The 72,089-nt window shown below is 44.1% G+C and overlaps 1 protein-coding gene across 2 annotated transcripts; it reads right to left on the reverse strand.

Moving 5' to 3' along the window:
* Nucleotides 1-2,942: 2,942 nt before the first annotated feature.
* Nucleotides 2,943-48,459, reverse strand: LOC147427320 (AT-rich interactive domain-containing protein 1-like). 2 transcript variants are annotated; one of them, XM_086497285.1, is made up of 2 exons: nt 48,323-48,459; nt 2,943-4,374 (listed from the first exon to the last, which is right to left on the reverse strand). In XM_086497285.1, the coding sequence occupies exon 2, from the start codon at nt 4,295-4,297 to the stop codon at nt 3,179-3,181; it is 1,119 nt and encodes a 372-aa protein (XP_086353411.1). In that variant the 5' UTR covers nt 4,298-4,374; nt 48,323-48,459; the 3' UTR covers nt 2,943-3,178. The 2 variants fall into 2 exon arrangements, with proteins under 2 accessions (XP_086353411.1, XP_086353412.1); XM_086497286.1 differs by lacking the exon at nt 48,323-48,459 and adding an exon at nt 48,107-48,196.
* Between the last annotated feature and the right edge of the window lie 23,630 nt (nt 48,460-72,089).

Consider the following 72,089-nt stretch of genomic DNA (forward strand, 5'->3'; position numbering starts at 1 on the left):
AATCTCCTTTATTCTTTCTAAGCTTAAAAGATACATTATTAGGGAAAGCTCTTTTACGGGCTACTTAACACTTAGCTCTAACTTCTTCTATAAACTTAGAGCGCGTGGAAACCCCATCCCCCTCCTTCAAGCCTGTTGTAACTACATCTCTTACTCGGATCGATGCACCACTACCCTTAAAAAAAAACCCTTCTAAATCCACCACCACCATCCTTTTTATCCTTCACTTGTAACTTTAACCTCTCTAGATCCATCATCAAACCTCTCCAACCTCTTGGCCTCCTCATCAACCTCTCTCATCTATCCAAATCCCTAATATGTTGGCAAAATTTCCCAAATACAGAAAGATTTCTTGATCGCTAATCCCTTACCTCTCCTCGAGTCCCCATCACTTGGAACCATCCACTAACACCCCCACCCCCCCAACACACACAAACACAAACACACCCACCCCCCACCTACTCTTATTTTTTGGTTGGTACCTCCTCTTGATGACAGAGGGTATCTCTTTCCTATTACATCTCTCTTTATTTCCCCTTGATATTGACATCCTTCTACTTGAGTAGTTTCCAATTCCTTTTTCAATACCTAGTCTCTTTCTTCCCTTAAAAACTCTATTTTCTTTGTACGCTCCCTTGGAACTTACATATTTTTCCCTCCTCCTTCCCCTTCCTCCTCCAATTCACTCGCTTCAATCTAAGTTTTTTTTGTCTGCTTTCTATGCAAATAGAGGAAATTGATGCAAGGGGTTTTGGCACATCTTTATCATGTACTCCATAACCCTCTCCATTCCGATAACCTCCGTTGGAAGAGATCCCAACTCAAGAAGTACAAGCATGTGTAGTTTTGAGTGTTAACTTGGAGAAAGTTTGTAAGAAAACGCTTTTGGACATTCTCAAACTCTTTCCAAGTAGACTTTTGAGATGCTCTCGCCCCACACTTCAATTTCATAAAGAAGAATTGATTTCACCATGTGTCAAAAAGGTACTTGTTGAGAATCCAACATTTGACATCCCCCGCATTGCACATGTTCTCAAATGCTTAATACAATCACTTCTCAACTTTCAACCAATGCATAGCACATTCGTGCAACTTATGATTGGTCGAAATCTCAAGGCCAAGGTTCTTCGAACTCTCAATCATTTCCTAGTGTTTTGTTGTTGTATACAATGCATGGCTTCTCCTTGTGGATGGTTTTCACAAACATAACCTTTATTTTGAATTCGGTCACAATTAGCCCACTATGCAACAAAAAGTTCTGAAGGACAACCATAAGCTTTTGTGCATCCTCTAAAGTATGTGTGTTGAAAGCACTACATCCGCATACAACAAAACCATCATTACCGCATTGCAAATAGTAACCTCTCCAATTCCTTCTTGTTGCATAAATGCAAGTACCTTCTATTCCAATTTATGAATGCATAGCCCAAAGAGAGTTGGTGACAATGAACATCCTTACCCCAATAGTGCTTGCAGAAAGTTCTCAAATTTCTATTTCCATGCATAATTGACTTATCACCTTCTCATAGATACAAGAAACTGCAAACATAAGCACTCTTGGTACTTTGAGTTCTTCCTTTCTTCTCCACATTGTTACGTGGAATCATATAAAATGTATTCTTATAGTCCAGAAAACAACAATACAACTACTTACCTTTCAACCGGCTTTCCTCTATGAGAATAAGAAGAGTGACAAGATCATCAATGGTCCTATGACATTAATGGATGCCCAGTTGTCACTTTGTATAGTGACCATTATTTTAGCCTATTCACTCAATTTTATATCCATTAAGCATCCAAACAACTTTGCCATAAGAGACCCAAAAATTATAGTACGATGGTTATTTACAATCTTGGGATCCCCTCATTTATGCAAGGCTTGGTCCAATTAGTGCTCCAATCACAAAGCAAATCATGTTGAAGTGCAACGTTTAACATATCATACATCCAACTATGTGATGCTTCTCCCATCTATTTAATCATCTCCAACCTTGATACCTTAAAGATCTCTTGTTTTGCAAGTGGCCAACTTTTGAAGTTCGCACAGAGGACATACATGGAAAAACCTCAACATTGCATCTTTTCATAATTTGGTTCTCATATATCTACATACAATGCGTGCACACGTTCCTATTTTGTTCCAATCACACACATCCCGTGTGCAAGTCGAAGCAAACAATCCTTGTGAGAGCACAAGGTCACCTAGCCGCACTTCCCTAAGACTCAAGTTATCAAAACTCTCAACTAGCTTGCCCTTCAAGGTTTCTCCAAAATCATCCACATGCGCATGCATTTTCTTGGACTTGAAAAAAAATGCCGATTTAACTTCCCGTCATCTTCTCTTCTTGTGTGTGAGAAAGATTTTGGCTGATACCTTGAGAAAAGTTGTGTTGCTTAAATTCTTGAATTTCTTCATCATTGGAGGAGCTCCTTAAGAGATTTCTTTCTCAATGAAAACACAACCTATATGCCATCATGCCTCAAATCTCCTAGAACAAGAGAAACTCCCAACCATTTCTTCCTCATTCAAGTGTTTCGCTTGCAAGCTTCAACATAGTAATATGAGCAGATTATAGGACTACCTTATTCCCCCTTGTAGTAACTTTTAAGCTAGAAAACCTGGCACTTTTGCTTCAGAATCTTCTTAAATTCATACCTGCTTTCATGGACCACACATTGCACATCATGGACACCCTGAAGTGAAGTTTCCTGATTATGTAAGTGCAAGGTGTTGTGTTTCAAGTACTTTAAGGACATCGCAAAAGCATGCCATGCATACATATATTCTCGATTGCCACACACACACACACACACACACACACACACACACACAGAGGGAGTTTTTAACGTTGTAGGAACAATCCCAAGATTTAGCAGATAGGGCAAGGAAAGAAGAAAAATAGTCCTCTCTCTCTCTCTCTCTCTCTCTCTCTCTCTCTCTCTCTCTCAACTTGTAGGCTGGTTAGAAATAAACTTAGTGTACAAAAGTCTCCCAATGAAAGGATTGTGTGTACTATACATCAGCTTGGAAGATTACCAAAGTAGTGATACACCTGGACGGCATCTCCAAGGACAAACTTTACGCCTAGAACAGTTTGCCCAGGATCCGATTCCAATTCTGTGGCATGTAAGGGGGAACCTCAAGTTGAAGGCACCACGAAGTAGGTCGGCCCATTCCCTATTTCGAGTTCTCACCGACATCAGACCCAAAAAACTCTTCCATCATTCCCTTTGTGGAGATGAGTTCATCTTGTGTGGAACACAGAGGAGAAGCCCAACCTTCTTTGTCACTATGCTCAATAACACAATGAGCTGAATTTCCGTGACTTTTTGTGTCCCATGCAAGTAATTCCCATGCCGCACTTCTATCTTCGACATTGCTTGTACCACAGCAGCCTTCAGAAGAAGTTTCTCTCCCGGCTGATGCTGCGATTTGTTCATGGGTAGAACCAGCAGACTCAACAAATTCTCCTCCTCTAGCTGTTTCCACACCTTGCAAGCACTTGCCCACCAAACTATCTTTCACTGGCCAACTCATTACACCATTCTCTTCCTCATCCTCACTTGCAGCATCCTGTCCTACCTCTTCGTTGGACTCTAGCATACTATCACTGTCTCTTTCATCCCTCTCCAAAACCATCTCATCATCATCACTATCAATGTTGGCTGGGTTGATCCTATTCTGGATAGCCCGTCTCCGCAGTACAAACACATTGAAGTAATAGCTAACAAAGTCGGTCATGCCCTTGGTGGGAAAATGATCAAAAAGATCATGCCAAAAAGACTGAGGATTCCTTCTTACAAGCTCCTGAAAAGCACATTGCTCTTCGTGAGTCCACTTCTCTGCCACAATCTCCCCCATCTCATCAAAGCCCCACATAGAAAATGCCTCACCAAGTTCTGATTTCAAAACCTCCCTTTTCTCCTTGATGTGCAGCCTTACACACTCCAGAGTATCCTGAAATTTACAAGAGCATTCTTGATGTCGGTAATCTGCTCTCAAAGCAGCACCTTCACACGTCAACAATTTTGTTTCTTGCATTGGCCAAACACGTTCACCAAGCCATCTCAGACTATCCAATTCACAGTCAGATCTGCACGTTCTGTTATTGTTTGTCGGGAATCTCTTTGGGATCTCAGCTTGAAATTCCGATCCTAGTGGAACCCTCTTGCGGGGAGTTATTGAGTGCCCTTCACAATCAAAATCCTCCCCAAAACCTGCTGTTGTTACATTGAGAGCATCAACTGTAGCACTGTTTTGGGCCCACTGAAAACACCATAGTGCTTGGGTACCCATTTCACTAGCATTGCTCAGAATTCTTCAGGCAGCACCATTCTCTAAAGAAACGATCAAGACCATATGGTTCTGCTACACTGCAAAAACCAAAACTTCCATATGAGCATTCTGTTTATAAAGGCTAAGTCAATGTCATAAGTTCAACCAACCATTGACAAAAAGCAGAAGCAAAATGCAGCTTAACAACACGAATTTATTGAAGAAGCACTCCAAAGACCTTGACAACAAGGACAACGGGGTCCGCATGCGCACATGTGTGCGTTGTTGATTTCCATGAGGATAAGAGCTCCATCCACAGCTCTCTTGTACTCCCCATACACCACCACCTCCCTTTTGCCCATACCTTGTATCACATTGCACGTCCACAACTACTGATGCTATTGACAAATGTATATGGTTCTCACTGACAAATCTTCTTTGGCCTTCAATGAGACATTCACTCTCTCTCTCTCTTGAATAACAAGTCTTGAGTTCAACTCTCATCGGATAGGTCTTTGAGGTCTCTTGGGATAGTTTCCTATGAAGTGAAAATTCTCTTCTTCTCTTCTTCTTCTCCTATGACGTGAAAATTCTCTTCTCTTCTTCTTCTTCTTCTTCTTCTTCTTCTTCTTCTTCTTCTCTCTCTCTCTCTCTCTCTCTCTCTCTCTCTCTCTCTCTCTCACGCAAAAGGTGGTTTGATAAAGAATGTCAAGATGGTCGAGAGTACTTGATAAAACTTGATGCAATATGAACAAAGACAACTATCAAAGTCATTTGCATACATACAAGGCATTGATTAAAAAGAAGAGAAGATGGGGAGTAAAGCAACAACTTTTTCAAGTCCAAGAAAAGGCACATGCATGTGGAAGATTTTGGAGAAACTGGTAACTTGATGTCACGTGACACATCTATGTGTCCGTGGACAAGCTACAGCATGATCAGGGTTCAGTCAGTCCAGACAAGTCTAGATTAGAAGTTGATCAGGGTTCAGTCAGTCCAGACAAGTCTAGATTAGAAGTGATCTGGCACTTTTGTGAGTCTATTCGTAGACCGTGCATGCCCAGTCACTTAGCATAGTTGCATATCCTCCGGTTGCACACAACATGATCATCAGTATTCCCTTCAGATTCCATCAGGGGAATTTTCCAATGCAATTTAGCCTATTTTCCCTATTTTTGGTATTTTTCACTTATTATTTTTAAGTGACTTCCCAACAAAAGTAGGTAGGGCAATTTTGCTAAGTTAATATATAAGCAAACCCAAGTTAGCACTCAATCGGAGAAGAGGCAACAGGAGCTCTCGCTCAACAGGCACCTTCTCAGCAAGAACCAATCAGAACCCTTGGCGTTTTGGTGTTCCCTCATCGCCCACACCCTCATCAGCCTAGCGTTTTGGTCTTCACCAACATCCTCCCTAGATCTGGCGTTTTCCAGCTTTCCAGACATCGCCAGCCTTCAAGTTTGCCTAGCGTTTTTGGTAATACTACCAGATCAGCTAAGCGTTCCCAATTTCAGCCCATTAGCGTTTTTGGATTTCATCAGCAGTTCTAGATCTGCCAGCATTTTGCTAAAGCTACAATCAGCCATCAACGTTTTTGGTTTTCAGCCATTCCGAAGCAGATGCAGCAGCGTTTTCAGCAGTCTCCACAGTAGCAGATTCAGCCCTAGAAGCATTGCAGAAGACCCCCATTTTCAGCCCTCGAAAACGCAACCAAAACAATCATTTTCAGCCACCGAAACAGTCCCGAATTCAACAGATAGAAGACCTCAAATTTCAGCCCTAAAGTCGTCGTCGTCATCCCCGTCATCATCACCGGCATAGTCCCAAGTTGCATCGGTTTCCATGCATCGGCATTGTACCACTTTGTGCAATCATAAGTAGACCACTCTCGCCGACGAGAGTGGGGCCTTCGGAGGAGGGTTTTACAACGTCTCTGGTGTCGTATCTCTCTTCTCTCTATCTCTCAGTCTCATTCCCTTGAACGCACAATGTCCATTCACTTGGCATGTCGATTCCTAATCGTGTTTTGGAAGAGTGACAAGAATCCCATGAAAGAAGGGCTTGTCCAGTCTCCCCTTGTGTCTCTTTTCACTCATTGAGAGCGGACCGTGCACTTAGCGGCCGGCCAATCGACGTGAGGTGGGAAAAAGCAACTTTGGTGTGAGCGCAAGGCCGCCAAGGGGTGCGCCCGCGGAAAGGAGTAGAACTCGGGTGAAGAGAAGATCCTTCTCAAACATGGTTTGCAAGCGAAAGAAGAACCTCAAGAACTCAAGACCCGCAAGAACCCAAGTTCCTCGTGAACTTAAGAACCCAAGACCACAAGAACCCACAAGAACCCACGACGTCTGAATGGTCATCACTCGAAGCGGAATGGATACTTCGCTTGAAGGTGATGAGCATGAGAGAGGCGAGGAAGAATTTTCCCCACCAGGAGGTTTTTCCGACCCTCCCCCTTCCCCATCTACGTCAAGGATTGCACTAACTCCTACGGAGGCTTTGGAGCAATTGTTTCTGATACAGAAATTAGAACGCGAAGCAAGAAATGTAGCAAGAATGGCAGAAATGAAACGCAGACACGCAGAAGACAAAGCAAAAAGAGAAGCAGAAAGAAAGGCAAGATAAGAACAAAGCGAGCGACGCATGCAAGAGTTCTTGCGACTTTTTTCTCAAGTGCAGGCACCGATGCAAGAGATTCGGGAAAAGGAGACTCTCTCAGTCTCTTCTTCTCCAAAGCATGATACACAGGATTTGCATGATTGTGTGAAGCATGATGATGATTTGATTGACAATCAGTTGCATGATGATTTGAAGGACAATGATAAGCATGATGATTTGGATGACAAAGATAAGCATGATGATTTGAATGATATTGCTAAGCATGATGATTTGGATGACAATGACAAGCATGATGATTTGCATGATCAAGATGTGATTTCTCACAAGCATGATGAGTTGCATGAAGATGATGTGATTGTTCACAAGAAGGATGAGTTAGTGAATGCTTTTTCTAGCGAAGCTAACCTCGTTGTAGATTCGATCAATTACGAAGAACCGATCTTGGCTTTCGAGTCGAGGTCCAAAGAACCCCCACAAGACGATTCGATCATTCAAGAAGAAGCGATCTTGGCTCTCGAGCTTAGGTCCAAGGAACCCTCAAAGAAGTATTATGTGTTCGCATGATTGATACGCCCGCATTGTACGAGTGTTTCATTCGTGATCGTTTCCTGTATTTTAGTCAGCGTCTTTATGTGATCCCTTTTACTAGGCATGACATATTGTACATTGAGCACGTTTCACTCATGAATGAGCACGAATGTATGCGGATTTTTCATGAAAAGCTGAAAAGTATGTATGTAAGGAAGTCACATTCTATGTCTCTTCATTGGCATGACACATTCGTAGCAAGAGCACATGAAAGTATGAACACGAAGCATAGGCATTTCCGTTGTGAATTGCCACAGTTGATTGCTCTAGATTATAAGAGAAAGCTTCGATCTCATTGTTTGTGTGTGTGTGGTGAACGGTTTGGCACTCCATCTATTGGTTCATTTACATTGCATGCAGTCTTTAGAGAAAACAAGATTTTTTCCATTCACTTTACATGGAATAAAATATGTTCATGGTTTTGTGTTGAGAATGGTTTCAAGAATTTTCAACCATGGAGATTCTTGAAGAAGAAAGAAGCAGGACTCTAGACGAAGTTGAAGCATTGAAGATGACTTTGTCGCTTTCGGCGCGGCCCAAAAAAGCAAGCGTTGCAGACCTTTATGAAGTTCAAGTACCGCACGACCCACACATCAGAGTGGACCGGCGAAGAGTCCCTTCCAGGATTCCGAATGCTATTGGCGATCTTCCTCGACGCCATACAGTTCGGTACCAATACCTCACTTTGAAAAGGAGGGGATGTCACGTGACACATCCAGCCCTATCTGTCCGTGGACAAGCTACAGCATAATCAGGGTTCAGTCGGTCCAGTCAAGTCTAGATTAGAAGTGATCTGGCACTTTTGTGAGTCTATTCGTAGACCGTGCATGCCCAGTCACTTAACATAGATGCATATCCTCGGGCTGCACACAGCATGATCATCAGTATTCCCTTCAGAATCCATCAGATTACATCAGGGGAATTTTCCAGTGCATTTAGTCTATTTTCTCTATTTTTTGTATTTTTCACTTATTATTTTTAAGTGACTTCCCAACAAAAGTAGGTAGGGCAATTTTGCTAAGTTAATATATAAGCAAACCCAAGTTAGCACTCAATCGGAGAAGAGGCAACAGGAGCTCTCGCTCAACCGGCACCTTCTCAGCAAGAACCAATCAGAACCCTTGGCGTTTTGGTGTTCCCTCATCGCCCACACCCTCATCAGCCTAGCGTTTTGGTCTTCACCAACATCCTCCCTAGATCTGGCGTTTTCCACCTTTCCAGACATCGCCAGCCTTCAAGTTTGCCTAGCGTTTTTGGTAATACTACCAGATCAGCTAAGCGTTCCCAATTTCAGCCCATTAGCGTTTTTGGATTTCATCAGCAGTTCCAGATCTGCCAGCATTTTGCTAAAGCTACAATCAGCCATCAGCGTTTTTGGTTTTCAGCCATTCCGAAGCAGATGCAGCAGCGTTTTCAGCAGTCTCCACAGTAGCAGATTCAGCCCTAGAAGCATTGCAGAAGACCCCCATTTTCAGCCCTCGAAAACGCAACCAAAACAGTCATTTTCAGCCACCGAAACAGTCCCGAAATTCAGCAGATAGAAGACCTCAAATTTCAGCCCTAAAGTCGTCGTCGTCATCACCGGCATAGTCCCAAGTTGCATCGGTTTCCATGCATCAGCATTGTGTACCACTTTGTGCAATCATAAGTAGACCACTCTCGCCGACGAGAGTGGGGCCTTCGGAGGAGGGTTTTACAACGTCTCTGGTGTCATAACTCTCTTCTCTCTCTATCTCCCACTCTCATTCACTTGAACGCACAGTGTCCATTCACTTTGTTTATGATCATTACACTATTTCATTAAGAACGGAAGGCTCTCCCTTCCATAAGAACTAAAAGGAACCTTGAGCACAGTTCGGAGCACTCATCTTGAGCAAAGCGCAAACAATCATTCCGTTGCACCTAACACTTGAGTCTTGTAGATATGTACACACATTGTAGGCAATTATATAAGCAAGCAAATGCTGAAAAAAATGTCATTTTATGGTTCACTCCCATGTATGCCCTCTTTTTTTACTATTGAGGATGTATGCGATGGGCCTTGAAAACTTAGCCACTCGCAAAGCAGGAGATATTCAAGGTATCAAGCCGGAGATGATCAAATGGACGGGAGATTTTACCCATGTGTAGACGTGTGATATGTTCAGCCTTGCACTTCAACGTGGTATGCCTTATGATTGGAGTACTAATTGGGTTAAGCCATTGCATAAAGGAGGGGATGTAAAGAATGTAAACAACTACCGGACTATAATGATTGGGTCTCTTATGGCAAAGTTGTTTGGGTGCATAATGGAGATGAAATTGAGTGATTGGGCTGAAGAGAATGACAAGCGTGCAAAAGGACAAGCGGGTTTTCGTCGATGCCATAGCACCATTGATCATCTTATCACTCTTCGTGTTCTCATGGAGGAAAGTCGGTTGAGAGAAGCGATTGTATTGTTGTTTTGTGGGCTTTAAGAAAGCCTTTGATATGATTCCACGTAACAATTTGTGGAGAAGGATGGAAGAACTCCAAGTGCCAAGTGAGTTTATGCTTGCGATTTCTCGAATCTATGAGAAGGTGATTTGTCAATTGCGCATGGGAAGAGGAATTTCAGAAATTTTTGTAAGCACTATTGGGGTTAAACAAGGATGTCCGTTGTCACTGGCTCTCTTTGGTCTATGCATCGGTCAATTGGAACAAATGGTACTTGACTTTATGCAAGAAGAAGTGTCACGTGACACATCCAACCCTATGTGTGTGTGTGGACAAGCTACACCATGACCAAGGTTCGTGATCTGGCACTTTTGTGAGTCTGTTCGCAGACCGTGCATGTCTAAACACTTAGATTAGATGCATATCCTCTGGTTGCACACAGCATGATCATCATTATTCCCATCAGAATCTATCAAGGGAATTTTCCAATGCATTAAACCTATTTTCCCTATTTTTGACATTTTTCACTTATTATTTTTAAGTGACTTTTGTTGGAAAGTAGATAGGGCAATTTTACTAAGATAATATATAAGCGAACCAAAGCTAGCACTTTCTAGCAGAAGAGGCAGCAGGAGCACCTTGCTCAACAGGATACTTCTCAGCAAGACCAACCCCGGCGACAACTCTAGCGTTTTCAGCATTGCAGAAGGCCTAGCGTTTTTGCATCAGATCAGCCAGCATTTTTGCACTTGCAGATTCACGGCGACAGTAGACAGCAGATCAGCCCTAGCATTAGGCAGATTTCCACCGCAGAACCCCAAATCAGCCTAGCGTTTTTGGATCAGCCAGAGACCTAGCATTTTTGCAAATCTTCGCGACAAAAGAAGCAGTAGAACCAGCGTTTTCAATTTTCAGTAATCAAACTCCGCAATAGAACCCCCAAACCTCGCATATCTCACTTCCCGCAGCAAATCCTCACCGCACAGTCAAATTCCGAAAGATTTACAGATTCAGCCCGGAAAACGCAGATTTCAGCATCTGCATTTTCAGCGCATCGTCCTCTTATTGTCGCCATCGACATCCTCACCAGAATAGAGTCAGAATTCAGCAGATAAAGATTTGCAGATTTCAGCCATTAGCATTTTCAGATTTCAGCCCGTCTCGTCGTCGACATCGTCGGCAAGTCCAAGCATTGTAGAGATTTGTGCAATCATAAGTAGACCGCTCTCGCCATAGAGAGTGGGGCCTTCGGAGAGGTTTTACAATGTCTCTTGTGCCGTATTCTCTTCTCTCTCTATCTCTCAGTCTCATGCACTTCCACGCACAGTGTCCATTCACTTTGTTTGTGTCCATTGTACTCTCTCACTAAAGGAACGGAAGGCTCTCCCTTCCCTAAGAAAAATGAACCTTGAGCACAGTTCGGAGCCCTCATCTTGAGCAAAGTTCAACATTCATTCCATTGCACCTCACATTGGTATCAGAGCTTTGGTAGTGTTATGTGTCACTCAAAGAAGGAACCAGAAGAACCACAGAAATTTTATTTTTTTTCCTGTTGCAGTTGCACGAAGCCAAGTTCACTTGGGCGTGTCGATTCCTAATCGTGTTTTTAAAGAGTGACAGGAAACCCAAGAAAGAAGGGCTTGTCGAGCCTCCCCTTGTGCTTCTTTTCACTCATTGAGAGCGGACCATGCACTTAGCGGCTGGCCAATCGACGTGCGCCCGCGGAAAAGAGCAGAACTCGGGTGAAGAAAAGATCCTTCTCTAACACAGATTGCAAGCGAAAGAAGAACCTCAACAACCTACAGACCTTCAAGAATCCAGGAACCAAGACCCCCAAGAACCCAAGTTCCTCGTGAACTTAAGAACCCAAGACCACAAGAATCCACAACTCACGACTTCATTGGATGGTTATCACTCGAAGCGGAATGGATACTTCGCTTGGAGGTGATGAGCATGAGAGAGACGAAGAAGAATTTTCCCCACCAGGAGGTTTTTCTGTCACGTGACACATCCAACCCCTTGTGTCCGTGGACAAGCTACAACATGATCAGGGTTCAATTCAGTCAAGTCAGTCTAGAATAGGAAGTGATCTGGCACTTTTGTGAGTCTGTTCGCAGATCGTGCATGTCCAAAATACTTAGTGTAGATGCATATCCTCTGGTTGCACACAGCATGATCATAAGCTCTCCCATCAGAATCCATCAGAATCCTTCAGGGAAATTTTCCAATGCATCGAACCTATTTTCCCTATTTTTGACATTTTTCACTTATTATTTTTAAGTGACTTTCGTTGGAAAGTAGGTAGGGCAATTTTGTTAAGTTTGTATAAATAAAAACCTAGCGCTAGCACTTTTTGGCAAAAGAGGCAGCAGGACCACACGCTCAACAGGCAACTTCTCAGCAGAACCCCCAAGAGGCCTAGCGTTTTTGCTCCACAGCATCAACCTAGCGTTTTGGACCAGATCAGCCAACGTTTTTGGATCTTGCAAAGTCCTTGCGATAGCAAGAAAATCAGCCCTAGTCAGATTTCCACATCAGGACAATTTTCAGCCCCAACTTTTTTTGCATCTGCAAGACAACTTAGTGTTTTTGCAGATCTTTGCAACGGAACCTCGTTAACCATCAGCGTTTTCAGTTTTCAGCAGTAAGTACCCGCAGTAGAGCCCCCGAACCTCGCAGATCTCCCCTTCCCGCAGCAGATCCTCGCCACACGGTCAGATCCAACGAAGTTTGCAGTTTCATCCCGGAAAACGCAGATTCAAGCATCTGCGTTTTCAGCGCGTCGTCGTCATCAACATCGTCACCGATAGAGTCGGAATTCAGCAGATTAAGATTTGCAGATTTCAACCCTTAGCATTTTCAGATTTTAACCCGTCTCGTCATCGTCCTCATTGTCGTCGACATCGTCGGCAAGTCCAAGCATTGTAGAGATTTGTGCAATCATAAGTAGACCGCTCTCGCCATAGAGAGTGGGGCCTTTGGAGGAGGGTTTTACATCGTCTCTGGTGACGTATTCTCTTCTCTCTCTATCTCTCAGTCTCATACACTTGCACGCAAAGTGTCCATTCACTTTGTTTGTGTCCATTGCACTCTCTCACTAAAGGAACAGAAGGCTCTCCCTTCCGTAAGTAAAAGGAACCTTGAGCACAGTTCGGAGCACTCATCTTGAGAAAAGAACAACATTCATTCCACTGCACCTAGCATTGGTATCAAAGCTTTGGCAGTGTTCTGTATCAAGGAAAGAACCACAAGAACCACAGAAATTTTTTTTGCTTGTTGCGGTCGCACGAACCCAAGTTCACTTGGGTGTGTCGATTCCTAATCGTGTTTTGAAGAGTGACAGGAAACCCAAGAGAGAAGGGCTTGTCCAGCCTCCCCTTGTGCCTCTTTTCACTCATTGAGAGCGGACCGTGCACTCAGCGGCCAGCCAATTGCCGTGAGGTGGGAAAAAGCAACCTTGGTGTGAGTGCAAGGCGGCTAAGGGGTGCGCCCGTAGAAAAGAGCAGAACTCGGTGAAGAGAAGATCCTTCAATAACACAGATTGCAAGCAAAAGAAGAACCCCAAGAACCAAGACCCCCAAGAACCCAAGTTCCTCGTGAACTTAAGAACCCAAGACCACAAGAACCCACAAGAACCCACGACTTCAGTAGATGGTCATCACTCGAAGCGGAATGGATACTTCGCTTGGAGGTGATGAGCATGAGAGAGGCAAAGAAGAATTTTCCCTACCAGGAGGTTTTTCTGACCCTCTCCCTTCCCCATCTACGCCAAGGATTGCACGATCTCCTGTGGAGGCTTTTGACAAGAGGATGATGGCCAGGAAGTTAGAAAGCGAAGAAAGAATAGCAGCCATCGACCGCAAATATGAAGACAGAATGACAGTCATAGCGCGTGAGAGCGAGCAAACACGCTTGCAAGCCAAAGCAAGACTAGCAGAATTTGATCGCGAGAACAAAGCAAGAATGCAAGAGATGTTGCGACTTTTTTCTCAAGTGCACGCGCACTTTGCACAAAATCACGAAAAGGAGACTCTCTCAGTCTCTACTTCTCCAAAGCAAGACACACAGGATTTGCATGATGATTTGAATGACAATGATAAGCATGATGATTTGGATGATAATGATGAGCATGATGATTTGCATGACCAAGATATGATTTGCATGAAGATGACGTGATTGTTCACAAGGATGATGAGTTAGTTGATGCTTTTTCTAGCGAAGCTAACCTCGTTGCAGATTCGATCAATCACGAAGGATCGATCTTGGCTCTCGAGCCTAGGTCCAAAGAACCCCTTCAAGAAGAACCGATCCTGGCTCTCGAGCCTCGATCCAGAGAACCCTCACAGGAAGTATTATGTGTTCGCATGATTCATACGCACGCATTGTTCGAGTGTTTCATTCGTGATCGTTTCCTGTATTTTAGTCAACGTCTTTATGTGATCCCTTTTCCTAGGCATGACATATTGTACGTTGAGCACGTTTCACTCATGAATGAGCACGAATGCATGTGGATTGTTCATGAAAAGTTGAAAAGTATGTATGTAAGGAAGTCACATTTCATGTCTCTTCCTTGGCACGACACAGTTGTAGAAAGAGCACATGAAAGTATGAGCACCAAGCATAGGCATTTCCGTTGTGAATTGCCACAATTGATTGCTTTAGATCATAAGAGAAAGATTCGATCTCATTGTTTGCGTGTGTGTGGTGACCAGTTTGGCACTCCGTCTCTTTGTTCATCTACATTGCATGCACAATCTTTGAGGAAGACAAGATTTTTTCCAGCCACTTTACATAGAATAGGTATGTTCATGGTTTTGTGTTGGAAATGGTTTCAGGAATTTTCAGCCATGGAGAGTCTTGAAGAAGAAAGAAGCATAACTCTAGATCAAGTTGAAGCATCGAAGCAGCCTCAGAAGACTTTGTGTCTCTTTCGGCGCGGCCCAAAGAAGCAAACGTTGCAGACCTTTATGAAATTTAAGTACCGCACGACGAACACATCAAAGTGGGCCGGCAAAGAGTCCCTTCCAGGATTCCAGATGCTATTGGCGATCTCCCTCGATGCCATACAGTTCTGTACCAGTACCTCACCTTGAAAAGGAGGGGATGTCACGTGACACATCCAACCCTATGTGTCCGTGGACAAGCTACAGCATGATCAGGGTTCAGTTCAGTCAAGTCAGTCTAGAATAGGAAGTGATCTGACACTTTTGTGTCTGTTCGCAGACCGTGCATGTCCAGACACTTCGTGTAGATGCATATCCTCTGGTTGCACACAACGTGATCATAAGCATTCCCATCAGAATTCTTCAGGGGAATTTTCCAGTGCATTTAACCTATTTTTCCTATTTTTTGACATTTTTCACTTATTAATTTTAAGTGACTTTTGTTGGAAAGTAGGTAGGGCAATTTTGCTAAGTTTGTATAAATAAAAACCTAGTGCTAGCACTTTCTGGCAGAAGAGGCAGAAGAAGCACACGCTCAACAGGCAACTTCTCAGCAGAACTCCCAAGAGGCCTAGCGTTTTTGCTCCACGGCATCAACCTAGCGTTTTGGACCAGATCAGCCAGCGTCTTTGGATCTTGCAGGTTCCTGGCGATAGCAAGAAGCAGATCAGCCCTAGCGTTAGCAAATTTCCACAACACGACAATTTTCAGCCCCAGCGTTTTTGCATCTGCAAGACAACTTAGCGTTTTTGCAGATCTTTGCGACGGAACCTCATTAAGCATCAACATTTTCAGTTTTCAGCAGTAAGTACCCGCAGTAGAACCCCCGAACCTCGCAGATCTCACCTTCCCGCAGCAAATCCTCGCCGCACGGTCAGATCCAGCGAAGTTTGCAATTTCAGCCCGGAAAACGTAGATTTCAACATCTGCATTTTCAACGCGTCGTCATCGCATCGTCGTCATCAACATCGTCACCAACATAGAGTTAGAATTCAACAGATAAAGATTTGCAGATTTCAGCCCGTCTTGTCGTCGTCCTCATCGTCATTGACATCGTCGGCAAGTCCAAGCATTGTAGAGATTTGTGCAATCATAAGTAGACCGCTCTCGCCATAGAGAGTGGGGCCTTCGGAGGAGGGTTTTACTTCGTCTCTGGTGTCGTATTCTCTTCTTTCTCTATCTCTCAGTCTCATACACTTGCACGCACAGTGTCCATTCACTTTGTTTGTGTCCATTGCACTCTCTCACTAAAGAAACGGAAGGCTCTCCCTTCCGTAAGTAAAAGGAACCTTGAGCACAGTTCGGAGCACTCATCTTGAGAAAAGAACAACATTCATTCCGTTGCACCTTACATTTTCTGACCGTCCCTCTTCCCCATCTACGACAAGGATTGCACTAACTCCTATGAAGGAGTTGCCGCAGTTGATTATGGACAAGAAGTTAGAACATGAAGAAAGAAGGGGAGCCATAGATCGTGACTACGAAGAAAGAATGGCGGCCATAGATCGTGAATACAACGCAAGAATAAGAGCCATAGGGCGTGAGCGCGAGCGCGAGAACAAAGAAAGACAAGCAAGATTTGATCGCGAGAACAGAGCAAGAATGCAAGAGATGTTGCGACACTTTTCTTAAGTGCAGGCGCACTTTGCACAGAATCAAGAAAAGAAGACTCCGTCTCTACTTCTCCAAAGCAAGACACACATGATTTGCATGATAATGATAAGCATGAAGAATTGCATGACAATGACAAGCATGATGATTTGCATGATCAAGATGTGATTTCTCACCAGCATGATGATTTGCATGATGATCATGATGTGATTTCTCACGAGCATGATGATTTGCATGAAGATGATGTGATTGTTCACAAGGATGATGTGTTAGTTGATACTTTCTCTAGTGAAGCTAACCTCATTGCAGATTCAATCAATCACGAAGAACCGATCTTGGCTCTCGCATCGAGGTCCAAAGAACCCCCACAAGAAGATTCGATCAAACACGAAGAACCAATCTTGGCTCTCAAGCCTAGGTCCAAAGAACCTTCACAGGAAGTACTGTGTTCGCATGATTAGTCAGCACGCATTGTTCGACTGTTTCATTCGTGATCGTTTCCTATATTTTAGTCAGCGTCTTTATGTGATCCCTTTTCCTAGGCATGACATTTCACTCATGAATGAGCACGGATGTATGCGGATTATCATGAAAAGCTGAAAGGTATGCATTCAAGGAAGTCACATTCCATGTCTCTTCCTTGGCACGACACAGTTATAGAAAGAGCACAAGAAAGTATGAGCATCAAGCATGGGCATTTCCGTTGTGAATTGCCACAGTTGATTGATTTAGATCAGCAAGACAAGATTCGATCTCATTGTTTGCGGGTTTGTGGTGAACGGTTTGGCACTCCGTCTATTTGTTCATCTACATTGCATGCACAGTCTTTGAGAAAGACGAGATTTTTGCCAGTCACTTTACATGGAATAGGTATGTTCATGTTTTTGTGTTGGAAGTGGTTTCAGATGTCACGTGACACATCCCAACCCTATGTGTCCGTGGACAAGCTACACCACAACAGGGTTCAGTCAGTTCAGTCAAGTTAAGATTAGCAATGATCTGGCACTTTTGTGAGTCTATTCGTAGACCGTGGATGCCCAGTCACTTAGCATAGATGCATATCCTCCGGTTGCACACAGCATGATCATCGGAATTCCCATCAGAATCCATTAGCATCAGTTAGGGGAATTTTCCAGTGCATCTATCTTATTTTCCTATTTATTGGGATTTTCACTTATTATTTTTAAGTGACTTTCCAACAAAAGTAGGTAGGGCAATTTTGCTAAGTTAATATATAAGCAAACCCAAGTTAGCACTTTCTGGCAGAAGAGGCAGCAGGAGCACCTTGCTCAACAGGCAACTTCTCAGCAAGACCAACCCCCGCGACTACTCTGGCGTTTTCTCCACAGAAGACCTAGCGTTTTTGCATCAGATCAGCCTTGGCGATTTGTGCACAGCAGATCAGCCCCAGCGTCATCACGACACAGCAGATCAGCCTAGCGTTTTTGCATTTGCAGAACCCTGGCGACAGAAGGACCAATTTCAGCCCCGGCGTTTTTGGATTTCAGCAGCAAATTAAGACCGGCGTCATTCACCTAAAGTGTAGCAGATTCAGCCCGTAAAGACCATCAGTTTTCAGCCCTAAGAAACCTCATTTTTCAGCCAAGAAAACGCAGCCAAAACAGTCATTTTCAGCCACCGAAACAGTCCCGAAATTCAGCGATTAGAAGATCTCAGATTTCAGCCATCGTCGTCGTCGTCGTCGTCGTCATCGTCATCGTCACCGTCGTCGTCATCGGCATAGACCAAGTTGCATAGTCCATTGCATACGCATTGTACACCTTTGTGCAATCAAAGAATAGACCACTCTCGCCGACGAGAGTGGGGCCTTCGGAGGAGGGTTTTACAACCTCTCGGTGCCATATCTCTTCTCTCTCCTTCTCTCAGTCTCATTCATTTGCACGCACAACATCCACCCACTTTGTTCGTGACCACAACACTCTACAAGACGGAAACCTCTCTCTTTCCCTAAGAACTAAAAGGAACCTTGAGCAATAAAGATCACTAATCTTGAGAAAATACAACATTCATTCCGCTGCACCTTACATTGGTATCAGAGCTTTGGAAGTGTTCTGCATTACTCAAGGGAAGAACCACAAGAATTTTTTTGCTTGTTGCGATCGTAGGAACCCAAGTTTACTTGGGCGTAGCGATTCCTAATCGTGTTTTGTTGAAGAGTGACAAGAATCCCAAGAAAGAAGGGCTTGTTGTTGGATGTTGTTGGCGATCTCCCTCGATGCTATACAGTTCGGTACCAGTACCTCACTTTGAAAAGGAGGGGACCAGGGTTCAATCCAGTCAAGTTAGTCTAGAATAGGAAGTGATCTGACACTTTTGTGAGTCTGTTCGCAGACCGTGCATGTCCACACACTTAGATTAGATGCATATCCTCTGGTTGCACACAGCATGATCATCATCATACCCATCAGAATCCATCAAGGAAATTTTCCAGTGCATTAAACCTATTTTCCCTATTTTTGACATTTTTCACTTGTTATTTTTAAGTGACTTTTGTTGGGAACTAGCTAGGGCAATTTTGCTAAGATAATATATAAGCAAACCAAAGCTAGCACTTTCTGGCAAAAGAGGCAATAGGAGCACCTTGCTCAACAGGCAACTTCTCAGCAAGACAAACCCCAGCGACAACTCTAGCGTTTTCAGCATTGCAAAAGGCCTAGCGTTTTCGCATCAGATCAGTCAACGTTTTTGCACTTGCAGATTCACGACGACAGTACACAGCAAATCAGCCCTAGCGTTAGCAGATTTCCACCGCAGAACCCCAAATCAGCCTAGCGTTTTTGGATCAGCCAGAGACCTAGCGTTTTTGCAGATCTTCGCGACAAAAGAAGCAGTAGCACCAGCGTTTTCAGCAATCAGACTCCGCAGTAGAACCCCCGAACCTCGCAGATCTCACCTTCCCGGAGCAAATCCTCGCCACACGGTCGGACTCCGCAAGGTTTACAGATTCAGCCCGGAAAGCGCAGATTTCAGCATCTGCCTTTTCAGCGCATCGTCCTCGCATCATCACCATCGACATCGTTACAGACATAAGAGTCTGAATTCAGCAGATACAGATTTGCAGATTTCAGCCCCATTAGCATTTTCAGATTTCAGCCCGTCTCGTCGTCGACATCATCGGCAAGTCCAAGCATTGTAGAGATTTGTGCAATCATAAGTAAACCGCTCTCGCCATAGAGAGTGGGGCCTTCGAAGGAGGGTTTTACAACGTCTCTGGTGTCGTGTTCTCTTGTACCTCTATCTCTCAGTCTCATGCACTTCCACGCATTGTGTCCATTGCACTCTCTCACTAAAGGAACGGAAGGCTCTCCCTTCCCTAAGAAAAAGGAACCTTGAGCACAGTTCGGAGCACTCATCTTGAGCAAAGTTCAACATTCATTTCCGCTTGTTTCCCAAGTATCTGGAGATTTCATAAGCAAGAAAATAGCTTTAGCTTATCATCGAATTGTTGAAGCCCACTGTCCTGCAACTGACTCAACACACCTGTAAAAGCACTCAAATGCTCAGAAGCTCACTTCGAGTCATCAAGCTACATATTCACCAACTTTCGCATCAAATGCACCTGGTTCACAGGCGTGGTGTTTTCATAATTGGACTTTAGCTTTTGCCATATTGCATAAGCAGAGTCCAAACGCTTGATATCCGTTGAAATGTCATCATTGATAGCCATTTTGATGTAGGCCATAGCCTTTTTATTCAACCTGGCCCACTCTTCGTCAGACAAACCTGGCGGCTTATTCTCTTCCAATGCATTTTCACAATCCTTTAAGAAAAGGATACCTTGCATGCGTTCTTGCCAGAGGTCGAAGCCTTGACCATCGAATCGTTTGATTTCCATCAAACTTTAGTGTCAGATACGGAAGAGGAAGAAGCCACTTAATTCAACCACAAGTGTATACAAGAGAGATGCAATAGGCTGAAAATTTCAGCAAATAGGAGCAACCACAAGACTTTGCATACGATAGACCACAATTTCTTTATGTAAAGAAATTGTCCAAATCTGAAATTTCAGCTGAAAAGTGCAATTTTGTCGCGACAAACATCAATACATGTGATCCCACAACTTTGGTACACCTGCGTATTGCTGTTTTGACCTACTAAAACCTGTAAATCACCTGTTTTGACCTAAAAACAGCCTGTTTTGGGCTGTTTTGGCAGTTTTGGTGACCTTTTCGACTCCGGAAGCAAGGGGCTTCGCGATGGAAGCGAAATTGATCGCGGGATGTCACGCTGTCCAGCAGACTGCGCAGGGCTTTTTTGAAACCCTAGGGCTCTGAGACCAATTGAAAGCGCGAAGCAGAAGGTCCCGGTAGGTGCGCGTCGCGACGTAGTGCAAAATTGGGGCAAGAAGCAGGAGGCGGAGTGCAACGAAGAGGAAGCGCTACAGATCGAAGCAAGGAGAGAGAGAGAGAGAGAGAGAGAGAGAGAGAGAGAGAGAGAGAGAGAGAGCTCACGTTTAAGGGGAAAACTCAATAAGTGAGTTTTGGGTTTTCCCACTTTTATTATAAGTGACTTTAAAAAAATGTGTCCAGGTTCTGGACAAAGTATAAAAATGTACAAAAAGGGGTTATTTAGGCCTTTAACCCAACAAGGATCTGTTGCGGGTAGGTGAGGTCTGCAAGGCCAAGGGCTGATCTTGCGGTGTTTTAAGTGCTGAAAACTGAAAACGCTGATGCTAGGGCTGATCTGACACTGGGAATCTGCACAACGCTAGAGGTATCTGCAAGCTGCAAAAACGCCAGGCTGAATCTGCAATCTGCTAACGCTAGGGTTCGGATCTGGAAAACGCTGGCTGATCTGGGAAGTCCAAAACGCCAGGCTGTCTTGTGGCTGAACGCCGAGTCTCCTGCTGGTCTTGCTGAGAAGGGGCACTGTAAGTTGGACTTCTATTGCCTCTTCTGCTAGATAGAGCTAGCGCTAGGTTTCTTTTTTAGGACTCAGCAAATTTGCCCTACCCAATTTCCTAACAAAGTCACTTATTAATAATAAGTGAAAAATGGATAAAATAAGGGAAATGGGTTCTGTGCACTGTAAAATGCTCATGATGGGTACTGACTGTCATGTTGATGATCATATTGTGTGCAACCAGAGGATATGCAACTACTCGAAGTGCCTGGACATGCACGGCCTACGCACAGGCTCACAAAGGTGCCAGAACACTTCCTAAGTTGACCTGAACCCTAGATCTGAGATAGCTTGTCCACATTCACATAGGGTTAGATGTGCACGTGACACGTAGCTTGTGACCATCCTGTGGAGGGTCAGCATCATTGTCTTTGGGACTGTTCTTTGGCACAGCATGAAATGTTTCGTGTCCTTCGGCTGATGCCAGCTCTTTCCACAGCACGACAATACACTTGGGGGACAGCTGCTTGGTCCACTCTCACGGGTCCGACACTTCAGTTTGAGCTCTCCTCCACCAACAGGATGATAGTGATGGAGGGGGGTCGACCTACACTCCAGCCTGCTACAGAGCTTACTCCACAAGAGTGGTGCAATGAGAGATTGTTGGGAGCTCATTTGCAGCCTAACACTGTTTCATCTCGCGGGCCCGCTGCTTCCGCATGTTTGAGGCTCGCCCTGCACCACCAACAGATACAGTTCGAGATCTCTGGCTAGAGCTGATCCATACTCTCAAAGAACACTTCGAGAGACTCCAGGGCAGCTCTGACCGCATGCGGGAGCGTAGAGAGACTTTCCTTCAACTCTGGCGTCCTAGGCCTTTCTTCACCATGGTCCACGATGTGCTCAAATGGCACTACCGTCCACCTGTGTGGCTTTTCCCTCCTTCCCATCTCTTGATTTAGCCTCATTGTGCAAGTGCAAGGGCGGCCCTGTGAGGGAGGCGTTAGTCTTCAGGCCCGCCTCCACTTCTCGCTCAAGCCCTTCACAGGACCCGCGACCTGCTGATGAGCCCAAGTTTGCGTTTGTGCAAAGCAAGTGGGCATAAGCTGGTTGAAGTTCGTTAAGCCCCTCTCGCCATTAACGCCCTTCTTGATTTCAAGTTGAAATTCATTGTCACAGTGTCCCACAGGTTTGCACAGAGAGCTTCTTCGATTTGAAAAGTCGCAAGGACAATGTCCCACAGGTTTGCACACAGCCAAGCTTCAAGGGTTTTTTACAGTCAAGGCCCACTCGAGTCATGTCTTCCTTCAACACGCGGACCCCCATCACGCGCAAGAGTTTTCTTCCTGTGATAGTTGCACCCAGGAAGGATCCTGTCGTTCGCAAGGACACGAGGATCACAGCCCTAGAGGCTCAGATCCAAGCCTTGTTTTGGAGAATGCTGCACTTAAAAAGAACGTTTGGGTAAGCTCGAGGATGCGGCAAAGGAGAATGTGTCACGTGACACATCCAACCCTAAGTGTCCGTGGACAAGCTACAGCATGACAAGGGTTCTGTCAATCCATTCAGTCTAGCTTAGGAAGTGTTCTGGTACTTTTGTGAGTCTGGTCGCAGACCGTGCATGCCTAGGCACTTAGAGTAGATGCATATCCTCTGGTTGCACACAGCATGATCATTAGCATTACCAACAGAATCCATCAGGAGCATTTTCCAATGCATTAAACCTATTTTCCCTATTTTAAACATTTTTCACTTATTATTTTAAGTGACTTTTGTTGGGAACTGAGTAGGGGAATTTGGGTAAGATAATATATAAGCAAACCTAGGCTAGTATCATTTGGCAGAAGAGCAAGGAGAACACTAGCCAAAGCGCAACAGGTTCCCTCTCTCTCTCAGCAAGACCCCCACCCTTGGTTGGTGTTTTCTCCCTAGCTTCATCAGCGTTTTTCCAGCCTATCTGGCGATCTCACGCAACGCTTCTAATCAGCAGATTCAGCAAGGATATAGCCTCTGCATTCAACGTTTTTCAACAGCATCTAACCAACGTTTTCCAGCGTTTTGAAGCAGCCAAGTTCAGCCACTCATAGCATTCTTGGACCGCAGCCCCACAGCAGTTTTCAGCAGCATTTAAAGGAGCTAATGATTGCGTTTTTGCATCAGCATATTTCAGCATTCTTAGCGTTTTTGGACAGCAGAGCAAGCAACGTTTTCAGCGACCACGTAGCAAGCCAAACAGTAGCAGATCAGCCCGACAACTTCGAGCCCTTGTAGATTCATCAAGCATTCAGTTTTCAGCCATTAGACTTGCATCAGATAGCTTCTACATACACTTGTACCAAATTGTGCAATCAATAGTAGACCACTCTCGCCATCGAGAGTGGGGCCTTCGGAGGATGGTTTTACGTCTCTGGTGTCGTATTCTCTTCTCTCTCTATCTCTCAATCTCATGCACTTTCACTCACAGTGTCCATTCACTTTGTAGGTGTCCATTGCACTCTCTCATTAAGAACGGAAGGCTCTCCCTTCGGTAAGTAAAAAGGAACCTTGAGCAAAGTTCAACATTCATTCCGCTGCAGCTTACACTGGTATCAGAGCTTTGGCGGTGTTCTGTATCACTAAAGGAAAGAACCACAAGAACCACAGATTTTATTTTAATTTTTTTGCTTGTTGCGGTCGCACATAACCCAAGACCTCTTGGGCGTGTCGATTCCTTATCGTGTTTTGAAAAGTGACAGAAAACCCAAGAAAGAAGGGCTTGTCCAGCCTCCCCTTGTGCCTCTTCTCACTCATAGAGAGCGGACCGTGCACTTAGCGGCCGGCCAATCGACTTGAGGTAGGAAAAAGCAACCTTGGTGTGAACGCAAGGCCGCCAAAGGGTGCGCCTGCGGAAAAGAGCAGAACTCGGGTGAAGAGAAGATCCTTCTCTAACATAGATTGCAAGCGAAAGAAGAACCTCAAGAACTCAAGACCCCCAAGAACCCCAGAACCGAAGACCCACAAGAACCCACGTTCCTCGAGAACTTAAGAACCAAGATCACAGTGTATGGTCATCACCCGAAGCGGAATGGATACTTCGCATGGAGGTGGTGAGCGTGGGAGTGGCAAAGAAGAGTTTTCCCCACCAGGAGGTTTTCCCGACCCTCCCCCTTCCCCATCTACGCCACAGATTGTACCAAATTCGATGGAGGCTTTGGTCAAGACAATGCTGGACATGATGGCACAACAAGAAGCGAATCGTTTAGGAGCCGAGGAAAGACAGGAAGAGTGTGCGGAACAGAGTGAACGACGCATGCAAGAGTTGTTCCAACATGTTCTCACCTCGAAGTTCGAGCCAGCCAAAGATGTTGGTAGTTCATCAAGTGGTGCAAGCCGAGATTCGAAATCCAACAACCATGTCACAGAGAAGATCTAGTTCAGTAAGTATGATGGTAAGATGGATGCTACGGTTATTCATTTTTGGTTGCATCAATTTAATGCTTATTTTGCCATTACTAAGAAGACAGGAAATAGCAAGGTTTTGACGACAGCTATGTATCTTGCCGATGATGCCATCAATTGGTACCATACATGGCAAGAGACACAGTTAGCCGCGCACCTAGAGAAAGCCGACGAACTCACGCCCCTCCTTCAGTTGGGCCGATTTTCAAGACAAGCTCAAAGCGCGGTTTATGCCACCTCAGTACCTCTCACGATTGAAGGACGATTGGCGCGCTCTCAAGCAAAATGGTATGCCAGTTATGTCTTTCTCTAATCGTGTTTTGCAGCTTGGCACTCAATTACGCAAATCGAATGTGAAGCGCAAGGAGGCATTCCTTTATGGATTGCACGAGTATATCAAGTTTGATGTGGAGATACTTGATCCAATCGATCTCAACAAGGCGGTAACAATTGCTCTCACACAAGAGATGAAGCACAATAAGGGAAAGCCTAAGGAGAACAAGACGTCTCAAGGAACCTCTCAGAATTCTCAGAACACGCAGAATGGTAAGAACGGTAAGAATGGTAAGAATGGTAACTCTTCTAGCTCGTCTTCCTCTAATTCTTCGGAAAAGAACTCTAACAATGAATCTAAGGGTTAAGCTAAAGCACCTGCAAAACCTAAGCTAACCCCGGATGAAAAAGCTGCACATGAATTATAGGAGGATACATCACGGCTGAAGAACAAGTGATTTATGCTAAGAAAGGTAGATGTTATCAATGTCACGTCAAGGGTCACATTAAGAAGGCTTGTCCTAAGACAGCCCCACCTCACAGCATCCAAAAGCACTTTAATGAACCAAGCTGAATCTTGTCATGTCTTTGACACACACATCAATGAGTCTCATGACGTGTTATGGTCATGTAAAGGGTCAACGTTTTATCATATTGTTTGATCCAGACAATATGCATGATGTGATTAGTGTCTCTCTTGTTGAGAGAGCCCGCCTGTTGGGTTAAAGGCCTAAATAACCCCTTTTTGTACATTTTTATACTTTGTGCAGATTCATATTGAACCTGGTCACAACTTTTTAAAGTCACTTATGATAAAAGTGGGAAATCCCAAAACTCGCTTATTGAGTTTTCCCCAAAAATGTGAGCTCTCTCTCTCTCCCTACTTCCATCCCTAGCGCTTCCTCTCTGCTGCACTCCGCCTCCTGCTTCTTGCCCCAATCCTGCACTACATCGCGACGCGCACTTACCAGTACCTTCTGCTTCGCGCTTTCAACTGGTATCAGAGCCCTAGGGTTTCAAAACAGCCCTGCGCAGTTTGCTGGACAGCGGGTTAAAATTGCTCTCCCGCGATCAATTTCGCTTCCATCACGAAACCCCTTGATTCCAGAGTCAAAATGGTCACCAAAACATGCTGTTTTTAGGTCAAAACAGGTGATTTACAGGTTATAACAGGTCAAAACAGCAATACGCATGTATACCAAAGTTGTGGGATTGCATGTATTGATGTTTGTCGCGACAAATTGAGTGAAAAGCTGAGTGCACGTGCTTGAAATTGCTCTTTTCAGCTGAGATTTCAAATTTGGACAATTTCATGTAAAGAAATTGTGGTCTATCGTATGCAAAGTCTTGTGGTTGCTCCTGTATGTTGAAATTTTCAGCCTATTGCATCTCTCTAGGTTACACACTTGTGGTTGAATTAAAATGGCTTCTTCCTCTTTCGCATCTAACACTAAAAGTTTGATAAAAATCGAACGGTTAGATGGTCAAGGCTTCGACCTCTGGCAAGAACGCATGCAAGGTATCCTTTTCTTAAAGGATTGTAAAGATACATTGGAAGAGAATAAGCCGCCAGGTTTGTCTGACGAAGAGTGGGCCAGGTTGAATAAGAAGGCTATAGCCTACATCAAAATGGCTATCAATGATGACATTTTGACACACATCAAGCGTTTGGACTCTGCTTATGCAATATGGCAAAAGCTAAAAGTCCAATTATGAAAACACCACGCCTGTGAACCAGGTGCATTTGATGCGAAAGTTGGTGAATATGCAGCTTGATGACTCGAAGTCAGCTTCTGAGCATTTGAGTGCTTTTACAGGTGTGTTGAGTCAATTGCAGGACAGTGGGCTTCAGCAATTCGATGATAAGCTGAAAGCTATTTTCTTGCTTATGACATTGCCAGATACTTGGGAAACCTTGGTTGTCTCCTTGAGCAACAGTCCCACCCTCACGTATGACGGTGTGAGAGGGTCTATCCATAATGAAGAGATTAGACGCAAGTCTAGTGGGGAAGGTGGCAGTTCTGCCTATAATGCAAGAGATAGAAATCAAAAGCGTGATGCCGGCAACAGGACTCAAAATAGAAGTAAGAGCAAGACAAAAGATAAGGATGTCACTTGTTATCAATGTGGCAAAAAGGGTCACAAGAAACCCGATTGCAGGTATTTCAAGAAAGAGCAGGAAAGGAAGAAGGAAACGCAAGATAAGAAGAAGAAAGATGAGAAGAAAGGGGGAAAATCAGCAGGTGATTCCTCCAGGGATGCTGAGAATGCAAATGTATCCTCTAGTGTGGTCATTGAGGAGTTGTCACACGTTGAGGAAATCTTGATTGCGGCTTCATGCCCCTTAGATTTGGTAATAGCTAATGCAGAAGACATGCTTATCTCAAAGAAAGATGTCATTGATGCATTGCTCAGTGCTAATGATGGCCTATCGCAGTCATGGACAATGGATTCTGGTGCTTCATTCCATGTGACTCCATCTTTGGAGTGTTTTGCTACATATGTTGCAAGCAATTATGGCAAGGTGTACCTTGGTGGTAATTTTGCTTGCAATATAGAGGGAATGGGTACTATGCGTTTGGCTCTTAACAATGGTCAAGAGCTTGTGTTGAATGATGTCAGGTTTGTACCAAGCATTAAGAAAAGTTTGCTATCTGTTGGCCAGTTAGATGCACATGGTTATACTACCATCTTTGTTGGGGGTTCATGGAAGTTGCTTAAGGGCTCTATGCTTGTTGCAAAAGGGTCTAAAAGAGGTACTTTGTACTATCTTCGATGCAAAGCTTTGCCTGGCAAGTTTCTTGTTGTTGCTGACGTTGCTTCACGCACGGAATTGTGGCATAAGAGACTTGGCCATATGAGCCAAAAGGGTATTGATGTGCTTTCCTCTCTGAAAAGGGTTGATGTAAAAGGCAAAAACTTGGATTTTTGTAATGATTGTCTTTATGAGAAGCAAAAGAAATCTTCTTATTAATCTGGTGTCTCTCGCAAAGCTAATCCTCTTGATCTTATTCACTCCAATGTATGCACTATGCCTGTTAAGTCTTTTGGTGGTGCATTGTATTTTGAAACATTCATTGATGACTGTACTAGGAAAGGATGGGTGCATTTGTTGAAAAGTAAAGAGTGAAACTTTTAATGCTTTTAAGAAGTTTCATGCTTTTGACACTACGCAAAAGAGTACTAAGCTTAAATGTCTCAGATCTGATGATGGAGGAGAGTATGTATCTGCTGAATTTCAGCGTTTTTGTGATGAAAATGGGATTAAAAGGAAGTTGACAGCCCCTTATAATCCGTCTTCTAACGGTGTGGCCGAGAGGTATAATCGTAATTTATGCGAGAGTGCGTTGCATATTGTCCACCGTTAATCTTTTCCAAGAGTTTTGGGGGGAGGCATTGAAAACTGCAGTTCATATTTGCAATCGCTCTCCTAATAGTACACTGAAAAATGACATTCCAGAGGAGGTTTGGTCTGGCAAACCTGCCTCTTACGATCATTTGAGAGTATTCGACTCCGAAGCTTTTGTTCATGTACGCAATGACTTGAGAACAAAGCTTGATATGAAGTCCATTAAAGGAGTCTTCCTAGGTTATGGGAAAGAAGGTGAAATGAGCTATAGAGTGTGGTTACCACAGTTTAGAAAGGTAATACGCAGCCGAGATGTTGTGTTCAATGAGGCAAAATTGCTTAAGAATGCTACAAAATTTGATGCTAACAAGAAAACAGACAGATTTCAGCCTTCCGTGCCACCCATTGATGTTGAAAAAGAGCCTCATGATGCATTACCGCAAGCTGAAATTGATAATAAGCCGGTTAACCTTCAGCCAGAAGAGGTAGGACATGATTTTGATGCTCCTAATGAGGATGGACAGCCACCTGAATTGGTTGAAAATGATTTTCAACAGCATGATAGAGCTGAAAATGAGTTGCCTTATGATGTAGAACCATTGCCTGAGAATGTAGATCATTGGGTACACAGGTCAACTCGTTTGAGAAGGCAACCGCAGAGATTTAACCCCTCTTTGGATCATGTAATGTTGACAGATGAGGGTGAACCTTGTACATATAAAGAGGCCAAATCATGTGAGTCAAGCAGTAAGTGGGAGCTTGCGATGCAAGAGGAAATGAAATCCTTGTTTGCAAATGATACTTGGGATCTTGTGCCATTGCCTAAAGGGAGAAAGGCTCTTTCTAACAAATGGGTATACAAGATTAAGATAGTGGAAGAAAAACCCAAGTACAAGGCAAGATTGGTTGCAAAAGGATATGCACAGAAAGAAAGAATTGATTTTCAAGAAATATTTTCTCATGTTGTAAAGCTTACAACTTTACGTGTCCTTTTTGCTCTCGTTGCGGTGCTTGATTTGGAATTGAATCAAATGGATGTAAAGACGTGTTTTTGCATGGTGACATTAAAGAGGACATATACATAAACAGCCTGAAGGTTTTGTAGTTTCTACACGCGAGGAACTTGTATGCAAACTGAAAAGGGCTCTGTATGGTTTGAGACAATCATCACGACAGTGGTATAAGAAGTTTGACACTTTTATGATGTCTCAAGGCTTTAAATGCAGCCATGCAGATCATTGTTTGTATATGAAAAGGGATGAAGATGGTAGTCCCATCATACTTGTTCTCTATGTTGATACTTGTTCTCTATGTTGATGACATGCTGCTTGCCGGGAAACATAAGACTAGTCTTGATGCTCTGAAACGTAAGCTAAATTCAGCATTTGCTATGAAGGATTTGGGTGATGCAGAGCATATTTTGGGCATGCGTATTAAAAGAGATAGAAAGCTGAAATTGTTGTTTTTATCTCAAGAAAGGTACATTGCAAAAGTACTTGACAGATTTAATATGGTTGATGCTAAGTCTCTTGGGGTACCTTTACCTCCATACACTAAGCTTAGCAAAGCAAATTGCCCGAAGGATGAAATGGCGAAAGCAATGAAGGGTATCCCTTAGGCATCAGCTTGTGGTTCTCTTATGTATGCTATGGTTGCCACTCGTCCCGACATTGCTTATGCAGTGGGAGTTGTTAGTCGATACATGTCGAATCCTGGTAAAGCGCATTGGGAAGCTGTCAAATGCATTCTGAGATATTTGAAAGGTACACAATCAAAGTGTATCTGTTATGGCAAAAGTGACTTAAAGTTGCAGGGATATTGTGATGCAGACATGGCAAGTGACATGGATACCAGGAAATCTACCAGTGGATATGTATTTTCCATTGCTAGTGGTGCAGTCTCTTGGTGTTCTAGGTTACACAAAATTGTGGCATTGAGTACTATCGAGCCTGAATATATTTGAGCCACAGAGGCTTCAAAGAGGCCATTTGGTTGGGCAGACTTGCAAAAGAACTTGGCATGCCTGCTCATCCACCCGTGTTGGGTTGTGATAGCCAGAGTGCTGTCTATTTAGCCAAAAATGCCATGTTTCATGCGCGTACCAAACACATAAATGTGCGGTACCACTTCATACGACAGGTATTGGAGGATGGTCTAGTCACCTTGACTACCAAAAGTCTTGCTAAGGCTCAACATGAGCATTCCATACAGCTGGTGGGAGTTGGTTAACGTAAAGGCGTCATTTATGCCTTTAAGTGGACACAATTTTTTAAAGTCACTTATAATAAAAGTGGGAAAACCCAAAACTCACTTATTGAGTTTTCCCCAAAAACGTGAGCTCTCTCTCTCTCTCCCTGCTTCGATCCCTAGCGCTTCCTCTCTGCTGCACTCCACCTCCTGCTTCTTGCTCCAATCCTGCACTACATCGCGATGCGCACCTACCGGTACCTTCTGCTTTGCGCTTTCACCGCCTAGAGGTTAGTCAGAAATCTCCTCTCGAGGTTTCTGGCTTCGCTCCTGGTATGGACTCTCTCATCACAAAAGAGTGTCTTGATGTGTTGTTTACAGTTCAACAAGCTGCTTTTCGTAGGAAATTTCTCGTGTCTCCTCTTTCAGCATGTGATATGCTTTTGGGTATTAGATGGTTTCGTGAGCATAACCCTCTCATTGATTGGGAAGCTAACACTCTCACATTAAATGCCAAGACTGACTCCCCCCTCATCATTCTTGTTGAGGAGAGTTTGCATTCTTTGCCTCTCATTTCTCATGTACAGGTAAAGCGTGAATTACAACGAGGAGCACAAGCGGCATTCATCTATGCTGCTCCAGTTTCCAAGAGCATTCAGACTCCAGCTAAGTATTCAGATTTGTTTACCAAGTTTAAACATCTTTTTTTGCAAGATGATCTTCCACCTCATCTCCCACCCGAGCGGCCAAAGTACCATCGCATCGAGCTTATGGAGGGGGCACAGCCTGTCAGTAAGGCTCCCTATCATTTAAACAAAACAAAGGAGGAAGAGTTGAAGCGACAACTCACGGAGTTGGTGGCTAGAGGATTCATACGTCCTAGTGTAAGTCCTTTTGCTGCTCCTATTTTGTTTGTTCACAAGAAGGGTGGTTCTCTCGTTTGTGTGTTGATTACAGGCTTTGAACAAGATGATCGTCAAGAACAAGTTTCCGATGCCTCGCATTGAGTATATCCTAGATAGGCTCAATGGGGCAAAGGTTTTCAGAAAGGTCGATCTCAAGAGTGGATACCATCAGGTACGGGTATTCAAAGGCAACATCTTTAAGACCACTTTTTGCACCAAGCGAGGGCAATGGGAGTATATTGTTATGTCTTTTGGATTGACAGGTGTCGTGGGTACATTTAATCGTCTCATGGTAGGCCGTTTCGGCGATATGGTCGATGTATGTGTGTTCATCTTTTTGGATGATATTCTCATTTTTTTCTGCATCGTGGGAACAACATGAAAAGGATGTCGAAAGGGTACTAACCCTTTTGGATAAGTGTCAGTTGTACATTGCAGTTAAGAAGTCTGAATTTTTTCTTACTGAAGTCACTTATCTAGGTTATATTATTTCTGCAGAAGGCGTCAAGCTAGATCCCGCGAAGATGGAACAAGGTCGTATTGGGATTTGCCTAAAACTGTATATGATGTGCGTTCTTTTCTTGGTTTATGTCAAGCATATAGTTCGCACATAGAGAATTTTGCACACATTGCCGCACCTATGACTGATGTATTGAAAGGGATAAAGACTCGTCAGTGAGTAGACTTACCCGAAGCAGCCATTGAGGCTTTCGCAGCTCTCAAGGTTGCGGTGACAGAAGCACCGTATCTTATCCTTGCCTCTTGGGATGACCCCTTTGAGGTATGGACGGATGCGAGCAATGTCGCCATAGGCGATGTGCTTCAACAACATGGTCGTCTTGTAGCTTTCTTTAGCCGGAAGCTCAATAGTGCGGAAAAGAATTATTCAGTTTATGATAAAGAACTTTTGTCTGTCATTCACTCTCTTAAGCATTGGAAGCATTTTCTTTATGGTAGAGAGTTTACAGTTCGCACAGATCATCAAGCCCTCAAGTGGCTCCAGTCTATGCCTAGTGCACATTGGAGCGATCGCCAGGCACGGTGGTCACAATTTTTTGATCAATTTGGAGGTTTAATTAAGTATGTGCTTGAAAAAGCTAACCCTGTTGCAGATGCATTAAGTTGCAAAGGACAGATTTTGGCTCTTGAGTCAAGGTCCACATTGTCTATTCAGGGTGTGTCTTTCGACAGCATGAAGAATCAGTATGCGGATTCCGAGTTTGGTAAGCATTGGTTGCAGACTCTTGCTTCCCAAGGGCCAAGCAACTATCTCATTCGTGATGATTTGTTGTATTTTCGTCAACGTTTATGTGTGTTGCCCTCTCTCAGGCCAACCATATTGCATGATGCACATGATTCTCTCACGGGTGGGCACAGGGGAATGAACAACACTTTGGAAAAAATAGAAAGATTCTTTTATTGGCCTAAAATGCGAAAGAATGTTTTTCGTTATTCTCGATGGACCTTTTCAAGATATTTCCATGGATTTTGTGACTAACCTTCCACCAAGTTTGCATTCAAGGAACACTCAATGTTTGACAATTGTCGATCGTTTCAGCAAGTTTTGCATGTTGATTCCTTGTAAAGCCTGTAGCACGGTTGTTCATTAAGCATTGGTACGCCCCCTGCGGTTTGCCAAAATCAATTGTTTCAAATAGGGATGTTAAGTTCACGTGCAATTTTTGGCGCGTACTCTTTGAAAATTTTGGTACAAAGTTGAATTTTTCATCGGCTTTTCATCCACAGTCATATGGCCAGACAAAGATTTACAATCAATTGGCTTTTGATGTTTTAAAGTCATACGTGCATGATCAGCACTCTCAGCGGGAGCTCTATCTCCCATTGGTTCAGGCTGTTTTGAATGACTCTTTTTCCTCTGCCATTGGTCGAACTCCGTACGAAGCAGCTTTTGGCTGTCCGTTCAAGCCACTTTTGACTCGCTCGGTCAGTCAAATGCCTGATACCAATGCTGAAAGTCAGTCACTGGATTAGATTTCTGAGAGTGTGAAGCTTCGGCTAAGCAAGGCTCAGGAATCTTATTCGCGGCAGGCTAATAAGCATCGTCAGAATGTTTCGATTAAGGAAGGGGATTGAGTGTATTTAAGAATCATGAAGCAACGTCTTAAACAAGTTGAAAAGAAGTGTCCAAAGTTGTCTTTTCGAATGTATGGTCCATTTCTAGTCATTAAAAAGATAAATGAGGTTTCAATGAAATTGCGGTTGCCTAACTCATAGTCAATGCACAACGTTTCCATGTTTCTTGTTTGAAATTGTTTCAGGAAATGCCTCCAACAGACATTTCAGAAGAAGAAGAACCGAAGATCATAGATGAAGCTCAATTCATGGAGCCGGAGCAAGTGTTGTTGCATCGGTTTCGACATAGTTCGAAGAAGCAAGTGACACAATACTTTTTCAAGTTCAAGGATCGAGGGACCCACGAAGCGGTGTGGGTCGACAAAGAGTTTTTCAAGGATTATCCAGAGTTGTTGGCGGACTACAAGGAAGCCATGCAACTCGGTACCATTACCTCACTTTAAAAAGGAGGGTATGTCACGTGACACATCCAACTCTATGTATCCGTGGACAAGCTACACCATGATATCAGTCGAGTCAAACTAGCTTAGGAAGTGTTCTGATACTTTTGTGAGTCTGTTCGCAGACCGTGCATGCCCAGGCACTTAGAGTAGATGCATATCCTCTGGTTGCACACAGCATGATCATCAGCATTACCATCAGAATCCAACAGAATCCATCACGAGCATTTTCCAATGCATTAAACCTATTTTCCTATTTTTGACATTTTTCACTTATTATTTTAAGTGACTTTGGTTGGGAACTGAGTAGGGCAATTTGGGTAAGATAATATATAAGCAAACCTAGGCTAGCATCATTTGGCAGAAGAGCAAGCAGAACACACGCCAAAGCGCAACAAGTTTCCTCTCTCAACAAGACCCCCACCCTTGGCTGGCGTTTTCTCCTTAGCTTCATCAGCGTTATTTCAGCCTATCTGGCGATCTCAAGCAATGCTTCTAATCAGCAGATTCAGCAAGGATATAGCCTCTGCATTCAGCGTTTTTCAACAGCATCTAACCAATGTTTTTGGCCACCGATTGCAGCGTTTTTGGGCTGCCGATTCTAGCGTTTTGAAGCAGCCAAGTTCAGCCACTCATAGCATTCTTGGACCGCAGCCCCACAGCAGTTTTCAGTAACATTTAAAAGCCCTGCAGATTGCGTTTTTGCATCAGCAAATTTCAGCATTCTTTGCGTTTTTGGACAGCAGAGCAAGTAGAGTTTTTGTAAGGTGCAGGGAATGAATGTTTGAACTTTGCTCAAGATGAGTGCTCCGAACAGTGCTCAAAGGTTCCTTTTACTTACAGAAGGGAGAGCCTTCCGTTCCTTTAGTGACAGAGTGCAATGGACACAAACAAAGTGAATGGACACTGTGCATGAAAGTGTATGAGACTGAGAGATAGAGAGAGAAGAGAGATACGACACAAGAGACGTCGTAAAACCCTCCTCCGAAGGCCCCACTCTCTATGGCGAAAGCGGTCTACTTATGATTGCACAAATCTCTACAATGCTTGGACTTGCCGCTATGAGGACGACGACGAGACGGGCTGAAATCTGGAAATGCCAAGGGCTGAAATCTGCAAATCTTTATCTGCTGAATTTTGACTCTATGTCGATGACAATGTCGATGGCGACGATACGACGACAACGCGCTGAAAACACAGATGCTGAAATCTGTGTTTTCCGGGCTGAAACTGTAAACTTCACGGAATCTAACCGTGCGGCGAGTAACTGCTGCGGAAATGTGAGATTTGCGAGGTTCGGGACTTTATCTGCGGGTGCTAACTGCTGAAAACTGAAAACGCTGATGTTCCGTCGCGGCAAATCTACAAAACGCCAGGGTTGATATGCAAACCAAAAACGTTAGGGCTGAAATTCTGTTGTTGTCGCCGGTTGCTCTGCAAAATGCAAAATGCTAGGCTGATCTGAGGTTCTCTCGTCGCCGGAATCTGCAAGTGCAAATCGTTGGCTGAACTAGTGTTGAAAACGCTAGGTATTGGCTCTGCTCCAAAAACGCTAGGTCTCTCAAGGGGGTTTCTGCTGGGGTTCTGCTGAGAAGGAGCATGTTTAGCATGTGGTCCTGCTGCCTCTTTTGCCAATTAGTGCTAGTCTAGGTTTGCTTATATACAAACTTACTCAATTTGCCCTACCTACTTTCCAACAAAAGTCACTTAAAAATAATAAGTGAAAAATGTCAAAAATAGGAAAAATAGGCTAAATGCATTGGAAAATTCCCGGATTCTAATGGATTCTAATGGGAATGCTTATGATCATGCTGTGTGCAACCAGAGGATATGCATCTACACTAAGTGTCTGGACATGCACGGTCTGCGAACAGACTCACAAAAGTACCAGATCACTTCTAAATCTAAACTGACTGGACTAATTGAACCCTGATCATGTTGTAGCTTGTCCACGGACACATAAGGTTGGATGTGTCACGTGACATCCCCTCCTTTTCAAAGTGAGGTACTAGTACCAAATTGTATGGTGTCGAGGGAGATCGCCAATAGCATCCGGAATCTTGGAAGGGACTCTTCGCCGGCCTATGGGTTGTGCGGTACTTGAACTTCATAAAGGTGTGCAACGCTTGCTTCTTTGGGCCGCACTAAAAGCGACACAAAGTCTTCTGTGGCTCCTTCAATGCTTCAACTTCGTGGAGTGTCATGCTTCTTTCTTCTTCAAGAATCTCCATGGCTGAAAATTCCTGAAATCATTTCCAACACAAAACCATGAACATACCTACTCCATGTAAAGTGAGTGGAAAAAATCTTGTCTTCCTAAAAGACGGTGCATGCAATGTAGGTGAACAAAGAGACGGAGTGCTAAATCGTTCACCACACACACGCAAAAAATGAGATCGAATCTTTCTCTTATCATCTAAATCAATCAACTGTGGCAATCTACAACGGAAATGCCCATGCTTGGTGCTCATATTTTCATGTGCTCTTTCTACAATTGTGTCGTGCCAAGGAAGAGACATGGAATGTGACTTCCTTAGATGCATACTTTTCAGCTTTTCATGAATAATCCGCATACATCCGTGCTCATTCATGAGTGAAACGTGCTCAACGTAAAATATGTCATACCTAGTAAAAGGGATCACATATAGACGCGGACTAAAATACAGGAAACAATCACGAACAAAACACTCGAACAATGCGTACTGACTAATCATGCAAACACATACTACTTCCTGTAAGGGTTCTTTGGACCTAGGCTTGAGAGCCAAGATCGATCCTTCGTGATTGATCGAATCTGCAACGAGGTTAGCTTCGCTAGAAAAAGCATCCACTAACACATCATCGTTGTGAACAATCACATCATCTTCATGCAACTCATCATGCTTGTGAGAAATCACATCTTGATCATGCAAATCATCCTTCTTGTCATTGTCATCCAAATCATCATGCTCATCGTTATCATTCAAATCATCATGCTTTTCATACTCATGCAAATCCTGTGTGTCATGCTTGGGAGAAGAAGAGACTGAGAGAGTCTCCTTTCCCCAAATCTCTTGCATCTGTGCCTGAACTTGAGAAAAGAGTCGCCAGAACTCTTTGTTGTGTCGGTCGCTCTGTTCTTTGTCTTGCTTTGTTCTCTGCTTGTCCAATTTAGCTTGTCGTTGTTTGGCTTCCAAGCGTGCTTGCTCGCGCTCACGCGCTATGGCTGCAACTCTTTCTTGGTGTTCGCGCTCCATTTCTGCTTTTCTTTCTGCTCTTCTTGCTTCGTGTTCTAACTTCATGTCCATCACCATCTTGTCGAAAGCCTCCATAGGAGTTAGTGCAATCCTTAAATAGATGGGGAAGGGGGAAGGTCGGAATAATCTCTTGGTGGGGAAAACTCTTCATCGCCTCTCTCATGCTCATCACCTGTATGCGAAGTATCCATTCCGCTTCACGTGAAGACCATCTATTGAAGTCGTGGGTTCTTGTGGGTTCTTGTGGTCTTGGGTTCTTAAGTTCACGAGGAACTTGGATTCTTAGGTGTCTTGAGATTCTTGAGTTCTTGAGGGTCTTGAGGTTCTTTAGGTTCTTGGGGGTCTTCTTTCGCTTGCAATCTGTGTTTGAGAAGGATCTTCTCTTCACCCGAGTTCTACCATTGGCGGCCTTGTGCTCACACCAAGGTTGCTTTTTTCCACCTCACTAAGTACACGGTCCGCTCTCAATGAGTGAAAAGAGGCACAAGGGGAGGCTCGACAAGCCCTTCTTTCCTGGGATTCCTGTCACTCTTCAAAAACACGATTAGGAATCAACACGCCCAAGCGAACTTGGGTTCGTGCAACCTCAACAAGCAAAAAAAAAAATTCTTGTGATTCTTGTGGTTCTTTCCTTGAGTGATACTGAACACTGCCAAAACTCTGATACCAATGTTAGGTGCAACGGAATGAATGTTTGAACTTTGCTCCAAGATGAGTGCTCCGAACTGTGCTCAAAGGTTCCTTTTACTTACAGAAGGGAGAGCCTTCCGTTCCTTTAGTGAGAGAGTGCAATGGACACAAACAAAGTGGATGGACACTGTGCATGAAAGTGTATGAGACTGAGAGATAGAGAGAGAAGAGAGATACGACACCAGAGACGTCGTAAAACCCTCCTCCGAAGGCCCCACTCTCTATGGCGAGAGCGATCTACTTATGATTGCACAAATCTCTACAATGCTTGGACTTGCCGACGATGTCGACAACAATGAGGACGACGACGAGACGGGCTGAAATCTGAAAATGCCAAGGGCTGAAATCTGCAAATCTTTATCTGCTGAATTTTGACTCTATGTCGATGACGATGTCGATGGCGACGATACGACGACAACGCGCTGAAAACGCAGATGCTGAAATCTGCGTTTTCCGGGCTGAAACTGTAAACTTCGTGGAATCTGATCGTGCGGCGAGTAGCTACTGCGGGAAGGTGAGATCTGCGAGGTTCGGGACTTTATCTGCGGGTGCTAATTGCTGAAAATTAAAAACGCTGATGTTCCTTGATGTTTCGTCGCGGTAAATTTGCAAAACGTCGGGGCTGATCTGCAAACCAAAAATGCTAGGGCTGAAATTCTACTGTTATCGCCGGTTGCTCTGCAAAATGCAAAATGCTAGGCTGATCTGAGGTTCTGTCGTCGCCGGAATCTACAAGTGCAAATCGCTGGTTGAACTGGTATTGAAAACGCTAGGTATTGGCTCTGCTCCAAAAACGCTAGGTCTCTTGGGGGGGTTGTGCTGGGGTTCTGCTGAGAAGGTGCATGTTGAGCATGTGCTCCTGTGCTTCTTCTACCAATTAGTGCTAGTCTAGGTTTGTTTATATACAAACTTACTCAATTTGCCCTATCTACTTTCCAACAAAAGTCACTTAAAAATAATAAGTGAAAAATGTCAAAAATAGGAAAAATAGGCTAAATGCACTGGGAAGTTCTCTTGAAGGGATTCTGATGGATTCTAATGGGAATGCTTATGATCATGCTGTGTGCAACCAGAGGATATGCATCTACACTAAGTGGCTGGACATGCATGGTCTGCGAACACACTCACAAAAGTGCCAGATCACTTCTAAATCTAGACTAACTGGATTGACTGGACCCTGATCATGCTGTAGCTTGTCCACGGACACATAGGGTTAGATGTGTCGCGTAACAGTTTTCAACGACCACGTAGCAAGCCAAACAGTAGCAGAGTAACCCGACAACTTCGACCCCTTGTAGATTCATCAAGCATTCAATTTTCAACCATTAGACTTGCATCAGATAGCTTCTACATACACTTGTACCAGATTGTGCAATCAATAGTAGACCACTCTCGCCATCGAGAGTGGGGCCTTCGGAGGAGGGTTTTACGTCTCTGGTGTCTTATTCTCTTCTCTCTATCTCTCATCTCATGCACTTGATGTCCATTGCACTCTCTCATTAAGAACGAAAGGCTCTCCCTTCCGTAAGTAAAAAGGAACCTTGAGCACAGTTCGGAGCACTCACCTTGAGCAAAGTTCAACATTCATTCCGCTGCAGCTTACAGAATGACTCGCAAAAAAACACGAAGTCGAAGCTTCTCTCAATGAGACTGTCAAGGCGGCTCAGCCAGAAGCCAATGCAGCAGCGCATCAGAAGATCGACAGTGAAATCCAAGTAGCCTTGCAAGAATGCCGCCTACAAGAATCGCTTGCCCTCAAGATTAGATTTGGAGAACTCTCCTCACCATGGTGCACCGAGGAGGACACTCTCTCATTAAGAACACCCTTGGAGAAGCCATCACCAAGCTCAATGACACTCTTCAACCAATCAACATCGAGCCTGACACTCTCTCTTAAATCGACAACACGCATAGGCGTGTACCACTTGGCCAATGCATCCTCACTTTCAAAAACAAAGAAGAACGGAAAAGGTTGCTACGCCAATCCTACCGCCTCAAGGGGACAAAGCTTTCGATTGCCAAGGAATTGACTACAAACCAACTCAAGCATAAAGCAAGAGAGCTCAAGAAGATGTATGAAGCTCGTAAACGAGGTAAATGGACAGTCTACCGTGGTGGTAAAGCCATCATTTAGGAGTTTTGAACTCCCAAGCCAGCTCCCCTCCACCTGACACTGCTTAGGTTTTGATTTTGATCTTGTTCCTACCCTTTTTCCTCCCCCTTTAATGGACCCTCGGTCCCTAACTGGTATGTATCTAACGCCTCCACCCCACAAGAACGGATGTAATGTTTTTTTTTGGTCCCATAGGTCATACTGACCTCCGTGAACGATAATTAAATCTCTCTCTCTCTCTCTCTCTCTCTCTCTCTCTCTCTCTCTCTCTCTCTCATCGAATGGATGCCTAAAACCATCACTATGAAGAGGAAGAATTATGTATGCATTAAAAGTACTGAGAAAGGATGTACCGATGTAGGTCTCTCTCTCTCCTCGTCGAATAGATCTTTAAGGTCTCTTGGGATAGTTTCATACTCCTCCTCCTCCTCTCTCTCTCTCTCTCTCTCTCTCTCTCTCTCTCTCTCTCTCTCTCTCTCTCTCTCTCTCTCTCTCTCTCTCTCTCTCTCTCTCTCTCTCTCTCTCTCTCTCTCTCTCTCTCTCTCTCTCTCTCTCTCTCTCTCTCTCTCTCTCTCTCTCTCTCTCTCTCTCCTACGCCTTTGCTGCACCTGCGCCCGCCCGCTGGCGCACTAACCTATGCACCCGCGCCTGCATCTGCGCCCGCATGCGCCTGCCTGCGCACCTCAGTCAGCTGGCGCATTAACTTGTGCACCTGCCCGCCTGTATACCATGGCTGCCAAGGTACTCCATTCACCGTCGTGACAGCCCGACAGCAAGTGCCGACAATGCTGACAGGTATTGCATAATTCCCCACCTATGCAATTAGCACACATTAATCAAAGGGTATCCAGAAGCGGTCGAACAATGAGCTCAGCACCTATCAAATCAATGCCGAAGGACATGCCCCCCAAGGATTCAAGGGACATGACGATCACATGTACTACATAGGACATCTGGGGACTGCTACTGTCTATCCAAGAACAGGTACGACAACAGAATGAGGTGATTTCACGTCAAAATGAAGATATCAAAAACCTGACACTACGCAACCAAGAGTTGGATCATACCATTGCACTGCAAGCTCTGAAGCTTCAGCAACACGAAGACACCTTGAAAATGTTGCAAACTCAAGTGTTGGAACAAGGAAGTCACTTAACACAGGTCACCAATAATGTAACCGATGCACCCGAGGGGTCTCCTCCATCTTGGGCACAGATAGTGAAACAAGAGAGGACCATGGGACACAAGACAGGAGAGATGTATACGTATGAGAGTATGTATACGCATGAGGATCTAAAGAATAGAAGGAAAGGGAGAAAAGATCCCAAAACATTGTGATACGAGGCATGCCAGAACCTGAGAGGGAAACAGTCATGTCATTGAACGTAGATGTTACCACCTTGTCAGCAAAAAAGCTTGATATGCAAGATGCAGGGGTATATGGGGCACATAGAGTGGGCCAGAAGAAGACTGATGCTCATAGGCAGTTGTATGCACAATGTTGGATGCTCGCAAAAGGACCATAATTTTGGAAACTGCACGCTTCTACTTGAAAGGCACTCAATACTATGTGAGTGAAGATAGAACACCAACACAACAGGCAGCAAGAAGGAAAGCATATGAGGAACGCCTCAAGGAGAAAAAACCAACATCACCGCCTAAAAATGCATAGGGGCACGCGACCCATGGGATCACGACCATATAGGTTACAAGTTGAAATTGTAGAGGTTTCCCATGGCATAAGGGAGAAGGGCTGGTGGATATTCTATCACAAGCTGACATACTCTTCCTATTGGAAACATGGGAACAAAACACATGCAAGCTGCCGGACATTAGTGGATATATCAAGCACTCCGTATGGTGGAATGGTACCAAAATGCGAGGACAAGGAGATGTAGCTGTAATGTATAAGGAAGAGCTTCAAAAGATGGTTAAGGTATGCAAGATTGATGACCATAAGAGCTATATATGGGTTAAGGTTTGCTCATCAAAAGGATTGATCTTGGTCGCAGGATGCTATATCCCGCATGGAGAGTCACCTTTTATGACACAAACCAGCTATCCAAAAATGACCCCTTTGCTGACCTATGTACAGACATTGCAATGTATGCACAAGAGGGAGCAGTTGTCCTTCTTGGGGATTTGAATGCCCGGATTGGAAACACACAAGTACAATTGACAGACCATTCACTTCACCCTGCGGATAAGAATGGGGAACTTATACTTGGTTCTATGTGGGATAGACGTTCAAGTGATAACATCATGAATGCACAGGGGTTAGCCATGAGAACTCAATGCAGCTTGTAGCCATGAATGGTGCGGATAAGTTCGTACACTCTGGATCATACACTTGCTACACGGCAAATCATGGGAGGAGTACAAATGATTATGCCTTGGTGAGATACGATGCATTGGACTTGGTCCATAGTTTTGAAGTGGGTAGCAGGCTACCAACCTCACACCATACACCAATCCATATAGGCCTACACATGCCCAGTATGCCTATTGTCAACACAATGAATACACCGAATTGGTCATACAAAATGCAACTCACGAAGAAAGAGGACTATGCTAGTCTCTTAGATAGCTTACTGTTTGACCGGAACATGCCTTGTGACATTGAAGAGACGTGGAAGATCTTCCGACATGCAATGGAGGAAGCGGCAAAAATTATTATGGGCAAGTATCAAACTGGTAAACAGCCTAGGAAGGATTTACCTCATAATCTTTGGTTTGATGCAAATGCAAGGAGGCCAAACGTAAAATGAGAAGTGCTCTTTAAAGGAGGTGACCGCAATTTGCTCACCAATTATCGCACCATCATGGTGAGCTCATGTATGGCAAAACTTTTTGGAAGCATTGTTGAGAAAGATCTTAGCACATGGGCTGAAAATAACGGGAAACGTGCCATTGGACAAGCAAGATTTAGAGCCTGTCACAGCACGATAGACAACCTTATCACAATCCGGATCTTGATGGATGAAGCCAGGCTAAAAGGCAAAACCCTGTATTGTTGTTTTGTGGACTTCAAGAAAGCGTTTGACACAGTACCCCATCAAGACCTATGGTCACGTATGGAAACCAGAGTTACCCGGAACGCGGAACGGGAACGGCGACAGGCCTCCCTGCGGAACGGGGGAACGGGAATGGGCCCGGAACGGGAACGGCGCGGAACGGCAGGCTAAAAAAACACCCAAATATTATTTTTTTTAGCGTTATGTGTTTGAATACAAGTAGTATTAGAGTCCTTTGACTCTAATACCCACAAAATTGAAAAAACACGATTCGAAGACCATTTAACCTTATTACGACTTGATTGGGATGTGAGGCGCCCAGAGTACATAGCCAGATGAACAACAATGAGCAAACACAATGCCCATAGTACATACACAATGCTCTCAAATAATTGCAAGAGTAGTAGTCAGAGATAACACTTTGGAATTAATTATGGCTAACATAATAACAAACCTCAAGGGCCGCCAGCGACCAAGGTGCTACAAAAAAACCAAAGGGGGGCAAAGTTCAAACCAGACTTCAGTGACCACAATACCAAAAGACTGAAGGTGACAAATACCATAAAGATGCTAGTAGCTACAAATGGCAAAGAGGGCAAGGCTCAAGCAGCCATACAAAAAGGTGGATAAATGGCAAAGACTCAAGACTCCAGAGCCACTAGCCTGAGAGGCCTCCCAATCCGTAGTAGCCGACTGTAAATCATGCACATCCTCCCATTCCTCATCATCGAGGTCTAGGTCCGGCTCGATTTCAGCCACAGATGAAGTACCTGGTGTTGGTGGATGTGCATCTCCACCCGCCTGAGAAGCCTCTTGCTCCATCTCCCACTGTGTAAAAGGATCTGTCTGTTTGTCTGTACTCTTGCAAAGCATTTTCAAATTTGCGCTGACGAAGACAAGATCATTAGCCTTCTCCACTCCAAGCCGATTTCTCTTCTTGGAAGCAATGTGGCTAAAGGTACTCCACAATTGCTCCAAGCATGAGGTACTAACTGACTGGCTGAGAATACGGATCGCCAATCTCTGAAGCTCAGGGCCATCATAGCCATAGTCCTCCCACCAAAGCACTGAACCTATTTTCCTGCGATCAATCTGAGCATCTGGACTGCCAAATGACCCCCACATCTCTCTGTACTGTCTCAGTTGATCTCTGACAATGCGTCGCCCATCTCTGTCTAGAACCATCTTGTTTAAGATCTCTGTAAATTGGTTCATGACTTCCCTATCTGTCTCTTGCCCTACACCTTGGAACTCTGGATCCACCATGTACGCTGCCCCGTGTAAAGAAGAGGCATATGAATTCCACCTCGAGCTGCAAAGCGCATGGATCTCCTCATATCGCTCTGCGTTCAGCTCAAGCTGTGCAAGCTGCTCAATCATGCCGTCCATTGCCTCATAAATCTTGCCAATGCAAGGATCCATGCCATCCAGAACTCGAAGCAAATGAACCACCGGTTTTACCTGTGCATCTAGACTCTTGAGCTCCTTCCAGAACTCAAGATCCTCTGCCTTATCCTTGCACAAAATCCCTGCAACTGTCTTTGCATAGGGGGAGGTGGTGAACTTATCACTGATGAAGACCTATCGGACCGCATTTTGACATTCAGACAGCCTGCGTACAAGAAGAAAGTTGAATGCGAAGCGGGTATCTGAATACTTTAGAAGCACTTTGCCGCCCGACCTCTTGAGATACTCACTCCGAACCAAGTTGTGATTGTTGATGAAAGTAACCATCTTCACTGCATCAGCAATGACTAGAGCAATCCAATCTAGCTTGCCGATGTCTTTTAGAAGGTTGTTCAAGCAGTGTGCCATGCAAAAGCACACTGTCACATGCGGATAGTGGCCCTCTATGATAGTTGCTGCAGCCCTGTTTGATGCCTCCCCATCTGTAACAAAGGCCACCACGTGTTGCTCACCGATGGTTTCTAAGGCCGCTGTCCACTCTGCAGAGAGGACATCGGCGGACTTGCCACTCTCAGTGGCATCATGAGAGTGCACAAAGTACATCTCTCCACTGAAGTATGCGACGAGACCATGGATAGATCTCTTCCTTGTATCGCTCCACCCGTCAGCAATGAGGGAAACGCCATGTTTTGCCCAAAGACGCTGAATGTTGAGGGTTGCTTGCTCCACGATAGCCTTCTCTCGATCGAGCAAGGTGGTTCGGAGAGCCTCTGAAGATGGCGGCACATAGCTGGTGTCATACTCTCCTATCCGTTGCACCATGACTTTCCAATACTCCGACCTATTTCGATCAAACATAGAAGAGGTTAGTATCAAAAAAGTGGAAACGACGATAACGGAAGAAATGAGAGAGAAGATTGATGAATCATAAAACAATGAACATACCTCGCTGCGACAAATGGGATATGGTCGTGATAGAAGAATCGGACCACGGCCGCATCCACCTCTTCCTTCTTCTTTGGGTCCCAAGAGGTGGCAAGGGTCTTTTGGCGACGAATTGGACCTTTTGAAGATGCACCAACACCTACACCGGGTAGAGAGGAAGAAGGGGAAATGAGGGTCTTTGGATCAATACCTTTGCGTGCCGGCTTGGCTTTATGGTTGAATTGCTGATCCTTTTCCTCGAGCTCCTTCCTCTTCTCGATGGTTACGTTGGCACAAAATTTCACCTCATGTCCCGGCACTCGAAGAAAGTGTGCCCTCACTTTGTCATGCCCCCCTTTCCGCGTGTAAGAGCATAGCTTGCATCCCCATGCACGAGAACCTCCCGCCGCCGACAAGGTGCCCTCCGAGGTCACTTCATCCCACCACGACCATTCCTTCGTCTTTTGAGTGTTGCCCGCATGAACGGAGGGGGTTGAACGAGAAGAAGAGGCCATGGATGATGGATTATCCGTGAAAGAGAGAGTTTGATCTTGAACTTTGAGAGAGAGAGAGAGAGGGCTTGAGAGAGAGAGACTTGCAGCTTGATTCCGTGAGAGCTTGAAAGAGAGCTTGAGCCTTGAGCCTTGAAAGTGGAGGGTTAGAACTTAGAAGTTAGCCCAAGAGAGAGAGAGGTTGAGAGCTTGAGCCTTGAGGCATGCCGCGGCGCCACACTATGGCTTGAGAGTTGAGAGCAAGCTAGGGAGAATGAGCTTGGCTTGAGAGTTGAGAGCAAGGCTCAAGAAAGGGAGAATGGGCCTTGAGGCTTGATGAGTGTGTGAAGAATGGGGGAGGAGGGGGGCATTATATACTTTTTTCACTGCTGAAAATGGCCGTTGGCTGCCCAACAGTCATTTTTTTAAATTTCAAAAACTGCCGTTGGGGCCGTTCCGGCCCATTCCGTCCCGTTCCAGTCCGTTCCGGTGGTCCCGTTCCGGTGACAGCTTTCAGCCGGAACGCCGTTCCGTTCCGACGCGTTCCAGAAACCTCCAGCCGGCCGGAACGCCGTTCCGGCGTTCCAAGGCCCTAAAATGCCGTTCCCCGGTAACTCTGATGGAAACTCTGGGAGTTCCTCAGCATATCAAGGCAATAGTGGGACGCCTCTACCTGGGAGTTAAACAAGGATGCCCTTTGTCACCTACACTTTTTGGACTATGTATAGATGAGCTTGATGATTTCATTAACAAGGCTATGGGAGAGGGGAGAGATCACCCTAGCATTGATACTTTCACGCTTCTTCTCCTCATATATGCCAATGATGTGGTTCCCTTTGCCTACAAGGCCCTCCTTCTACAGAAACCTTTGGATGCAGTACATGCATTTTGCAATGCAACAGGCTTGTCAGTCAATGTAGCCAAAACAAAGGTTATGTCAGTCCACACATGTAGAAATGAGAATCAGCCCATCATCACGTATGACAGGAAAACACTCCAAGCGGTTGAGAGATTCAAGTACTTGGGCATCTATGTACCTTCAAACCATGCATGGGGAAGTTGCGCGCAAAACAAAATTGATGCAGGACAAGCGAAATAATATGAATTTGAGAAAATATGCGAGCAAAGTGTCACAAAGCGACGAGAAATCAAGTCTATGGCATTTGATGTATGCGTGGTCCAAACAATACTTTACAGTGTAGAGGTATGGGGGGGGCGCTAGCACTTGGAAAAGATACAGAAAAAATTCCTATGTAGACACATGGGGATCAAAACTACCACCCCATACTCAGTGATGCTTTTGGAGACAGGCAAGAGACCCTTGGAAATGCAAGCCTTATAGAGGGTACACAGATACCTCATGAAAGTTAAGATGATGCCGGAGAGCCGTCTACCCCACATGGCATGGCAAGCCGGATGTAAACCACAAAAGAATTACAAGAGTAAATTTCTCACATCCAGTCTTGTAGAAGACATACGGAAATGGTTCTCTAGATGGAATGTGGGAGACCATGTGGACATGCATATAGAGGAAGGCACTGAACATGAGCATGGGCTGAATTTTGAGAGAAGCATACTTGAGCCCTACACACTAGATGGAGTACAGCAGTACACAGGTCCAAATTTGAACACTACGACAAGCACATCAATACACAATATTGGGAGACCTACAAGACTGGGGACACCCAGCTGCATATCAGGACACCTATGTCCCATCGGGCAAGACGGGCCATTACTTTGATGCGGGCGCGATCACACATCCTCAAGATTGAAACGGAAGGGTGGCTGAATATTAAGGAAAATAGAAGGACATGCACACAATGCAATTTAAACAAAGTGGAAAGCGAGGCCCATGTCACGTACCATCAAGTGCCCAGCATACGCACACATCCGTGCTGATTTCCCACTGCTATTGCAAGGGGATGTCACCTTTGAGGAGCTTCTCTCTCGGACACACCCCTCCCCAGTAGCTTTAGGCATCTACTTTGCCAAAGTATTGGATCATCACACAACACTAACACACAAGAAAGCTACTAGCCCACTACCCCTCCTACACACATGAGGGGAGCATCTTGTAGATTTTTTTGTGGTCCCATGGGTCATTTTGGCCCCCCGAGGACGTAAATACAACATCATCATCATTATCATCTCTCTCTCTCTCTCTCTCTCTCTCTCTCTCTCTCTCTCTCTCTCTCTCTCTCTTTGTGTGTGTGTGTGGAACCCTCACATTACCATATTATCGAAAAGTCCCTGTACAGATTGAAATTACGAACTCTCTGTGTGTGTGGAACTCCCACCGTTACCATAAGATTGAAGTTCCGAATTACGTCCACGCTAGAAAGTTAAAGACCGACAAGATCCGTAAACAAAAACGACAAACCCTGAACTATACTCAAAACCCTAAAAGATGCCAAAACCACAGAGATGAGGGAAGAGGAAAATACGTACCAGACGATCAGCGGGAGGAGATTACTCGAGGAGCGAAAGCAGAGAAGACGAAGAGAAAGACGATCCGTTCTCCCGTAAAAAAGCACGTTACTTGGGGTAGCTATATGTATTTGCCCTCGATGTTTTTTGGTCTCAACACATAAAATTCGTTATAATAGTGTGGTGTGTAGGGCGTGAGCCCGCCCAAGATGTAGTGTGAATGTCCCGAGGTCATGTGTGTGCCAAGATGCTTGGTAGTCAGTTGTACTCTCTCCTATGATCAATATAAGGAGCTGCCTATCACTTGTGAAGGCAAGCTATTCTTAGGTTCATTCTCCTTGTAACTGTACGTTACATTGGTGGAGGCGGCCGACATAGGCAATTAGGAAACGCTTCTTGGTTCTTCGCTTTTATTTGTGCACCTACAGCTATGGCGTTCCTGCTTGATACAAGGTAGCAATGGAATTCATCTTAGTGCATGAGTATTAGCCAACACGGATTCCATCAGCATACGCTCACAGTGACGCTCGTGTTCTTCTTACGCACGGAAGCAAAGCTCCTCGCTCAGGCATTCCAAGATCAGTCAATCGCAACCATCAGCTTCGTCACCTTCAGCACTTCGTCTCTTGACCAGCCTTGTGGAGCTCTCAGGTGGAAGTGTACTCAGATGGAGCTATCAGGTGCCTTGTCCGCATGGCGTTGCAGTTTTGACCAGACCCTAGAGGAGGGGACAGACAGCAAGAACTGGTTGACCTCATGGAACTATGGTTCTCAGTAGTAGACGAAGGCAAAGAAGAGGTTAATCAAGAAGATGCTCAGAAGACGAAGGATTCCATCAAGAAGCTTGCAAGAAGGCAATCATGTACGTAGCCTTCGCATCCGAACTCCATCCAGGCCTTACGTGGCCATACTGATGGTAGTGAGGCCCCTGTTCATGATGGTTTCTTGATAATCTACAATTAATGTCCTCTAGAGTGCTCATATTAATGCCTCAAATCACCTTGAAGCTAGTTTGGTCCTCAGTTTGGTCTAGTCTCTCTCTCTCTTAATCAAGCATGTGGTTCTTTTTCCATAAGCAGCACCACACCCACACCAAACTCTGAAGTGGATTGGAGATTGCATGTCGTAGTCATTTCTCGTCTAGCCATTTGCATTGGGATAGCGACCTAGTGCGTTGCCTATGTTGAGAGATTTTCTTGCCGAGTCCTCACTCTGTCCTTCCTTGTCTTGTCCATTACATTGGGATAGCAATCTAATGTTTGCATAATCGAGATGTACAAATTCCATGGCTTGATGATGAATCTAGCCCCAAAGTTTAGCCCCTAGTCCTTAAGCCGGTGTATGATCACTCCCCGGATGAGGCGTGGGAGTTGATCCCTTTGTGTCCAGTTCTTTCTCAACCCAGAATTCTAAAAAGATGTCCATCTTTTTCTCCCTAAGGGGGGGTGTGGTGTGTAGGGCGTGAGCCCGCCCAAGGTGTAGTTTGAATGTCCTGAGATGCTTGGTAGTCAGTTGTACTCTCTCCTATGGTCAATATAAGGAGCTTCCTATCACTTGTGAAGGCAAGCTATTCTTTAGTTCATTCTCCTTGTAAGTGTATGTTACAATAGTCTTAGTATTAATATAGTAATTAATATGTAAATAGAATACTATGGGTAAATAGCTTTATAGGCTTTCTCCTTAGAAAAAATTAAATGAAATCAAACATAGAACATCTTGCAAAACACATTTGTGAAATCAAAATCTCATTTTTTTATAAAGCAAGCATGTAATCTCTCCATTAAGATAGACAACTAACCTTAAGAGCGATGTCTTCACTTGAACGAGTTTGTACGGCAAAATTAAACTTTTTGTACTAAGAAAATCTTTTTAAAATATCAAAAAATAAATAATGCATGGTCTAGTAAGTGCCATATTGAAGTATAGTGGGGATTCGGCATAGCGTCTCTCCAAAATTTATAACATTTCATACTAGCTCCTATGGCTCCTCTTTCAACTTATTAGGAGGAATCATCCAAAGATTCCTCTTCAACACCATCATCATCTAAAGTTTCGTCCCTTTTCAACGAAACAGGCATTTTCAAACCCACGTAGAACATTGTCTGCACTCTTCTAAAAGAGTTGACTAGCCATGTCGACCTCTTCAGAGTCCCGACCATCAGATTTAGAAAAGAGACTCTTCCCGACTCACGCACATGACATGCACCTTTGTCCTCTCCTCCACCTTTGCTTCCACCTTTGCCACCTTCTTCACCGTGCATCTGCCCCCTCCTTCGCTGTAAAGAATGAGGATGCAAGAGAGCTACACAAGACAAGCACAAAGCACATAGAGATGGAAAGCTTCTTCTTCTTCTTTACAGAAAAGAGAGTACAAAATGACTAAGTGCTAAAGCTGAAAAGTAGCACATATGTACATGCGGTCACTAAGTGTGAACTCGCTAGAAGCGTACTAGGCTGGCACTATAAGTGTAGTCCAGCTGTAGAATCACTGGCAAAGATCCTCCGTGTCGATCACCTAACGCGCCAGTGAGTAAATGCCGTAAGCGGCCAAGACCCGTAGTGGATGCCAGCTCAAGGTGTAGAGCTCGACATCTCAACACTCCCCCTCGAGCTCTGCATGTCGCAGAGTCCAAGCATAGTCCGAAAACATCGAAGCTTCTCAGCTCCGAGGGCCTTGGTAAAGATATCCGCTATCTGCTCCTCTGTGCTGACATAGGCCAAGTCGATGTCGCCCGCCAACACTCGCTCTCGAACGTAGTGGTAATGGACCTCTATGTGTTTGGTCCTGGCATGGAACATTGGGTTCCTAGCCAACTGCATGCTGTTGAGGTTGTCACAATGAATGACAATCTGCTGGTCCACCTGCACTCCCAAGTCCTCAAGTAATGTGCGTAGCCAAGCTACCTCGCACGCCGCAATTGTTGCACCTCTGTACTCGGCCTCTGTGCTCGATAAAGCAACCGTAGGCTGCTTTTTGCTGCTCCAAGTAACAGCAGCACTCCCAAAAGAGAACATGAAGCCACTCGTAGATCTCCTATCAACAATGCTACCTGCCCAATCTGCATCTGTATACCCATACAATGCTAATGGTGCATCTGCTGCATAGAACAATGCGTAGTCAAGAGTACCTTGCACATACCTAAGTGTGCGTCGCACTCCATCCAAATGTGGCTTCCTCGGAAGCTGCATGAACTGACTCTCCAAGCCTAATGTGTAGCTCAAGTCTGGCCTCGTGATAGTCAAGTAGATTAGACTACCCACAATCTTCATGTACATGTTGACATCCTCAACAACATCACCCTTCTCTACACTCAACTTTGCATTCACATCCAAGGGAATAGAAATTGGCTTACAATCAGCCATACCATACTTTGACAACATGTCCAAAGCATACTGTCTCTGTGATAGCCATACACCCTCTAGAGTCCTGATCACCTCAATGCCAAGAAAGTAGCGCAACTCGCCTAAATCTTTCATTTTAAACTCTTGTTTGAGAAGACCCTTCACATGGTCAATCTCCATAGCATTGTCACCAACAATAATAAGGTCATCTACATATATGGTAATGACCACAATCCCCACATCACTCTCACGTACATAGAGTGAATGATCAGCATGAGCTCTCCTAAAACCAATACTGACAAGATACTTGGCAATCCTATCATACCATGCTCTAGAGCCCTGCTTCAAACCATACAAAGCTTTGAGAAGTCTGCATACATAATCTGGGTAACCTGGATCGACATAACTAGGTGGCTGATCCATATACACTTCCTCTTGCAACTCACCATTCAAGAAGGCATTCTTTACATCCATTTGATGCATAATCCATCCTCTAGATGCAGCCACTGCTATGACAGCTCTCACAGTCGTCATCTTTGCCACTGGAGCAAAGGTCTCCTCATAGTCTATGCCATACGTCTGTGCATAACCCTTTGCGACTAGCCTTGCCTTGTGACGCTCAATGTTACCATCAGCCTTATGTTAGGTTTTATACACCCATTTACAGCCAATAGCTTTCTTGCCACTTGGCAATGGCACCAACTCCCATGTGTTGTTTGCTTCCAATGCAGCCATCTCTTCATTCATTGCATCATCCCAATACACATTTCCAACTGCATCCTCAAAACATGTGGGCTCCACATCCTGTATCACCTTAGCCATGTAGGCTTGGTGATGCGCTAGATACCCATCATAAGTCAATTTTTGAACTGGATTTCTGACTCTATTAGATCTGCGCGGTCCTGGGTCACTCATTTGCCCTCTAGCATCTTCTTGTACTTTCCTTACACCAGGTGTCCTGACAGCCAGAATTCCAAATTCCTCATCAAGACTTTGTTCAGAACCATCTGAATCCATGTCTACATGTGAAAAACCTGATGATGCATCAGCCATAAAGGGAGGTTCATCAACCTTTTCCTTTCCTTTTCGTGATACATTCCCTGTACCTGTTGGTGGAGTAACCTGTGTACGTAGTCTACCATTCCATGGTTTCTCAACAGAGCCACGAGAAGAGGACTCTTGTGGTCGGTCCACTCAAAACCTGTGACTGTGGCCTCACATTTTGTACAACCACATCATCTTTTACATCAGCCCCAATAGTGCCATGTGCATTACTGTACCAGCTGCTCATCTCATCAAAGACTACATCTCTGCTCACTCGTAATTCTTGTGTAGTAGGATTGTAGCACCTGTACCTCTTTTGTTCAAGGGAATATCCCACAAGAATACATTTCTCTGCTTTAGGATCCAATTTCCTACGCAACTCATCTAGTACATGCACGTAAGCTATGCAGCCAAACACTTTCAAGTGTGCCAAATCAGGCTTTGTACCTGTAAACTTTTCCTCAGGTGTTACAGCATGCACCGCAACTGTAGGTGTCCTGTTCATAATGTACACAGCTGTATTTACGGCTTCAGCCCAGAAATGATGAGGCATGTTCTTCTCATTCATCAATGCACGTGCAACCTCTGCAATGTGCCTGTTTTTCGTTTCTGCGACCCCATTCTGTTGTGGAGTATATATGCATGTAAATTGCTTGCGTATACCATGCATTCGCAGAAAATCTGAAAAATCATTGGAGAAGTACTCTCCCCCTCCATCTGACCTCAATGTCTTGATTTGCATATCTGTCTCCTTCTCAATCATGACTTTGAAGTCTTGAAAGTGACCAAACACTTCACTTTTGTTACGCATGAAGTAGACCCATACTTTCCTTGTATGGTCATCAATGAAAGAGACATAATACCTGCAACCATGTATACTTGCAGTATCGGTTGGACCCCAAACATCTGTGTGCACCACCTCAAGTGGATTTTTACATACATTGCGCTCATGTGGAAATGAGCCCTTTGACTGTTTTCCAAACTGGCATGCTGCACACACTTTATGCATACCATCCACCTTGAATTTGGGCAAACCTTTTACAATCCGTTTTGATTGCATGCTGCGCAATCTCTGCTCATTGACATGGCCAATGCGTTTGTGCCAAATGTCAACATCAGCCACAACACCTGTGCCCTGTGCAAATAATGCAGCTTTTACCTCAGGCATGTCTACATTCAGCGTAAACATTCTGCCCACACATTTGCCCTCTGTGATCAGCTTACAGCCATTCTGGAAATCTTCTACATAACAGCCATTTGGATTGAAGCAAACCTGCAAACCCTGCTCAACCATTTGTCCAACAGAAACAAGATTCTTTGTAATGTTTGGGACATGAAGTACATCTGCTAAGTACTTTGATTTCCCACTCTTCGTATTTAGAGGTATGTCCCCTACATGAGCAATGGGGTGAGCTGTGTCATCTCCTCTCTGCACATAGCCTGACACATCTGGTTTGCGCATATCTCTAAACCACTCTCCACGAGACGTCATGTGATTAGAGGCACCTGAATCCACATACCAAACATCATCTTGGGTGGAATTCTCTGCAGTCATTGTATTCATTACATGCTGCATAACAAACATGCGCTCGTTTTTGCTGTCATCTGCATCTCTGCTAGTAGATGCATAGTTGCCCTGTTCTCTCTTTCCACTTGCTTTTCCCTTTGGACAGTCACGTGACATGTGACCTCTTTCACCACAAGTCCAACATTCTCTGCTATCTGGAGTATGTTGCTGCCTGCTTGATCCTGCACCACGACCTCTTTGACTCCCCCTGCCTTGAGACTGGTTTCCCCTGCCACCTGTATTGTTTTGATTTGATTGGCCTTCCAAAAATTGGTCCCTGCAACCCCTTGGGCCTCGACCACGACCTCTACCTCTACCTCTGTTGGAGTTAGAATAGAAGGCATGTTCAGAATTATTTCTGCCATGAGAAGAAGATGTGTCAAGGTTCTTCTCCTCAAGAATAAGCATAGAAATCAAATCTTGGAACATGGGGATGTCGTCTCTTGTATTCATGGAAGACCTAAAATGTACATACTCATCTCCTAGACCATCCAAGCATGCACGGACAATGTCATCGTCTTCCACTGAGACTTTAATAGATCCAAGAGCCTCAATGATACTCTTGATCTTCAAGGCATAATCATTGATTGAGAGGTTGTTCCTCTTAACCTGATTTAGCTCCGACTTTAGTTGAAGCTTCCTGGCCTTGGTGTTCACCTCGAACACTCTGCCTAAGTTTCTCCATGCAATGGCGGGGGTTTCAGCATCCTGTAGATAGCCCATCATGCCATCTGTGATGCTCATAGAAAGCCAATACATCACTTTGCTCTGGCCTTGTTGCCAGTCCCTCAAAGCTTTCCTTTGTTCTGCTGTAGCATTTGCCTCGGGAATCTTTGGTTCCTTTTCATTGTCTCCTTCTACATAGTCTCAATAACCTTTTCCTTTTAGGAAATTTGTTATTCTGAACTTCCATGCATGGTAGTTATTTTTCTCAAGCTTCTCAGTAACAATCTGACTGAAACCGTCAGACATCTTAAAGCACTAAGACAAAATAGCTGCAATCTGCAAAAACCTGCAAATCTGCTGAACCTGCTATCGTGGTACCTGTAACGCTTTCTACACTCAACGAGTGTCCACAATCAAGCGTACATACAACCACTGTACTTGTACAGTAAATCTCTGTATACTGCACTTTGGAGACCTGTTCAGAAACTTGTGCGAAAAACCCCTAAAAAAATTTCTGGTCGTGGATTGCGAACGAAGGGATTGTGATGCTCTTGCTCTCTTAGCCTCTCTTGCCTACACCAGGCTCTGATACCATGTAAAGAATGAGGATGCAAGAGAGCTACACAAGACAAGCACAAAGCACACAGAGATGGAAAGCTTCTTCTTCTTCTTTACAGAAAAGAGAGTACAAAATGACTAAGTGCTAAAGCTGAAAAGTAGCACATATGTACATGCGGTCACTAAGTGTGAACTCGCTAGAAGCGTACTAGGCTGGCACTATAAGTGTAGTCCAACTGTAGAATCACTGGCAGAGATCCTCCGTGTCGATCACCTAACGCGCCAGTGAGTAAATTCCGTAAGCGGCCAAGACCCGTAGTGGATGCCAGCTCAAGGTGTAGAGCTCGACATCTCAACACTCCCCCTCATGCCTGCTCCATCTCACTCTGGCGTCTTCTCTCTGCCACGACTGGATAATCACTATGTGGGAACGTCTTCTTAGAAGATGGGCAGCGAATTACTATAGGTAATTACTATAGTAAACCCGAAGTGTATAAGTAGGGCCCATTACATTGTTATCGGGTTGGCAATTGTTATCACTTGGGTTAGCGCTTTGGCTATAATTGTACTTGAGAAACATTGGCAGTGTTGTCGGCTGTACTTTCTCTCTGTAATCATATTCGCTGTAATCTTGATCTGTAATCCCAATCATGGCATATATTTCAGTTATACTTACTTCTCATCCAGTCTTCTGAATCTGAACCTTATTCCAGTACCTAAGTCTGATTCTTATTTCAGTATCCACATTCGAGTTTAGTCTCTGATTCCTGTTCAGTCTGTTGTCTGAAATCTTCCCATACTAGTAGCTAAAATCTTTCAACACTGGAATTAGCTGTCTCAAGTGATCAGCTCCAATTCCATTTTGGCGATCACGGTGGCTCGAGCTGAAGCTCGTTGACTGAACGACTCTTCTCCCATTTGAAGTTTTCAGCAATGGCACCAAAATCCAATCGTGGCTGAAAATCTACCATTCGTGTGGACCCCATTCATGAGGAGTAAGGAAGAGAGTCTGACCCAAAGCAATAGAAGATGACTGACACTGAGGCTCAGGAGGAGCATAGTCAGGCTGATGAGGCGCATGACTCACAGCACTCCAGTCATTCTCGATGCCGACGGGCAGAACGGAAAACACGGAAGGCAAAGAGTTCCAAGAGTTCTTAGTCTCACCAGAGAGATGAGCATACCAGGGTAGTAAGGGAAGTCACCGTACTTCTAGCAGACAAAACAGAGAAGACACTAATACTGAGACAGAGACAGAGATTGATTGGGATGCTGACACTGACAATTGCAAGAAGGCTCCCAAGCGTCATTCTGAAGCCAAAGAAGAGAAGTGGCAGGATTAGTAGTAATCGACATGATTACACAGCTTCCCTGAAGATTTCCTTTCCAATATTCAAAGGGGGAAAAAAGAATGATCCAGGTGTTCACATACAAGCTTTCGAGCAGTATGCTGAACTAAAAAACATTGATGAAGATGATTGGGGGGAATATTTTCCACAAACCTTGAAGGAGGCAGCGAGGAAATGGTATTACCATTACCCTGCATGCCAGCTGAGATCATATAACAAATTGCTTAAGGCCTTCAGGTTGCAATATTCCGACAATAGAGGGGATGAGGACATTCTCTATGAATTAGATAAGATCAAACTGAGGAATTTTGTCAGTCCGCAGCTATGTGGAAAGGATAAAAGAGCTAACCAGGTAGTTGCAAGAACCGCCGTCGGAGAAGAGATTGAGGGCATGGTTCCTGAATGGGTTCAGAAGCAAGAAGCTTAGGGAACAAGAAGTACCAGCCCCTACAAAAAAATTCAATGATCTGGTCCAAAGGGCATTAAAGCTGGAATAGCAGGCTAAGAAGGAAAAGAGCCACAAGAAGCGAAGGATTAGTAGCTGTAGCTCTGCTATTGAAACTTTTGATTCCAGTGAAATGTCCAGTAGCTCCGAGAGCAGCTCCAATGAAAGAGCAAAGGAGAAATCAAAGAAGGGATCATGGACCAAGAAAATTGAAGACATGGCTAGGTAGATTGCAGAAATTAGCCACACAAGAGAACCAGTCCGAAAGATGGAGACTTGGTGTTCAAGATGAAAATCGAGGGACCATATCTCCACTGAATGTCCACAATGTACCTACTGCAAGGCCTTTGGTCATCTATGGAATAATTGTGGCATCAGAATTCACCATTTTAAGAAAGGAAAGGATCTGTCAGTGGTTGCCTACACTGAAACTGTGAAGGTAGAACCAATCAAAGTAGCTCAAGAGGAGAGACCGGGTACCATGGGTACTGGTCAAGAACGTGGCAGATACCAACCAAGAATGGGCAGAGGAAGAGGAAGAGGCAATTTCCAGAACAGGAGCATGAATTGCTATACTTGTGGGAAGTATGGTCATTTTGCAACCCAATGTCTAGATGCACCTGTAACAACTACTACTGAGGCTAAGGCACCAGAGCCAGTCCCAGTCAGGGTGGTTACCAGGAGCAAGGGAGTAGTCATTGAAGAAATCCCAGACATTTCAAAAGTACCAGTCAATCCTAACAGCAGCAAGTGGACTCAACAAAGGGAAGTTTGGAAGGCTAAAGGTAAAGAAAAGGTGGGGGATGAGTGGCAAGAGCAGCGGGAACTAGCAGCTAAAATCATGGAGGATTTAGCTAAGAAGCTGCCAGAGAAGCCAAAAATTTCCGAAGCTAGAGTCATTCAGAGGATACCAGCCCAATCGACTGATAAAGATCAGTCAGTACCGGCCATGACAGAGACCATGCTGGCTGTGGTACATGGACTAGCTGATGAAATGGGAGTAGATGGAAAGAGTAGAAGCACTGCAAAAGAAGAATGGAAGTGTGAAGATACCAGTTCTTCAAGCTCTGACAATTAGTCTGACCAAGAGAGAGAAGAAATTCATGTGAAAATTTGTGATAGATTCCAGAAGCTGAATGTAGAGCTGGAGGATATAAGAAAGACCTTGCCTGAGGTGGCCAACTTTATCAGACAGCACAGGAAGACTGAAGCAGAGGCCAGAACAGTGGACCTGACGGCTGTCCGGGATGATGAAGTTCCACTTATTTAGGTAGACGACAAGGTCAGGAAGCAGTGGGAACCTCTCTCAAGAGTTATTCTGGATGGAGGGGCAGGAGTCAACATAATGGGAGCCCATCTTCAGCAAACAATGGGTATCACTAATATGAAACCAGCACCATTCAAAGTAAGAATGGCAGATCATAGAGTCGTACAGGCGACGGGTATGATTGAAAACATGCAGATAAGAGTTGGGCAGGAGAAATTCAAAACCAGTTTCCTAGTCCTAGATGTGCAGGGAGCATATGGAATGCTACTAGGGCGCCCATGGTTAAGAACAACACATGTTGTTCATGACTATGCAAACCAAACTTTGACCATAGAAGGGGCCAATGGCAGAATCCAAATCCAGACCAACAATACCAGGAGTTGGAAAAAGGAACTGAGGCCGAAGGAGTTGTGTCAAGAAAATCGAGCGAATGCTAGCGGCTATGAACATATTTCCTTTGGCCGAAATCGACTTGAATGCAGTCTTGCTGAACAAAGAGCAGGTTGACAAGCAGAAGAGACAATTTCCTGATCAATTTACCGAAGTCAATGCAGGGGAAATAACAGTTCAGCTAACTGGGAGGATGGAGGAACCAGCTGATACTGGTATAGTAGAGGAACCAATATGTTCTGAAGAATACCCACTGGATCAAAATAATGATTCAAAAATGAATGGACCATCCTGGGACTACGCTGAAGAATCGTCCAAACGAAAAGGAGGCGGACCAAACTGGTTGCTCCCATATGATCAGGAAGTAGAAGAGTGGAACCTGGGATCGGAGGAAAATCCCAGAATGATCAAGGTTAACAAGCACCTCAACCCGGCAATGAAGGAAAAAGCACGAAAAATGTTCGAGAACTATAAAGATGTGTTTGCTTGGGAACATACAGATTTGAAGGGAGTAGATCCTGAAGTCTGTCAGCACCAAATACCACTGAAGCCGGATGCTAGGCCAATAAGATTACAAAGATATCGGATGAACCCCAACTATGCTAAGAAGGTCAAGGAGGAAATTGATAATCTTCTCAAGGCTGGGTTCATTACGGAAGTGGCAAGCAGTGATTGGCTATTTCCCATAGTCGTCGTTCCCAAAAAGAATGGGAAATTAAGAGTTTGTGTTGACTATAGGAAACTAAACGCCCAGACTATTAAGGGTCCATTTCCCTTACCTTTTACTGATATGTTGCTTGATGAGATCGTAGGATATGAGATGTATAGCTTCATGGATGATTATAGTGGCTATAACCAGTTACAGATCGCACCTGAAGATAGAGCTAAAACCACTTTCATCTCACTGAGTGGGGAGCTTTCATGTATCTGGTGATGCCTTTTGGCCTGTGCAATGCACCAACTACTTTTCAACAGTGTATGATGGAGATGTTTAATGAATTTCTTCATCGGTTCCTCACCGTTTTCATGGATGACTTCACTGTCTATTCAGATGAGGATCAGCACCTTCTATTCCTAGAGATGGTTTTTAAACGCTGTCAGGAGAAGAGGATTTGTTTGAATCCATTCAAATCTATTTTTCTAGTATGGAAGGGACAGCTACTGGGACATGTGGTTTCCCACAATGGAATAGAGATGGCCAATGACAAAATACAGTGTGTTCAGCAAGCTAAAGCACCCAGAACTACTTTAGAGTTGAGTTCTTTCTTGGGTTATGTGAACTTCTATAGAAGATTTGTACACAAGTTTGCTTCTCAAGTAGTACCACTATATGAGCTTACAAAGAAGACCAGTAAGTTCAACTGGACTTCTGAGTGTGAGGAGAGTTTCCAGAATTTGAAAAAATCCATTACCAGTAAACCAGTCCTTAGGCAGCCGAATTGGGATATTATTTTCCACGTACATGTAGATGCTTCAGGATTGGCAATGGGGGCAATATTAGCTCAGCCAGATGGCAGAACAGACTATCTGGTTTATCTTGCTAGTTGCAGATTCAGTCAGGCTGAACAAGGCTATACGACTACTGAGAGATAAGCTCTCGGAATGGTTTTTAGCGCCACGAAGTTCAGGCATTACCTGTTGGGAAAGTTATTTCATTTTTATGTGGATCATCAAGCTCTTCTGTTTCTGATTAACAAAGTCATTATTCAAGGCAGGTTGATAAGATGGATGATGTTCCTTATGGAATTTGAATTCAGAATTTTCCATAAGCTTGGTCGAAACCACTGTGGAGCTGATTTTCTTTCAAGAAGTACGAAAGGATATTCAGAATCACCCTTGAGAGATGAGCCAGTGGATGCTGATTTATTTCAGTTAGAGGCAGAAGAATCAGTGGATCGTGAATGGTATGATATTTATCAATCCCTTTCCCAAGGTGTCTTTCCAGAGGATTGGAAGCAGAATCAGAAGAAAGCTCTGATCATAAAAAGCCTGAAATTTACTATCATAGGAGGATTACTTTATCAACTGGGTGTGGATGGTATACTTCGACGATGTGTCCCTATGGAAGGAAGAATGTGATTTCAGAAGCTCATAATGGTGAGTCTGGTGGACACTTTTCCAATGAAGTAACCTACAAGAAGATTCTGCAAGCTGGTCTGTGGTGGCAAACACCGATTGCTGATGTCAGAAGTTTTTGTAAAACTTGTGACATATGCCAAAGAATGGGCCGACCAACAGCTGCAGATATGACTCCCTTAATGCCAATACAACCACTGGGAGTATTCATGAAATGGGGATTGGATTTTATGGGACCTTTTAAGAAAGTAACTCCCAGGAAGAACAAGTACATAGTGATGGCTACTTGTTATGTTACCAAGTGGGTTGAAGCTAAGGCTCTTCCCGACAACACAGCCAAGTCAACTGCAAGGTTTTTGTTTGAGAATATTGTCTGCCGATATGTATGTCTAGTAGAGATTGTGACCGATCAAGGAACACATTTTATTAATGACACTATGGAAATCCTATTGGATATGCTTTCAGTCAAGCATCGAAAATCTACTCCTTACTATCCCAGATGCAATGGACAAGCTGAAAGTGGCAATAAGACAATAAAGACTATTCTCACTAAGGTGGTGCAAAAGAAACCAGACCAGTGGGATTTGAAACTTCAGACTGCTCTATGGGCTTATAGGACAGCTTATAAAGTAACTACTGGAATGACACCATTCAGAATGGTGTATGGTACTGAAGCTGTGGTTCCTATGGAGTTTGTAATCGCCAGTCTGAGAATGGCTATGAAGTATGGATTAGACTTCAACCACAATCTTAAGAAGAGGCTGGATGAACTGATGCAATTGGATGAACTCAGGCAAAGGGCTATATTGGAACAAGAAATTGTTCAACAACGTAGAAAGCACTGGCATGATCGCCGAATTAAAGTTCGAGAATTCCAGAAAGGAGACAGTGCTTCTATATCAGTCTAGACTGGGTCCAAAGAAGCCGAACTTGAAGATTGCATGGGTAGGACCTTTTGAGGTAGATTGGGTCTTCTCCAATGGCACAGTCAGACTCAAAGATTTATCGGGGTTGATGTTGCCAGGAGTGTATAATGGAGCAAAGATCAAGCTTTATTATTCAGAGACCAGAGAAACTGAGCCGGAACAAGGTACTAAGGAACTGGAGGTTGCTGATCAAGAGATACCGGAATCAGACATTTTTGGACTTTTTCATGTACAACCAGTTCCAGGTTCAGAACCAGTACCAAAAGGACCAGATCAGGCTGACCTTAGAATCAGTACCAGTATGGTCGAGCCAGACTGGAAATCAGTTCAGTACCAGTATGGATACACTTTCCAATTTTTAAGCGCCCAACGGACAAATGGCACGCCAGTGGTAAGTATTACAAGGATGGGTCGCAGTCTTGTCCAATGCATGTCTGCCACGACAGCAACGACGCACAAAAGTCTAGGAGCGACGAGTGGTGGAGCTTTTATGGCGCAAACGCGTATAACAGTCAGGAGAGTTAGCATTTTTCCTCATAAATCCCCTGCGCGACGTTTTGCTCCTGTCAACCATTTGCCATCGCCAAGTTCCGAGGTTTCTTCAATACACCAGGACTGTCAGTTAGTCTTGCCAGCGACACCAGGAAACGGCTTCGACACGACAAGTAAGTCATCTTCTCCTTCACCTGTTTCATCGTCATCGACCTCACAGTGTATGGGTAGAAAGAAACGCTCAGAGAAGATGCAGGAGTCTCTTGAGGAAACCCAGACCATAGTTGCTGAGGCAAAGGCAAGCCTTCCTGTTATCCCATACAGTAAAATCCAGCGTTATGTATTTACTGATCAAGCAATGACTCTGCTACAACTATGGGATCTTCGAGCTGTGTTGCAAGCTACAAGGATTGCTTTTGATTCAGATATCATCAAGCAAGTTCTTGATTCCTTCGACGCTGAGAATGGCAGTGCCATGGTAAATGGAAGGAAGGTGTCAGTAACAGCAGAAGCCATAGCATTTGCATTCTGGATGCCCAGTGAGCCTAAACCTTCTGTGGCGACTGCGCAACAAATAAGTATAGCTCTAAAGGAGGATGAAATGGTTAGACGGAAGCGCAAGGCAAGTGCTCAAGGAGTTCTAGTAGCCGGATTGGAAGCCTCCGCTGCTTACAGGTTTGTAGCTGAAGCAGTAAGTCTTAAGAACAACCCAACGTATGTGTCAACAAAATTGTTTGCTATGCTGTTGGCCAAGATACTGGATCCACAAGTCCATATCAACCTTTGTCAAATTCTCTCGCATAATGTACTCCAGCAGACTGCCAAGCTAAAATCTCAAACTGTTTTCAAGGCCTGGTATGTTTGGCAATTCCTGTATTTGGCTACTGCTACAGATGTTAATGAGCAGGTAAAGCAGGCTTGGAGTGAAAAGCCAATTTCTGAACCAAAGAAAATTGAACTGTCCTCAGACGACGAGGAAACAGACAGTCAAACCATTTCAACCGGCGTGAAAAGGAAAGCAACTGCAGAAGAGGTTGGCAGTTCAAAGAAGCAAAAAATTACACTGACAAAAAGCAGTGAATTTTTGAAGCAAATAGAAAGCCAAGTCAAGGCAGTAACCACTGAGAAAGCTGTACTGAGTCAGAGACTGAGCAGCAATCTGCTCAAAAGACTGTGCCTGACCTGTCAGTTGTAAAGAATACAGCTGCTACTGGGTCTGGGAAAGATCATAGCAAGTCAGTCACTGTGGAGCAGATAGTAGACCAGTCAGGGGACAAAGGCAAGAGTCAACTAAACAAAGGGAAAGGTCCAGCGTTCTCGACTTTGCCTGGTGGAGTTCCTACAAATACTGGAAACCTTCTGCAACTGGTAAAATAGGATAAGCTGCAGCAAATGCAGACTCAACCATTGAAAGGGCATCTTCTGCTCAGCAAAGCTGATTATGCAACTCTACCCTATGTGGCTCCAATGGCAATATATGAGCCTATTGATTCTGATCCAACCACAGTCAAAGACAGATGTTCAGTCCTTATACAGTATTCTTGGAATACCATTGTCAGTTGTATGGGACAACTGATGGAGGCTGCTGGATCAGAAGAAGAAGTCGAAAAGCTCAAAGCTGACTTGGCAGAAGCACAACATCAGATTGAAACGCTCCAGAAAGCCCAGGAAGTGCAAAACATACAACACAGGGTACTGGAAGCTCAATAAAAAAGGACTAATGAGTTGTTAAACAAAAAGATAGCTAAAGCTGAATCTGAAATCATGATCATCAAGAGTCAAAGGAATGAAGCACTGAGAGCTGTCGAGCGAGCTGAAATAATGCTCAGGATGAAGCGGGCGGAATTCAGAAAATTGCTACTGTACCATACAGCTCTGAAGGCTTCTCTCACTGAAAGATATATCTACAATAGCTTGTCTGAAATTTTAAACCCATCAGGCAATGCTGTTTTCAATTTAGAGAATTTAAAGTCTTTGATGGAAAGTATGCAGAGCGATTTACAGGACAAGGTGGGTGAGTTCAATAATGCTCTGATGAACCAAGCTATAATGGATTATATTGAGCAGCAGACTTCTCCGGATGAGGATGAAGAAGACGAAGAAGATGAAGCTGATCAGGAGGAGGATGATCAAGAAGCTGGGCATACAAAGGATGATGATGATGCCCCACCACCAGCTCCACCTCCAGGACCTGGTACTGGTGGGACAGGGCCAAATGAAGGAGGCAAGTCACAGCTAGACCAGCCAGACCAGAATGAAGGCCAGCATGAAGGACGGGACAAAGAGCACCAGTCGGGTAATCACCAGACTGAAGAGCAGCAGCCCAGTAACACTGGGAATCAACCAACTGATCAGTCCCATCTCAACAGAGATGTTAAAGGGAAAATGAAAGTACAGGATGAGGGACCAGTTGCTGATCATCAGCATTCATTGCAGCTCATTACCCTGAATAGGCAACTGAGACATCAACATGCCTCCATCACCAGACAGTATCTGGAGGATGATGATCTCTGGACTGACTTGGGAGCCAGGGAAATGGTAGAACATTGGAAATCAGTAGCTTTCCATGATAAAGAAGCTTGTCGACTACCTGCGCATCCCAGTACAGTCCAACTATTGGAACGAGTTCCTGAATGGATACTCAATGCTGATGAGAGAGTGGCAAACCCACACTGGCAAAGGCAGTCTACTGCAGATTGTCACTCCCTAGCTCTGGAATTGGAACTTCTGCTAGGTAACAAACCAACTTACCGCTGTATGAAAGATGTTAGGGTACAACTCAAGGAAGTTTTGGTACAAATGCAAGCTGCCAGAGGTGTTTTGGATCAGAGAGTCAAAGCCATTCTTGAAGACTAGACATCCACTAGCAGAGGGCCTCAAACGTGAATGTCAGTAGGAGCACAGGCAACTGCTCTCCGAACACTGTTCCAGCTAGTGAGAATCACTAGAAAGATGATGCAGCAGGAGAACCAGGCTGTTCTCAATTTCTTAAAATTTGTGCCTGATTCTTTAGTTCTCTTATATGATGTTCCAGCAAGGGAAACCGAGTTGCCAAGATTCTTTCCAGCACTGTATCCTCAACATCAGGAACTAGTTGATCATCTCACATACTTCAAAATTACTGATGAGCTTCAGGATTGGTATGAGCGGTCAACTGTGGAATGGAAGACTTGGCAGACGTTGTTCAATGATGCTCTCCAAATCATTGACATTCAGGCACTAAAAGAGGAGATGCTAAGGATCCAGCTGTGTATGGGCCAGTGGAAGATTCAAGTCAGAGGACTGACCAGGATTACTAATCAGTTACTACAACTTACGGTCGAGTCTTCCAAATTACCAGAAAAAGACATTGCAGCAAAGCCGAGTCTAGCACCACAGTACAGGGAGATGGCTGAGATTCTTTTCGAAGCTCGAGTCAAAACTAATCAGCCTCTTCCAGAAGGTTGGATCCATACTGCTTCGCATTGTCAAGCTGGCCAGAACCAGACTGAGTAAGGGCAGGTGTACACTCTATGATCCTGACACCAAAACCTATCGTTCTCTCATGCCTTATGAAGAAGAGATGACCACCGCCCGGCGGGATCAACTTGAGCAGGAGGCCATTTATCGACTGATTCAGAAGGAGAATGTTGGTACTGGGACTTCTCAGGCACCGTCCCGGTCAAAAGGCAAAGGCAAACGGAAGAAGGTCCAATGGAAGGATACTGGGTAGTTCCATCTCAGAATTCAGTGGCGACTTTTCTTCTCAGCAGGCAGGGAAAGATGACAGCTCCACCTTGGCCTTTTCCGCTGCCTCTCGCAATCCCTCATCCTTCTTGAACTCCTACTCGTAATCTTTGAAGGGCCAGTCTTTCAGTGGTCAAGCCGATGAATTTTTCAGTCTCACATCAGATTCAAACAAGGGAATTTTTTTTCAGAAATTTTGGAATCTTGCCAAAATTAAAGAAAGAAGGGAAGGATGTAGACGGCTGGATAGTCACTATGTGGGAACGTCTTCTTAGAAGATGGGCAGCGAATTACTATAGGTAATTACTACAGTAAACCTGAAGTGTATAAATAGGGCCCATTACATTGTTATTGGGTTGGCAATTGTTATCACTTGGGTTAGCGCTTTGGCTATAATTGTACTTGAGAAACATTGGCAGTGTTGTCGGCTGTACTTTCTCTCTGTAATCATATTCGGTGTAATCTTGATCTGTAGTCCCAATCATGGCATATATTCAGTTATACTTACTTCTTGTCCAGTCTTCTGAATCTGAATCTGAATCTGAACCTTATTCCAGTACCTAAGTCTGATTCTTATTTCAGTATCCACATTCCAGTTTAGTCTCTGATTCCTGTTCAGTCTGCTGTCTGAAATCTTCCCATACTAGTAGTAGAGCTGAAATCTTTCAACACTGGAATTAGCTGTCTCAAGAGATCAGCTCCAATTCCAATGATGGATTTATTGAATTAAATTGAGCCGGTACCCCCTATTCATGAAATTCAAGAACAAAATAACAAACTTAAATTTCTCTCTGATAATGTGGTATTGAAGTCCTTGCCACGACCACGTGGATTTATCTCTTGTAATTTGTGTCCAAGTCCTTGCCACACAACCATAATGGGCTTGTCCTGCAATCAACTTATTTTGAGAAACTACATTTCACATAGAAAGCTCATTAAGAACTTTATGTGCTTTTGTAAGGGCACCACCAAAGTTAGCATACACATCAAATAAAGCATTGCCAAGCACAAAGTTTCTCCAATAGCCACTAACTGGTATTGTCATTGTAAATTCTCTCACCTATGTGAAGGTCTTGTGCAAGGTCACATGTCTTCAAGGTTGAGGAGGAGCGAGATTCCGAATACGTCAGGGAAACCTCTTCCGTAGATATACATCTGCAATATCCGCAGATATTTACTCCCGTTCGTTTGGGTTGCTACGCGGTAGCGGAGGATTTCCCGGAACGATTTCTTCGGTTTAGGCTTCTGGTTCATAGAAACAAATGGATGAGATGGAACCGTTCCCCATTTCGGGATTTTCTTATTTATAATATGTTGCTTGAAACTTATGAATATCTATCCAATCCGTTTCGGTTTGGTAAAGCATCACTGGATTGAACAATGAAACAATTCCTTCATGAAAGTTCGATGTCATGAAACAACTGTTGTTTCCTCACCTAGATACTCCCCACTCCGTTTAGATCTCTAGCCATAGAATTGGAAGCCAACTCACTCAGTAGGAGGAAGATCTCTATTTTCCTTTTACTGATACGGAAAATCTAATTATAGCATTTCAAAAAGAAAAGAAGTTGGAGAACAGTTACTATAGGAATTAGGAGTCTCTCCACTGAGAGGTAGGATTGGAAGGAGTGATATAGGTTATTCCACAGGAAATATGCGAACGAAGACAATTCTTTGTCTTCCCAATAACTATCCTCGATAAGGTTTTGGATTCCCCCCCCCCCCCCCCCCCCCCCTCACCCTCCCCAAGTAGCTCCAAGGATCTCATTGAGGCGTCGAAATCTAAGAATTTCCACTTTAAATCAATCCGGTGTATCGAATGACTGGAATGGGCCAATTAAATTAGTCAAGTGGGGGGGGGGGGGGGGGGGGGAGAACGGAACGTGCCAATATTCTCGTTTCCATTCGTTGGTGTCGAGGCCTAAAATAGCGCGATAGCAAACCATTCAGTGGTTGGTGGGTCACGCCGACTTGATTTGGCATATGTGTGATGTGAAATACAGCTCTCCTAATCCTAGTTAGTATTAGTGGAAATTCTTGATGTAGATACGGATCTCCCCGGATAGGATTCGAACCTACGACCAATCGGTTAACAGTCGACCGCTCTACCGCTGAGCTACCGGGGAAAATGATAGGGGATTCAGTCCCATACACACTTGCTTGAATACCTTTTTTCCAAAAGCCAATTCCAAATCTGGAAGGAGTTAAGCTTTCTTTGCCATTGCAAAAACTTTGCGTACTCCCTAGCCCCCATTATAGGGGGGGGGGGGGTAGTGGTGATAGCAATCCCATTCGAATGGAGGGGCCCCCAAATCATGGGCGTGGGAGGGTGGGGGGGGGGGGGGGTCAACCGGCCGAGACGAGGTCAAGATCAACCTGGCAAGCCCCTCCCAAGATTCGTATTGATCAATCACCAATGAGTGGTTTCTATTCCCCCCTTCCGGGAGGCGTAGTAGAATAGTTGCGGGATTCTTCCTCCACGTTATTTTGAGGACTAGAATTAGGGGGAATAGAGGAAGCAAAATAGAATTAGAAAGATGGGGAAGATGAAAAATAGTCGGGAGAAATGAACGCGAATTGGAGTTTCGTGAAACGAAAGTAGCAGTTTATGGAAAAGGCGGAATTGGAAAATCAACAACTAGCTGTAATATATCGATAGCTTTAGCCAGAAGAGGAAGAAAAGTCTTACAAATTGGATGTGACCCAAAACATGATAGTACATTTACACTAACAGGATTTTAATACCTACAATTATAGATACTTTACAGGTGAAAGATTACCACTATGAAGATGTATGGCCCGAAGATGTGATTTATAGAGGTTACGGCGGGGTAGATCGTGTAGAAGTTGGAGGACCTCCTGTAGGAGCAGGATGCGGCGGGTACGTTGTGGGAGAAACGGTAAAACCTTTGAAAGAATTAAATGCTTTTTACGAATATGACATCATTTCATTCGATGTTCTGGGAGATGTTGCTTGCGGGGGATTTGCCGCTCCCTTAAATTATGCGGATTATTGCATTATTATAACTGATAATGGCTTCGACGCTCTATTTGCGGCAAACCGTATTGCCGCTTCAGTTAGAGAAAAATCACATACCCATACCTTGCGACTAGCGGGTCTAGTTGGAAACCGAACATCCGGAAGAGATCTTATTGATAAATATGTAGAAGCTTGCCCCATGCCTGTACTAGAGGTATTGCCCTTAGTAGAAGATATTCGCGTATCGAGAGTGAAAGGAAAAACCTTGTTTGAAATGGCTGAATATCAACCAAATTTAAATTATGTTCATGATTTTCATTTGAATATAGCAGATTAAATCTTATCCGAGCCAGAGGGAGTCGTGCCAAGGGAAATTCCAGATAGAGAATTGTTTAGCTTGCTCTCTGATTTTTATTTAAATTCCACCTTTACAAATGAAAGTGATGGTGGATATGACCACCAAGATGTTCCGCTTGACTTTACAATTATTCGATGATGAAGAGAGTAAATCTTTGTGTGTATACATAGATGGATTTACATCCACACTTTTCTAATCTAAGGAAACACTTTCATGAAAACTCCGGAGACTCTTGCTTTCGAATGTGAAACCGGCAATTACCATACGTTCTGCCCAATTAGTTGTGTAGCTTGGTTGTACCAAAAGATTGAAGATAGTTTTTTCCTAGTGGTGGGTACAAAAACTCGTGGTTATTTTTTGCAAAATGCTCTTGGAGTGATGATTTTTGCTGAACCTCGATATGCAATGGCAGAATTGGAAGAGGGTGATATCTCAGCTCAGTTAAATGATCAGAAAGAGTTGGAAAAGATTTGCTTACAAATAAGAGACGATAGGAATCCCAGTGTTATCATTTGGATTGGCACTTGTACTACAGAGATAATAAAAATGGATTTGGAAGGTATAGCGCCAAAATTGGAAAAACAAATTGGAATACCTATAATAGTTGCACGAGCAAATGGATTGGATTACGCCTTCACTCAGGGGGAAGATACCGCGTTGGCTGCCATGGCGCATCGCTGTCCGGAATACAAACATTGCACAACGAACTTGAAGAACCGGACTGATGAAATGGCGCGTATTGATAATCATACTACTAACGAATCTCCCTTTGAAGCGAGTAAATTGACAAGATTCAATTTAGTGCTTTTTGGTTCTTTATCCTCCAGTATAGCTTCGCAACTGAATTTAGAATTGAAACGCCAATCAATTTCTGTTTCAGGTTGGTTACCTTCGCAGAAATACGAGGAACTCCCCGGCTTAGGAGAGGGTATCTATGTTTGCGGAGTAAATCCTTTTCTGAGTCGTACAGCAACAACATTAATGCGTCGCTGGAAATGTAAGTTAGTTGGAGCACCTTTCCCAATTGGTCCGGATGGCACACGCGCGTGGATCGAAAAAATTTGTTCAGTTTTTGATATTAAGTCATACGGTCTAGAAAATAGGGAAAGTGAAATATGGGAAAATGTCAAAGATTATATCCAGGTAATAAATGGTAAATCCGTATTCTTTACGGGAGATAATTTATTGGAAATTTCTTTGGCAAGATTTTTAATTCGATGCGGAATGATTGTTTACGAAGTAGGAATTCCCTATATGGATAGACGATACCAAGCTGCTGAGCTTTTGTTTTTACAACATACTTGCCGGAAGATGAAAACACCCCTACCCCGGATTGTTGAAAAACCCGACAATTATGGACAGATACAACGTATGCATGAGCTTAAACCACATTTGGCTATTACGGGAATGGCTCATGCTAATCCTTTGGAGGCTAGAAATATAGATACCAAATGGTCAGTTGAATTCACATTTGCACAAATTCACGGATTCAGTAGCGTTCGAGACATCCTCGAACTAGTTACTCGTCCGCTGCGACGTAGGGGTGTTATAACCCCAGGTTTTCGCAGCTTATCAAAACAAACGACAGGAGATTGATTAAATTTCTATTTAATCTTCTTTTTAAAAATTACATAACAATTGGTAGCAAATCACTATGAAGAGATATTTAACTCCGTTTACTCAATTCCTTAATCAATAATTTTGTCAATTCCACAATTTTGAAAACGATTAAGGAGGGAAATCATACTTTTTTTAAAAAAAATTTCCCAGAATCACTTGAATAATCTTGCATTTCCGCGTATAATAACGTTAATACTATTGGTACTGGTAGAAATAGAAGTAGATTTAAAGGAAATGTTGGAAGGTAGAGTTTTAAGAAAGATTTTAATAAACAAGCAATAAGTACGTGAGACTACAAACAATTAGTAAAATTTTCTACACATCAAAAAAGCTGCAACGAATACAAAGATATTGTTGTCACTGCCCTGGCCAAAACTGATGGATCCCTATATGCTACTTGGTTTCTACTATGGGTTACTTACAACATTACCCGTGGGACCTTCGCAAATCCTATGTGTGAGATCTTTTCTTTTGGGTGGGAATCTAAGTGGGCTAATTTCTATCAGTGGGTCGGTATTGGCACAACTAATAACTGCATCATCAATCTACTGCTCGCCAATTTATCTATTACTGCTAAGGCCACATTTACTAACTATTGTGGCAATACCGTATACACTTCTCTTTTGTCTGGTAATCAAGGATTTTCCAAATTATCAGATTTTGCGTCCCGTGACATCATTACGTGACTCACGAGTAGCTAGATTATTTTTGATAAGTTTCTTTTTTCAAATATTGAACCCAATAATGTTACCAAATAGTGTGTTAACAAGACTGATTTATCTATACTTCTTCAGGTATAGCACCAATACAGTTTTTATGGTATCTACTTTTATGGGTTGGTTAACTGGTCAGGCAGCATTCAATTTTTTTTCTAGACTACTTTTAAGTCGGGTGAAAGGGGATTCCCCGATATTATATCTAGTGGCGAAACGTTTTATATATGCAACTTTTAGTATTGTTTCCATCTCATATGCTGTGGCAT

The sequence above is a fragment of the Adiantum capillus-veneris genome, chromosome 23 (genome assembly GCF_014529385.1).
Source record: "Adiantum capillus-veneris isolate H3 chromosome 23, ASM1452938v2, whole genome shotgun sequence".
Classification (NCBI taxonomy): Eukaryota; Viridiplantae; Streptophyta; class Polypodiopsida; order Polypodiales; family Pteridaceae; genus Adiantum; species Adiantum capillus-veneris.

Bases quoted from the DNA above. Each gene is read 5' to 3' on its own strand.
- LOC147427320 (XM_086497285.1), bottom strand. From the start codon at position 4,297: ATGGGTACCCAAGCACTATGGTGTTTTCAGTGGGCCCAAAACAGTGCT.